The sequence below is a fragment of the Myotis nattereri genome (genome assembly GCF_964212035.1).
Source record: "Myotis nattereri genome assembly, chromosome: 6".
Classification (NCBI taxonomy): domain Eukaryota; kingdom Metazoa; phylum Chordata; class Mammalia; order Chiroptera; family Vespertilionidae; genus Myotis; species Myotis nattereri.
In genome coordinates this window covers 14,085,638-14,138,669 of record NC_138081.1, presented here as the reverse complement: position 1 = coordinate 14,138,669, position 53,032 = coordinate 14,085,638, and the positions used below count along the sequence as shown (strand labels likewise).

At 57.3% G+C, this 53,032-nt stretch overlaps 1 protein-coding gene across 1 annotated transcript; it reads right to left on the bottom strand.

Annotated features, from left to right (window-relative positions):
• Positions 1 to 25,706: 25,706 nt before the first annotated feature.
• MDFI (MyoD family inhibitor) lies at positions 25,707 to 38,993 on the bottom strand (the record flags this gene model as incomplete). The annotated part of the gene is made up of 4 exons (XM_081093526.1): positions 25,707 to 26,331; positions 29,194 to 29,418; positions 32,310 to 32,492; positions 38,918 to 38,993. The coding sequence occupies 4 exons, from the start codon at positions 38,991 to 38,993 to the stop codon at positions 26,075 to 26,077; spliced, it is 741 nt and encodes a 246-aa protein (XP_080949652.1). The 3' UTR covers positions 25,707 to 26,074.
• Between the last annotated feature and the right edge of the window lie 14,039 nt (positions 38,994 to 53,032).

Here is a 53,032-nt window from a genome sequence, read left to right as displayed (position 1 = left end):
GGACAAGCCCTGGGTCCCAGCTGAGAGATGCCTGTGGGTCCAGGGGCGGCTGTTTGGGCACCGAGGGGGTGGGGGTCTGGGAACGCTGAAGGCCGCTGGTCCTTCCGGTGACTGATCGAAGAGAACCCCATTTGTTCTCCTTCATCCTGAGGGTTCTGAGGACCCCTTCAGCTCCCTCACACAGCCCCTCAAGGCCACCACATCCGCACCATCCACCTGCCTGCTGGCTTCAGGGCCCCTGGGCTGGGGGGCCCGGGTTGGGTGCGGGGAGAAGCAGGGTCTGGCGGCCCATTGGGCAGGACTGAGGGTGTGGGTGAGGCTCCCCCCACAAGAGGGCGCCAAAGGGTCAGGAGCTAACAGTTGTCAGCCAGGTTGGGGGGCCAGGGAGTGGGGTGGAGGGAGTGTGGGCTTCTTTGCACATTCCAGACAGTCTGCCTGGGGCCCTGCAGCCCCTCCGGCCCGGTGAAGGCAGGCGGAGGTGCCACCTCCCATTTCCACCAGCACAAGTTCAAGGCCAGAACTGGTCTGCAGGAGCCGTCAGGTCCATGGAGAGGAGCCAGGCCAACAGCTTCCTGCCCGTGGCTCTGACACCTCTGAGCAAGCAGGAGGGGTGCGTCCTTCATCGCCTTTCCGTGGGGCACCGCAGGGGGGAGTTATTTTTAAAAAGCGGGTGGGTGAGTAGGCGGGTTGAGAGCAGGCCTTTGCCTGTCTGACCCCTCACCTCACTGCGGAGGCCCCTGAGGCCTGGAGAATTAGCAGAAGATTGAAGGGCGGGCATGGCCGTGGCCCTGCTCAGGCCAGGCCGGCGGCACTGGCTCTCTCTGCTCCTTAGGACCCACCTCCTCAGCGTTAGGCGGCCTCCACGTCCAACCACGCCCCCCCCCCAAGGCCTGCCCACCACCTGTAGTGGGGCCTGGGGCGGGGGAGGGGAGGAGCAGGCCCCGAATGCCTCCTGGGAATTTCACAGGTTCCCAGCACCCACTGTCCCTTTAAATCAGATTCTTCCTGAGCTGCTTGGAGCCATTGACTCGGATGGGGATCAGATACACACTATGAATCTTCTCCCCTCACCCCTCAGCCTCCAAAAAGGGAACCCCACATTTAATATTCTTGCTCCCAACTCATGCCCCCTTCCCCTCCTGTGCCCCTCCAAGCCCCCTGGCACGTCAGCTGGAACGACTGGAAAGAGCCCCATCAATTCACCCCCTGTTCCACCCCCCAGACCCCACCTCTTAGGGTCCGGCCCCATCCCCCTCTCAGGCTCCTCCAGACTCATTTTCCTTTGCTCTCTCTTTTCTGAGAGGGGCAGTGGAATTTATACAATATTTAAGCAGCCGGAGCCGGGTCCGGGAAGATATTATTAATGTAGAAGGGACGGGCTGCAAATGCTTTTGGACCTGGTTACAATTAGAGGGTGATTTTTCTAAAGGTCAATGAATTCAGATAATATCCACAGGGGGGAGAGAAATTTAATACCTTTTTAGTGAATTAATTAATTATAATATTATATCGGCTTGGGGTTCTTTTCCAGAGTGATTAAGGGAGCGATCCGTCTTCTGTGAGACCGGGAGCGGCGCCGCCGCCAGCATAACCGGCTCGGGGCTCAGGATGGGGGGGTGGGGGTGGTGGTGGCCAGGGAGCTGGGGGTGTCGGGCAGCGGGGGAGCTGGCAGGACTCCGTCTGGGCGAGGGGGGTGCAGTGACTGGCAGTGTCCTTCCCCCTCAGCTGGCGCCCCGGGCCCCGCCCTCCTGCCGCCTTGTCCCTGAGCCTCAGCGCGGCCTGCGGATGGGAGGCAGGGGTTTCTGCCTCCTGCTTCACACCTGGGGAAACCGAGGCCCACAGGTTTCAGGGGCTTGACCTGAGCCCCACTGTGAGTTAAGACAGACGCGGGGCGGGGGGTAGAGCTGGCCAGAAATAACACCCCACAAACCAGACTTCCCAGAAACTTCTCCCCAGGCCTGCGAAGGTCGCCCTGCAGATGGAGGCTCTGCTTGGGACATGGGGGCTGCCCGGGGTGCGAGTCAGTCCCGCTGCTGCAAGGCCGGGTGAGGGAGCAGCTGAGCTGTCTGTCCCTGGGGAGAGGTCCCTTCACCCGCTTGGTCATGCCCTCATGCGGTCAATCATTTGTTCACTCAGCGCACGCGTGCCCCCCAAGACAGACAGACATAGCCCTTCTCAGACCCCACCCACCCCAGCTCGGGCCTCCCCTCCGCTGCTCCCCTGAACAACGGGGCTGGCTGAGCAGACCTGTGGTTCCTTTCAACTCAGACAACAGCCTCACCTCCACCTGAGGGCAGGAGGGCCGCTGGGAGGCAGTGGGCACTCATTTGTCCAACAAACCTGAGCGCCCACCCTGAGCGAGGGGCTGGCTGCAGGAGCCACGGGGGGAGGGGAGGTGGCGGGGGGGGGGGGGGGGGCTGAGGGCCAGCAGCCCCAGGGGCAGGTGGGCGAGGAGATGGCCACGTGAGAACGTGAGAGCAGTGAGGATCCAGCGAGGAGTTTTTAAAAAGGGAGAGTTTTTAAGCTGAGTCGTGAGGACCTGGCTGCGTAGGAGAGGGAGGGGCCCTCCAGGCCCAGGGCACAGTGTGAATGTGGGCGTCTGTGGGCCGCAGGGCTGGTGGGATTGGCAGTGGGTGGCTGGGCCCGGGCATGTTGCCTGGGTCTGGGTTCAGAGAGGCAAAGTTCAGCAGAGCCAGACAGGCCCCCTTTAATGAACTGTGAGCTCTGCCCTGGCTTGCTGGGCTCTCTGTGCCTCAGTCTCCCCCCCTGCAATGGCGGATTTCAATATCTACCTCCCAGGGTGGCTGTGGGGATTAAAGGAATAACCGAAGGAAGTACTAGGCACAACATGTCACTCAAGATCTGACCGAGGGCGTCATAGCTCCCTCAGGGCAGTGGGTGGACCGGGGACCTGCCCCTGGCTGCACCCTCAATTCCTTTTCCCTCCCAAGGGGGTGCCAGCAGAAGCCCTAGCCTGGGCACGTCTCTGGGGCAGGGGCAGGGGGAGGTCGGCATTTTTTCTCCTCTCCTTGTCCCTTCTCCCTCCTAGCCCCCTCCGCCCTGGCCGCCCCAGCCCCTCCCCCAGCCCCTCATCCCTCTCCCCGTGCGGCGGGCCGGGAGAGCCTTCCATTGTACTATCTTTGGGCCCTAAATTAAAATTGATGACATCTTGAAATGAGCAGTGAGGGTAATTTTGCTTCTGAGCCGGGATGCTAATGAGGCCCCTTAATGGTGCGAACGCTGAGCTGACGGGTCGTGTGTCACACGCGGCGGTGAGGGGGGTAATGGCGGCGGTAAGTGCCGGTAATTGCACCCTGTCTCGCTGGATTTTGGCAGGCCTGGTGGGAGAGCGGGGCTCAGTCACCGCCAGCAGGGGCACCCCCCACCCACCGCGGGCCTGACAGCCAGAGACACCCCCTCGGCCCAGCCAGGCTCCTCAAATCCAGCCCCACCGAGAATGAGGTGCCTGGGGCACAGCCCCCCAGACGTACAGTCACACACGGTACTGTTACACCATGTGCACCCCGACACCCCACAGGCTGCACCAGGCACTTAGACACACATGCGTGCCTACCCATTATGCTCCCCCTACACAGGCCACACCCTGTGAGCACACAGCCCCCCGTACACACCCTCAGGGCTCATACACGCACATGTGCACACAACACGCCCTCAAACAGCATGCGGGCGCTACTGTGCTCCCGCCTGTCTCAGTCCTCCCGGCTCCACAGGCCCGTGTCGCTGTCCTCCTTTTATGGTGCAGAACCGGAGCCTTGGGAGATGAAGCCACTTGTCCCAAACCACAGGGCCAGGCCGTGGCAGAGGCAAGGGGGCATCCAGCCTGCCTTCCTTTGCAGCCTTTGCACCCCTCACCTCCTCTCATGCACACTTGCATGTGTCTGCCTCTCAGTGTGCACACACGCGCAGGTCACGCGTAGCTCCTGCACTGGAACGACCACCGACGCGCTGCTGACACACGCGCGCAATGTCCTTAGCATGCGCACACAGATACATACACGTGCGTACACGCCGGGATCGCGTGCTGCTCACACTCCGCGTACACACAGTGCGCTAGCCACGCAGCCGCTCCCGGCTCCAGCATGCCAAGCTCTAAGGAAGGATAAATCGCCCGGCTCCCCTGCCCTCGCTGGTATGTACCTGTTAGGGTGGAATGACGACCACACGGAGGAGTGTGAGGTGCCTTCCACACCCCCTGCAGCAGCAGTTCTCAACCTTCCTCATGCCGCCACCCTTTCATACAGTTCCTCATGTTGTGGTGACCCCCAATTTCATTGTTACAAATTGAACATAATTAAAGCATAGTGATGAATCACAAAAACAATATGTAATTATAGGTGTGTTTTCCGATGGTCTTAGGCGACCCCTGTGAAAGGGTCTTTCGACCCCCAAAGGGGTCGCGACCCACAGGTTGAGAACCGCTGCCCTGCAGGAACTCACACCGGGCACACAGACACCCTACACGTGTGCACACACTCTGACCACGTGGTGTCTAAGCTCTCCGTGCATGCAACATGCAGCCTTCAGACACATCTCTGCACACACACGATCCACATGCGATGGATTTATGTGTGTGGCCCTGGTGGAGAGCCCCCAGTGCACACACCCCTGAAAGTGGAAACTCCACAGAGCCCGCCGGTGCTTGTCATGGGCATACCCTCCCACCCCCAAGGCGTTTATTCGCCTGTGATTACAGCAGAGGGTAAAAGTATGGGCTTTGGAGTTTGCCTGCGTCCTTGGCCTGGGTCTATCGCTTTACTTGCTGTGTGACCTTGGGCAAGTTACTTAACCTCTCTGTGTCTCATTTTCCCCTCTGTCAAATGGGGGCAATAGTAGTGTGCCTGCTTCCTGGGGGTGTTGTGAGGGCTAAATGGATTAACTGACGTCAAGCACTTAGTGCCTGGCACATGGGAAACCGCCTGTGAACATGGAGGCAAGGTGGGCATCTCTGACAAAGGATGCACGTCAGGGTACCAAGCCCTGAGGAGTGGGCAGTGGAAGGTAGAGGAGGGAGTGACCACCTAAGCAGGGGTGGGCAAACTTTTTGACTCGAGGGCCACAGTGGGTTCTTAAACTGGACCGGAGGGCCGGAACAAAAGCATGGATGGAGTGTTGGTGTGAACTAATATAAATTCAAAGTAAACATCATTACATAAAAGGGTACGGTCTTTTTTTTTTTTTAGTTTTATTCATTTCAAACGGGCCGGATCCAGCCCGCGGGCTGTAGTTTGCCCACGGCTGACCTAAGGCTGAGGTGGCCCAGTAGGGCTTCCTGGAGGAAGAGGGCTTAGGCTGGGCCTTGAGAAGGACTGTAGTCACTGCTCAGTGAGCTCCTACTCTGTGCTGGGCCCTGAGCTAACACTGTGTACGAATGAACCCTCTGAGTCCCCTGTGACCCCAGGAGGTGGGCGCCATCATGTCCACATTATGACAAGGAGAAAGGGTGCAGTGACTTGGAAACTTGTCCAAGGACAGGAAGGGCACAGAGAGAGGAGATGGGGCACGGGAATTCCAGGTGGGAAAGCAGCATGTGTCAGAAATAGAGCAACAGATGGGAAAACACCCCCAGAGGGCTCTCCTTGATACACTGTAGCTGCTTCCAGATAATGAGAAGGGTGCGCATCTGGAGGGGCGTCCTGACCTAATTGCTGTGTCGCTCGCTCAGCGACACCAGGGACCGGGGTAGGGAGGGCTGCCGCGCATGCTGGGCCGGGGCGGAGCCGGCCCCACCACCCTGCCTCCCCCCACCAGGGCCCAGCTGGGGGAGGCGGGGAGCATGCGGAGCCCCCTTCCCTGAGGACCAGGCCTGGCTGTCTGGCAAAGGACCAGGGCGGACTCAGGGCCAGAAGCCGAGGGAGGAGGTGGTGAGGGTGTGAGTGGTCTCTGCCCGCCCACCCTGAAGCCAGCACGGCCGCACCCCCAGGCTACTCCCTGGGACCTCTCCACACGCAGTAGGCCGGTTGTCAGGGCGCCCACGGCTCTCCACAGCACGCCCCAGAGTCCCACGTCCATGAAGTCGCCCAGGGCCTGACAAGCTGGTCTGCTCACCCTTCTCAGAGATCACAGATGTCTTCCTCAGTGTCTGCGTGAGCAGTTCCTGTTTGCAATACATTTTAAATATATATATTGATTGATTTTAGAGAGAGGAAGGGAGAGGGATAAAGACAGAAGCATCCATGTGAGAGCAGAACATGGATCGGCTGCCTCCTGCACACCTCACACTGGGCATCAAGCCCGCAACCCAGGCATGTGCCCTGACCGGGATTCGAACGGCGGTGACTCCTGGTTCATGGGCCGACGCTCAACCACTGAGCCACACTGGCCAGGCTGCAGTACATTTTAAAAAATATATATATATATATTATTGATTTTTTAGAGAGGAAGGAATAGGGATAGAGAGTTAGAAACATCGATGAGAGAGAAACATTGACCAGCTGCCCCCTGCACACCTCCTAGTGCGGATGTGCCTGCAACCAAGGTACATGCCCTTGACCAGAATCGAACCTGGGACCTTTCAGTCCACAGGCCGACACTCTATCCACTGAGCCACACTGGCCTGGCTGCAGTACATGTGTTGATGCCCAGCCAACACAAGTGCCCCCTCCACGAAGCACTGGTCCTAGTGTTCCGGGGGCTCCTCCACCCTGTGCGTCTCCAGTCCTTAGCCAGTGGCAGAACGCGGATAAGGGAGTAGCCCCTTTGGCCGAGTAGCTCTTTGGCTCATGCCCATCCCTGACCCTCTGCAGGTCCTCTACCTCCCCTGCTCCCAGTCTACTGGGTCATCTGCCCCCCGCCCCCCGCCTTTACTCCAGACTCCTAGTTGCTGCTCCCACAACACGGGCCCCTTTGCCCATGCCTTTGCTCACACTGATCCTTCTGCCTCAGCCCTCTCCTTATAACCCATTGCGCCCCAACCCTGCCCACCAGACTCCACTCAGAGCCCTCCCCCCCCGCCCCCCCGCAAGCAGCCTCTGCCCCTCTCTCATAGAGCCCTCTGGCCAACAGGGACGGAGCACGGCAGGGCAGGGGGAGAACAGGCGAGGGCTTCTGAGGCCCCAAATGTGGGTTAGCACCCCAACTCCTGTTTTCGTGGTGGGAACATGGGGTAGTACTCCCCCCATATGTCTTGTCTTTGTTTTTTCTTCTGTCAGGGGTGAGGGGGGCAACCCAACCCCCCCAGGCTGAGGGTTCCCCAGGATTGGTGTGTACAGACCTGGCTGGTGGCAGGCATGGGAGGGGTGTCCACTGTGGGATTATGTCACTTATTGTCCAAATCAGGACACTGAGGTGGACCGTGCCTTTACCCCAGAGCAGCGGTGAAAAGGGACTGTCCCGGGGTAGCAAGGCGATGGTCACTAGAGGACAGTGTCAGTCCCCTTCCGGCCCACACCTCTGGCAGGAAGCCTGGGCACCTGTGGGCCAGGGCCAGGTAGGCTTGCACCTGGGCCTGCTCAGAAGCGGCACAGCTGGGGGCGGTGCGGGGGGGGGGGGGCGCCCAGATGCCCCACCTGGTGGCAGAGCCTCAGGAGGGGACATGGAAGGTGCAGCTGTTGGGAGTGGCTCCCAAGGCCAGGAAACGAGGGCTGGGAAGAAGGGGTGGGGAACCCCAAATCCCAAGATGCGCCCCTGGAGGTCCCAACAACCTCCATTAGAGGAGATCGTAGCTGCCGCCCTCAGAAAGCCCTGGCTTTGCGCCTCCCATGCCTGGCTCATCTAGTCAGCCAGCCTGGGGGCGGCAGGAGCTGTCATCTCCCCGCTGCCCAGAGGAGAACGCTGAACCCCGGAGTTGAGCTGTGATGCTGGGGCAAGCGGCCCCCGGGGAGGGCAGGTCGCCTCCCACGCCAGGTCCCGACCTTGGACATCGCGAGGAGGAGCGGGACTAGCAGGAAGCAGCTGGGCTTGGGTCAGACCTGGTTTGCATCTGGCTCCGTCCTGGCCTGTGTCTCTCTCCCCAGAGCCGGTCACATCATCTGGAAACCCCTGTCCTGTTGGTGTCCAGCTCCTGGACGCTGAGCTGCTGCTGGTCATGGGCACAGGGTGGCGTGGCACACGCCAGTTCCCCTCCTCTCCCTCCAAGCTGGGCCAGCCCCGGGCTCCCCTCCCCGCACGGAGGCCACGACTCAGGCTCTGGAGCGTTACCGCGGGGGCTCGATGCCCAATATGCATCGAAGCCAACGCTTCCGAGAAAAGAAGAACCTTTTCCTGTGAGGCCAACCGGCGAGGAGACAGGAGGCAGACTCCAAACCGGCTCCCAGTCGGGCTCGGGTTGAGACCTAAGGGGTTTCAGCGCCGATCCTTCCGGACAACGGACCCTTCGCTGCGGAAAGGGTCCGGGCGCCAGGACGGGTTTGCGCTGGTTCCGAGGTCACACGTCCATCCGCTGTGGCGGGGCTTTGAAGGAGAGCTTCAGGGTCTGAATGGAAGGCGCTCCGAGTGACAGAGTCATGATTGAGGTTGTTACCGCGGGAGCGCCCCTGACTGCGGCCGCGCCGTGGACTATTCCAGAGGAGCCCCGGGCTCAGGGTGGGCTCAGCTGGGCGGGGTGGGGCTGTGCCTGCCACGGTCCCTCAGGTGCCCTAGCTGGTAGGTTCTAGAACAGGGGAGGGGGGCGGGAAGGCTGCGTCCTAATGAACAATTAGTGTCCGCTGCGTGGTAATCATGGGTTCTGTGTAATTAAGAAGCTAGTTAGTGCTGTGTCAATTAAGGTTTAATTAGTCCCCTCTTCAGAGAAGCCCGAAAGGCCCTCCTGCTTCTGGAACGGAAGATGGGGGTGGGGAGCTGGACGTACCCCCTCCAGTTCCGGGATCAGTGACTCATGCCCCCTGGCTCTGGTCATGGAGAACTGGGGACCCTGTGAGGCTCGCCCATCCCCAGGGTTTGCTCATCCCAGTGATGACACCCCTGCCCAGCTCCCGTGGAAGGGGCCCTGCAGGCACTGCCCCCCATTCTCACATCTGCTTTCGGGTAACTTCAACTGCTCCCCCGTGGGGCCCAGAGAGGTTAAGTAACTCCCTCAAGGTCACACAGCCAGTGCGGTGGCAGATCTGGGATTTAACCCCAGGAGGATCGGATTCCTACTTGTTTTTCTCTCCCCTGCCCCCTACCTGGGCACCCCACCTTGCTCTGTTACTGGGCCTGGTGCGGGGGTACAAGGCACACTGTTAGGCTCCTGCAGACAGGAGGCGGCAGGTGAGCAGGGCATGACGGGCACGAGCCCATCTGCTTGCTGTGGGCAAGGAAGCCACTCGGAACGTCACACCCAGCGGTTTCCCTGCCTCCCTGCAGCGCTGGCCCACGGTTCCCCGGGGACTCCCTGTCCCCGGCCCCGGCTCTCTCTTCACAGAGGGGCCGTCTCCTTTCAGCTGCACTTGCTGTCGGGTCCAGCGCTGTCCACGCATCGGGCAGAATCCACTTTCTTCGAGTGCCCCCAGCCCTGAACTCCCCGCGCCCTGTTTACGAATATGAGCAGTGATTGCCATATAGTTCATAAATGACAAAGGTCACTCGCTCTAAACGTGCAATGCGGTGGCGTTAGTGTAGTTACAATGTACATGTTCTAACATCCATCTCATTTCAGAACATGTCACCACCCGGTTCAGAACCCTGTACCCCCTGGCAGTCACGTCCCATTCCACCCCCACCCCGCCCCCTCCCCCACAATCACCCATCCACTTGTGTCTCCACAGATGGGTCTGTTCTGGACATTTCACGGAAACGGGACCGCACAAACGGGCCTTTTGTGACCGGCTTCTTTGCTGTAACAGGAGCTTTTCTCCGCTCTTGTTGCTGCTCTAAATGATACTGTGAAGAGCACCATCGAACGTAAGGCCTTCAAGCACCTGTTGGAGGAGCTCTTTAGGGTGAATTCCTGGGAGTGAAATTGCTGAAACAAAAGTGAGGCGCTGGTGTGGTCCACGCCTCCCCCCTCTGCCTTCACTCTCCAAGGTGCCTGGGGTCATCGCGCCCCGACAGCCATGGTCTCTGTGCCTTTACCACCCCCACCTCTCCTGCCTCCTTCTCTCCCTTCACCCCTCTCCTTCCTTCTGTCCTGAGCAAGGACCGTGGCTTCAACTTCCAGGAATGTCTTTGCGGGCTGCTTCCCAATACTTCCAGACGAAGCCCACACTCCTTGGTGGCCCTTGAAGGTTTGCTGCACCCCTAGCCTCCTTCCCTCCCTTCCTCCCTCCCTCCCTCCCTCCCCAGTAATTCAGCCAGAGCAGGCGCCTCACCTGCCCTGAGCGGCCCACCTCCACCCCCTGCGGTGGCTTCTGCTGGCTTTTCCTCTTAACTCCAAATCCCAAACCAGACACCAGCTGCTCCACGGAGCTTTCCCTGACCCCTCAATCCAGCAGTGATGCCTCAGCTCGGGAGCAATGCAGACCACAGGAGGCCGGGAGGCCATCTTCCTGCCAGGCTCCTCTGCGGGGAGCGCGGGGGGGGGGGGGGGGGGCATTCCTGGGCTGTGTCGGGTAAGTGAGGGCCATGGAGCAAGCCCCTCCCCTGTGCTTGGAGGGGGACACTCAGCATCATCACTCTGCACCCAGAGCCACCGTTCCAATGTAACAGCCCTTTCTAAGCCTTTCTTGGGAGCCAGGCCCTGGGCTGGATGGGAGACAGGGAGAGAATCAGACCAAGCCTTGCCCGCTGGGGGCCCGCAGTTCAGTGGGAGAGCAGCCCAGGGACGAGGCCCTCAGAAAACAAGGTGGTGAGGGCGCGGGGCTGCTGGGAACGCAGGAGGGCAGAGCCCTACCTCCCTGGCTGGGCTGGTGGAAGTGATGGACAGGGGCCGCCCATCCCGTCTCCCAGGAGCAGGAGTAGCTGCAAGGCCCAGTGGGGAGGCGAGAGATTCGGCTGGAGGAGGGAAGGAAATGAAGCAGACCCGAGATAATTTGTTCCCGTTTGACAACTTTTTCTAATTAGGGACCAATTATGTCCTCAGGTACCTAACTGGGGTCCTGGCAGATTCTCTCATTTGCTGGGTAATTACTGGCCAGTGATTCTGCCAGGATGGAACTGGGGGAAGAAATATGCTATCACAACATTTTGGCTCCCACCCGTGGTCGGCAAACCGCGGCTCGTGAGCCACAAGTGGCTCTTCGGACCCTTGAGTGTGGCTCTTCCACAAAATACCACGTGCGGGCGTGCGTACAGTGTGATTGAAACCTCGTGGCCCATGCGCACAAGTCGGTTTCGGCCTGGGCGAGTCTGTTTTGAAGAAGTGCTGTTGATATTTGGCTCTGTTGACTAATGAGTTTGCCGACCACTGGTTTCCACGGTCTTGGGGGGTTTGTCCAGAAAACAAGCTGGGTGTTCTGAGCTCCGCCTTCTGCCTCTAACCCCCGTCCCTCCCTGCCCCCGGCCTGCCCCTGCCTGGTCCCCTCGTGTCTTCCCCTGGTCTGTGTCTCCTTCCTGGCCCTGAGCGCTGGGAGCTGCCAACCTAGCCCGGCACGATCAGCCGACACCACAGGGATATGGGGTGTATTTGCCTTTGTAGCACCCGGCCAGCGTTGGACATAGAATTACAGTGTGTCAGGAAACTGTTCTACGACACACACATACACACACACACACACACACACACACACACACACGGATTTATTTCATCCCCCACGCAGCGATACAGATATCGCTGTTGTCTCCATTTTACACATGAGAAATCTGAGATACCAAGAGGTTACATAACGTGGAGGAATGGACTGCGAAGAAACTACCCAAGGCGCTTGAAGGGTTTATGCTCAAGGATGTCCATCATGTGTTATTTATAACGTCCAGCGCTGGGAAGGGATGGAGCCGGGGCAGGGACCCGGAGCCGCTGGCTCTGCAGGCCACGTGCGCGGGACGCCACACTGTCCCTCACCACGACGTTGTCGTTTTCAGCCGCAGTCTTCCGCTGTGAAGTCACTGCTTCTCCATTTGTTAAAGTAGCCGTATCGAGGTGCAACGGACATTTATTGCACACGTTAAAGCAGACAGCCTGATAAGGTTTGCTGTAGTTCCACCCTCAAAACTACCGCCACAATCAGGAGAGTGAACAGATCCATCGCTCCACAGGCCCCCCTGACCGCCTTAATCCCTGCCTCGTGCTCCTCCCACCACCTCCATCCTGAGGCGGCCACTGACCTGCTTTCTGTCATGCAGCTTAGCTGGTGTTTTCCAGAATTTAACCCCAATGGAGTGAGACCCTGTGCAGCCTTTTTCCTCTGGCTCCTGGCAGAAGTCAGCGTTATTTTGAGATTCATCTGTGTGTTCCATGCATCAGTGTTTCATCCCTTTTCGTTGCTCAGTAATATGCTATTGTGCGGGTGTACCACCATTTGTTTATCCCTTCCCCGTTGATATTGGCGACATATCTGATATAGACAGACATCGTATGACTTGGAAGTTCGGCTATTGTGAATAAAGCTGTCAAAAACATCTCTGAACTAGTCTTTATGGACGCACGCTTTCGTTTCTCTTGGGTAAACACCTAGGAATGGAATGGTTGGGCCATTTGGTGGGTGTATATTGAGATACACGATTTAGCCATTCCTTTAAAATTTGTAAAAGAAGTGCCAAACTGTTTTCCGAAGTGGTTGTGTCATTTTATATTCCCAACAGTGACATCTGCGCATTCTAGTTCCTCCACGGCCCCAGTGGCGTTGGTACAGCCAGTATTTCCTTTTGGCCTTTCCAGCAGCCATGTAGTGAGAGCTCATTGCAGGTTTAACTTTAATTCCTCTAATACAGCGGTTCTCAACCTGTGGGTTGCGACCCCTTTGGGGATCGAACGACCTTTTCACCCTTTCACAGGGGTCGTCTAAATACATCCTGCATATCAGATATTTACATTACGATTCATAACAGTAGCAACATTACAGTTATGAAGTAGCAACGAAAATAATTTTATGGTTGGGGGTCACCACAACATGAGGAACTGTATGAAAGGGCTGCGGCCTTAGGAAGGTTGAGAACCACTGCTAATGACTGTGACATTGAACATCATTTCATACATTTACTTGCCATCTTAATTTTTTCTTTGGTGAATCACCTGTTCAAATCTTTTACCCATTTTTATTTGGTTGCTTGTCTTCATTTTATTAAGTTTTGAGCGTTTCTTATATATCCTACATACAAGTCCTTTACCATATATGTGAATGCAAATATTTTATACCAGTCTGTAGCTTATCTTTTTTAAAAAAATATGTATTTTATTGTTTTTTTTTACAGAGAGGAAGGGAGAGGGACAGAGAGCAAGAAACATCGATCAGCTGCCTCCTGCACACCCCCCACTGGGGATGTGCCCACAACCAAGGTACATGCCCTTGACCGGAATCAAACCCGGGAACCCTTCAGTCCGCAGGCCAACGCTCTATCCACTGAGCCAAACCGGCTACAGCATTATCTTTTCATATTCTTTCTTTTTCCTTTTTTTTAACACTTTATTTATTTATTTATTTATTTATTTATTTATTTTTAGTTAATCCTCACCTAAGGATATTTTTCCATTTATTTTTTAGAGAGAGTGGAAGGGAGAGGGAGAGACAGAGAGAAACACCGATGTAAGAAACATCGAATGGCTGCCTCCTGCATGAACCCCGACCAGGGCCGGGAGTCTGCAACCAAGGTACACCCCCTTGACCAGAATTTAACCCAGGACCCTTCAGTCCATGGGCCAACGCTCTATCCACTGAGCCACACTGGCGAGGGCTCTTTTCATTTTCTTGACAAATCTTTTGAAGAGCAGAATATCTTACTTTTGATGAAGTCTAATTTATCAATTTTTTCTTTTATGGTTCATACTTTTTTGTTTGTCCTGTTGAAGAAACATTTACCAAACCCAGAGTCACAAAGAGTTTTCTCCTACATTTTCTTCTAGAAGTTTTATAGTTTTAGGTTTTACATTTCGGCCTATGATTCATTTTGAATTAATTTTTAAGTATAGTGCAAGGTATCAGTCGAAGTTTCTTTCTTTCTTTCTTTTTTTTTTACAGATGGATATTCAGTTGTTCCAGTATCACTTATTAAAAAGTTGATTCTTATCTTGGCGCCTTTTGTTGAAAATAAATCGAGCATCTATCTATGCACTATCTCTGGACTTCCTATTTTGTTCCATTGATCTATTTGTCTATCAGGTGTATCAATTTGCACGTTTGATTACCGTACCTTTATAAATCAGATGGCGTAAGTTCTCCAAACTGTTCTTTTGCAAAGTTACGTTGGCTATTGCAGGTCATTTGACTCTTCACATGAATTTTAGAATTGGCCTTCCAGTTTCCACATAAAGCCTGCTGGAATTCTGATTGGGATTGCATTGAATCTACAGATCAGTTTTGGGGAGAATTAACATTTGAACAATGAGTTCTGATCCATGAACAAGTATATCTTTCCATTTTTTAATTTTATTTCTCTCTTCAATGCATTTTAATATTTCAGTGTACCCAGTATTGCACATCTTTTATCAGATTTATCTTTAAGTATTTCATAGTTTTCAATGCTATTACAAATGTGTTTTTCTCATTATTTTGGACTAACTGGAGGTTTATCAATTGCATTGATTTTTCTTAAGAAATCAGCTTTTGATTTCATTCATTTTCTCTTCTTTCTGTTTTCTATTGCATTGATTTCTGCTCAGATCTTTATTATTTCCTTCCTCCTGCTTATTTTAGATTTCACTTGCCTTTTTTTTCTAGTTTCTTTAGGTGGAAGTGCTGAACATTGATTTCAAATCTTCCTTTTTTTTTTTTTTTCCTAATACAGGCATTTAGTGGAATAAATTGCCCTCAAAGTACTGTGGTGGCTGCATTTTACAAATTTCAACATGTGTTTTTCTTTTCATTCAGTTCAAAATGTTTCTGGAGGGTGGTGGTGACGAGGTTGAGCATGAAAGGGCCTCCCTCCCTCCTGACCAGAGCTGGCTTCAGGGGCGTGCCCTCCTCCACCCTGTGCCTTGTGCCTTCCCAGCCACGCAGCTGCACGCTCTGCCTGCGCAGCAATCCTGTCAGCCCAGGCAGGATCTGGAGGGAGCAGCACCTCCGACTCCCAGGACAGAGGGGCTGGGCTGGAAAATACGCAGTAAGAACCTTCCAGAGGACGAGGGCTCCTTGTGGCACACTCAGGAATGTGCAGTCCTCTGGCACTTTGTTGCGGAACTGGCACGTCAGCAGGCTGTCTGAGGATGACCTCTCATGGCCTTTGCTCCTCCTGAGGCAAAGGATCTGATGGGGCCATTGTGTCTGTCCTGTATCCATCTGTCCTCAGATTCATTCCTTGCCCTTCCTCTGTTATGCTCTGCTCCGCGCCGCAGGGACGATGGCCCCTGCAGCCTGCATTTCTTGGGCTCCTGTCGGCGGGCTTCCTTCTGCGTTCACCAGTGGAGGCCGCTGGAGGGAGATGGCAGGAGGAAGGGAGAGGCCAGGATGTTGGTGTCCCTTCCTCTTTGCCTTGGGCAGCCTCTGTGTCCTCTCTGTGGCTCCTGCTCCCCTAGACGGCCCGCTCGCATGGGCACAGCTTCTGCTAGGCGGCCCCTGCAGTGGATTAGTTCCTGCCACATGGTCCTGGCTTCTGGGCTCTGCTAACACCACCTCCTCCTCTTTTCCCTCCATCCCTTCCCAGGGTTGCATCTCTCTGAGGGGTCTCACCATCCCATTGGCTTCTCAGTGCTTCCACCACCCACTAAACCCATTTCCTGTAGTGATCCCTCCCCCTCCTCCCCAACACACACACACACACACACACACACACACACACACACACACACACGGGAATTCTCTGAATTTTCCCAATTGGTCCCAGCTCATAGAACCATCATTCAGAATGGAGTGGCTTCTTTGGCTAGAATTTTAGGACAAGACCCCCATGAGATGCTGGCTTCCTTCATGGCTCAGCCGCCCACCCCTGGTCCTAGGCATGATCAAGTTCAGGGCTGTCATGCACTGTCCGGCTTCAAGGCTCACCGTTCACAGTCAGAGTGAATAGTGGCCCCTGAATTTACCATGGGAAGCCCTCTCTGGGCAGCAGGGCTGGCTTCACTCACTGTACTGGCAGGAGTGGGTGGTAGCTTCTAGTAGGAAGAACCACGCGGGGCCTCTCTCCGGGGGAGACGGGCTGTGTCTTAAGAATCTGTTCTTGTTCTGTCTTCCCGCCAACCGCTCCCCAGTTCTTTGGAAACAGTGCGCCTGCTTTGGGGAACTGTTCCTTTCCCTCCATGTGGTCCTGATGAGCCCGTCAACGACCACAGTCCCCTCCCCAGCAGGAGTACTGACGACCCAGGCCTGGTCCATCCGTGTGTCCAAGGCCCCTTGGCCAGTCATTCCTTCAGATGGACATTTGGTCCAAGAGAGCCATCAGAGTCCTAAGACTGATAAACGTTGCACAGCCCCTTTTCCCCCTGGGGCTGCTGGCGCCTCTGATTCCTCTCTGCCTTGCTCTCTCAATCCCCCAGCATGGAGGAGATCTGTTGCAACAGGGACCATCGAGGCCAACCCACGGTGAGTCGCAGAGCTGAGACAGAAGGAGGGAGACAGAGAGCTCCTGGTGGCACTGGGTCCCCAGCTTCCCCCGGATGCCGAGATCTTGCTTTAATGTGACAAAACCAGAGAACTCCTTCCAGCTATGCAAGCCAGCAAATTCCCGTCTCTGTCACTCGCGTGGTAGACTTGGAGCTCGCTGGATTCGTTGTTAGGAAAGTGAGACTTTGGGCTAAACCCTCCATTCCTCTCACAGAGCAACTAATGTGAAGCGAAGACAAGTGGATCAGCTGGTAGTTTTTCTCTCCCTTTTCCCAGTTTAATTGAGACATAATTGACACGCATCGTTGCGTAAGTTTAAGGCACGTGGCATGATGGTCGGACTTACATCTGTTGTGAAATGATCGCCACAATGGGTTCAGCTAGCATCCACATCTCATTCAGACGCAATAAGAGACAAGAAGAAAAGGCTCTTCCTGTGATGGGAACTCTCAGGATTCACTCTCCTAACAGCTTTCCTGTACATCACACCACAGTGCTAGCTCTAGTCACCATGTTGTCTGTTACACCCTAGTACTTAACTTACTACCTTATAACTGGAGGTGTGTACCTCCAGACCACCTTCCTCCAATTCTCCTTCTTCCACCCTCTGCCTCTGGTAACCACAGGTCTGATCTCTCTCTCTCTCTCTCTCTCTCTCTCTCTCTCTCTAAATTGTTGACAGTATTACAGATGTGTCCCATTTTCTCCCTATTTGCCCCCCTCCATCCAACCCCTACCTCCTTCCCTAGGCCTTCCCCATACTATTGTCTGTGTCCATAGGTTATGCATATATGCATATACAGGATGGGCAAAAGTAGGTTTACAATTATAGTACAAGTAAATAGTATAGTAATTTATCACTTGTGTTTTATGACAGCCATTAGACCAGCTCTGACGTGATATCCCACTGTGGTTCTGATGTGTGTTTTCCTACTGACTAGTGACGTTGAGCATCTTTTCATGTCCCTGTTGGCCTTTAGTATATCTTCTTCGGGGAATTGTCCACTCACGTCTTTTGCCCACAGTTCCTGTGGGTCAGGAATCTGGACATGGCCGAGCTGGGTGGGTCTGGTTCAGGGTCTCTTGTGAGGTTGCAGCCAAAATGTTGGCCAGAGCTACGGTCACCTGCAACCTGACGAACGGAAACACTCATTCCCAAAGCGGCTCCCTTGCGTGGCTAGCTGTGAGTAGGGGGCTCAGAGGGCTATCTGAGTATCCTCACACCCCTGGCAGCTGACCTCCCTCGGAAAGAGTGACTTGAGAGAGCAAGGTGGGAGCCTCTGTCTGTTGGGACCTGGCTTGGGGTTCCACACACCTGGGGAGCTGAGGACCATGTTTCCATGAGTCAGGCAGGCTCCATGCTTATTTCACCTTCACGGTCACGTTAGACACTGGTATTTTCTGTCATCGCCAGGCTCACTCAGTGCTCAGCACCTGTGTGGTCTGCATCATCACCCCCATTTTACAGGCGAGGAGGTTGCCTTGGAGAAGTTAACTCATTTTCAGGGTGCCATCTCCAGCGAGGCACCCTGGACCCGGTCTTCTGGCTTCAGCCCCTGAGCTTGTCTCAGGTCACGGTGCTGCTTCCTACAAAGCAGAACGCACCCGAAGCTGGGAGGCAGGGACCCGGGTCTGACTTAGACTCTCCGCTTCAGTGGCTGTGACCCGGGGCAGTCACTTCCTGTGGCAGACACTGCTGACCGCCTGCCTGCATTCAGGGGCATGGCCTCCGCTCCGTGTGCATTCCTCTCGCCCGGAGGGAGGTTCGGAGACGGTGGTGCAGGCCCGGGCGGCGCTGCCCTGAGGCTCTCAGAGCCCCAGGCTCCTTCCAGCTCGGCTCCGCCAGGCCCAGTTCTCACGGTCCAGGGCGGTGGCGTCCACACTCTCGGCAGCAAACGGGAAAGAACAGGAAGGAGAGCGCGGACTTGCCAGCCGGGAGGGAGCCAACCTGGGAGCAGAGCCGCCGGCCCATCAGGCTTGCGGATGACCTAAGCCCTGGCCGGCATCCTGACTGCAGCCAGCCTCACCGGTGACCCTGAACCAGCCCCGCCCGCCCAGCCACGGCCACGCTCCTGACCCACGGAAACTGTGCAAGAGTCAACGTGCATTGCTTGCCGCTATACGATTTGTGTGTTTTGTTGTTGCATAGTGACAGGTAACAAATACAGCATTTATTCCCTAAATATCAGTTTTCTCTTCTTTCTGGCGGGACCTTCTCTCCCACCACGTGACTCTCATTTCCTGGAAGTGCTGCCCATGAGGGCTTAGGCTGCACATGTGTGCTCCCCCGTGTAACAGGCTCCGTGTGAGCCCGAGGAGGGAGGGCCTCAGAGGGAGGCCCGGCCTCACAGGCCTCCAAGCCTTCTGTCCTCCTCAGGGCACATGCGGTCGCTCGGGGGGTGATGTGAAAGAAAGCGTGATGACCCAGGCATGCCGAGGGCTGCTCCCCCACCCAGCCAGGCCGCTAACCAGACCGGGGAGCTCCGGAGGCAACGTCATGGCCCCCCGGAGCCTGGGTTTGTTCTTATATGGAACACGGGGCAGGATTGGGTAACGCCTGCTTCCTGCCCATCCTCACGTGTGAGTCAGGAGTAGGTACATCCTCTTCTTCAAGTGCAGCGTTTGCACGTCAGTTGCACATGTCGTGACCGTTCAGCTCAGGGCATTGCGCCCGCTGAGAGCGTTTATCCAGGCAGCGCCCAGATGCAGAAGCCGGCGGGCACCACGCCCGGAAGTCCTGCAGGCCCCGCCCAGCCCTGCGCCCACGGGGACGACGGGTGACTGCCTGGCCACCGGCACCCTGGCTGGGTGCTCCTGTCCTTGTAGTTTGTGTCTGGCTTTGCTACTCAGCTCTGGGTTTGAGATTTATCCGTGTTGCTGTGTGTGGTTACACACGGTTCATTCTCACTGCCGGGTAAAATCCCATCCTGGGGTCGCACGATCGGTTCGTCCATCTGCCATCAACGGCCAGCTGGGCTTCCACTGGGGGGTTATGAGTGACGTTGCTGTGGCCATTCCCGCCTGTGCCGTGTGGAGCAGCGTGCACACGTGCCTGTTCCAAGCGTAAGGAGCAGGGAATCGCTGGGGTGCGTGCTGTGCATCTATCCACATTAGCAGATTCTGCCAAAGGAGATGCATCAATGGCCACCCCCAGCGGTGGATACCGGGGTTCCTGGTGCCCAGTTCCCTCGTGAGGTGGGTGGGTCCTGTCTCCGTACAGGCAGCTGGACGCCTGAGGGGGGGGTCGGAGGAGGGAGCGCAGCCTGTGGCCCTGGGAAGCGTCGGGAAGGGCATCGCTTGCTCTCCTCCTAGCTGAGCAGGTGGAGCGGCAGAGGTGACCCCTCCCCAGGACTGAGCTGAAACTCGCCTTCGCGCTGTGGATTTGTCCCCACGTTCTCCTCACCCAGATGTTGAAGCTGCTTGGGCCCTGTGACTGGTCCTGGTGGCAGAGTCCAGAGGGTGGCCTAGGGAGGCGGTGGGGAAGGCGGTGGCAGACCCTGGTGGCCTCCCAGACAGCCAGCCCCTTTCGCCCTGCCCAACAGCGAGTCACGCCTGGTCTGGCCGCCATCACTGCAAACCCTCGCTGCGTGAAGGGCCCGCTGCCCCGCGGCCTCGCCAGGGAAAGCTCCACCAGTCCCTGCGGGCATCCCATCCCTTGCTCCCACCAGCGCCCAGTCAGGCAGCGAGTGCTGGAAGGTGGACACTCCGTTGGGAACAGCCCTCAGCCAGGCACAGAAGGTTTGTGTATAAAACACCTTAGCTCCCCAGAGGCGCCAGGATTGGGGGCCGTCACCTCCGTAGTAACCGATTTGGTGACAGGCCCTTTACTGGCTGCCCTCCCTCCCAGTCTTCCCCCCTCTCCCTGACACTGTTCCCTGGAATCCTGTCCTGAACAAACTCATTTGCACTCAGAGCCTTGTCTAAGGTCCGCCCTGGGGAGCCCAGCCTAAGGCCACATGCGACCAGTCTGGACAGAGGTGTGAGCAGACCTGCTAGGAGCTCTGGAAAGGCCCCCTCCTGCCCCCCCTGCCCCCCTAGTAACAGGAGCAGGTGGAGAAGGCCTCTCTATCCCACGGCCCTTTTGTTCTATTCCTGTGTGTGTGCCTGACGCCTGGGCTGCAGCAGCCACGTTGTGACCAGGAGGGCCGGCATGGCCCACATGCTGAGGAGGACAGAGCAGGGGGATGACACCTTTGACCTCCCCGTTGGCTCGGAGTCGCCCACCTCTCACTTCTTGTTAAGGGGGCGATCCATGTCCTTGCAGATTAAGCCACCTTTACCGGGGTTTTCTGCTGTTTGCCCCCAAAAGCATCAATGACTGTCCAGGCCTGTCCCAGAGGTGTCACTGTTGGAATGCATAGCCCCACATCATCACCTAGAGCAGTGGTTCTCAACCTTCCTCATGCCGCGACCCTTTAATACAGTTCCTCATGTTGTGGTGACCCCCAATTTCATTGTTACAAATTGAACATAATTAAAGCATAGTGATTGATCACAAAAACAATATGTAATTATATATGTGTTTTCCGATGGTCTTAGGCGACCCCTGTGAAAGGGTCATTTGACCGCCAAAGGGGTCGCGACCCACAGGTTGAGAACCACTGACCTAGAAGCTCCCAGTCAGTGGCCCCAATGAGGATGCCTGGGGTGGATGGGGGCAGAGGGGCCACAGCTCGGACGCCACAGGTGGCTGAGGGCCTGGAGCTGAGAACCAGGGTCCCAGAAGGGACAGGGACGTGTGGGCAGCCGGTATCTGGGGTCCCAAGGACAAGGGGTGGAGAGGGCAAGAAGGCAAATCCCCCATTAATCTGGCCAGGGTGAGCGTTGTTATTGTTATTATTATGAAGTATCTCAAGGCTCACACTTCTCCTGGCCTGGCCCGGGCCCCATTAATGGCCCCATAAATCCCAGCCATAAAGAGTAATGGGGGGAGACAAATGAGATAATTAGGAATAAATCTCACCGAGGTGTCTATTCAGCAGCGTCCCTGGAACTGGCCAATCTTCCGAGCCATTAGCCGGGCCCCTAATTAATGCCGAGCTGCCCGGTGCGGCTGCAGAGGCTCTGGCCTGGAAGGGACCTGGCTGCGGGCACACGGCCCCCTCAGCCCTCTGCAGGCGACCTTGGGAGGAGCGAGGGACATGTGCCCCAGCCCCCTGCTCTGCTTTGCTGTCTCCAGGGCTTAGGGACGCTTTGTCTGCGTTGTCCCACCTGCCTCCTTGTCTCTTCACCTCCTCTCCTCATCTCACTCCATCTCCCGTCCACCTTCAATCTCTACTTCCCTCTCTTTTTAAAAATATATATTTTTAGAGAGAGAAAGAGGAGAGGGGCAGAGAGATAGAAACATCATCAATTGGCTGCCTCCTGCACACCCCCTGCTGGGGATCCAGCCTACAACCCTGGCATGTGCCCTGACAGGGAATGGAACCAGCGAGCTCTTGGTTCCTGGGCCAATGCTCAACCATGAGCCACACCGGCCGGGCTAATTCTCTGACCCGGGGACTGGCCCAGGGATGAGCCTTAGCACCTTCCCTGGACCCCCTGAGGTGCCACCTGAGAAACGCCAGGTAGGCCCAGCATTTGACCCCCACCACACACCTGTCTGCAGTGTAAAGGGATGAGGCTGTCACCCAGAGAGAGGCACCCCCAGGGCTGGCAGGGAGAGGACGTAAAACTAGGTGAGGGTCAAGGAAGGCGGGAGAGGGGTCTTTCCTCTGGAGGAGGTGGAAGGTGAGGGGATGGAGGGGCAACAGGAGGGCTGTGGCCATTGGTACCATCTGTGCTGTGTCTCCTTAATCCTAGGAAAGTCAAAATGTGGGAAGGAGCATAAACATGGAGGTGACGGGGGAGGTCTGTGACCCCTGTCCCCTCTGCTGCCCCGTGTGGCCCGAGGTTCCTGTCCCTGCTTCCCCATCCCTCCTTGCGCTGGGCCAGTCCTGAGAGCTCCCTGCCCACTCTGCTTTCCCACTGCCCAGCCAGTGTCCGGAGGGCCTTGGGGAGCAACCCTCAGGCCCCCGCTGCTGCCTCATATCCCTGGGGGGTGGGGGGAGGTGGGGACTGGCAAAGGCCCCAGGCATGGCTGGCTGCAGGCAACCCCGCTTCCGGCTACTAAGAGGGATCCCATCCCCGGCAGCTCTGGAGCCAGGGGGCAGCAGGGCCTGAAGCTGGCTTTGCCCAGCTCTGGGTAGGGGCACGGAGAATGCAGTGAAATGTGCCAGAGCCCAGGCAGAAGCTGATGGAGGCTATGGATGCTGAGGGGAGGGCTGACCACCCCCCTCACAAGCCGGCCCCTGGCTCAGCTACACGCTGTCGTGGGCAACAGCCCTTGGGTTTGGCCCACAAGGTCCCCAGTGGCACAGGCAGTCCAGGCCAGGAACAACTCAATTTGGCCTCGCCATTTCTCCTCCCACACGTGTGGTGATTAATGCCTGTTCGGGTTAGACATGAAGGGGGCCCCTCAAGAAGTCTCTTGGGCAAAAGGGGTGGGTCTGCTGCTCCACAGATGAAGGAGAACCAGAGAGGCAGCCAGGTTCCCAGTCTCACTGCCGTCCACTGCACATGTGAGGAAACTGCGGCCCAGAGAGGGCAAGGCCTTCCCTGGGGCCCACAGCAGAGCCAGGGCTGGAACTGGCTGGTTGAAGAGCAGAGACTGGGAGTCGGCGGAGAAGGGCCGAGGAGTGGAGGGGAAGGGTCTGGAGCTCAGGCTTGCCCTGGAAGGATGTCTCGGCAGCCTTGCGTGGGTGGGTGGCCTCTAAGACAAATGCCATCTGCTTCCCAGCAGCTATGAGGGCCTCCTGGGTGAGATGGGGGTGTCGGGGAAGGCGGGCAGCCTGGGCGAGGGGAGTGAACTCAGGCTCAGGGCACCACCCAGGCTGCCCAGGGCTGGCGGTAGTTGCCGGCGCTGAAATGTGAAGTGTGTGAGGGCGTGTGTGTGTGCGTGTGTGTGTGCGTGCGTGTGTGTGTGTGTGTGTGTGTGTCACACTTTGTGGAATGTATGTGAGTAGTGACTCTAAGGGGAGTCCGTGTATATGTAAGTGAATGTGTGTGTGAGTGAAAGACTGTGTGAATATGTGTGTGAGAGTGAGTGAGTGAGTGTGTGTGTGTGTGTGTGTGTGTGCTGGGGGGAGGCTGGCTAAATCCTGCCCGTCCCGCCCCCACCGGCCCAGCCTCTCTGGTTTCAGCCATGGTCCTAAAGAAAACAGCCTGGCGGGAGCTGCAGCAGGAAATCACTATTTGGATTGCAGAGGCGCCTCTTCCTGCCCCCACGGAGGGGAGAGGCCAGGGAGGGGGCCTTCCTGCCCACCTGGACCAGACCTCTGGCTGGTCCGGAGCACGCCCCCCCCCCTCGCCCCCAACACACACACCCTTGGCCCTCTGGCTTCCCTGAGTTCCTCAGACGCCAGCCAGCCTGGGGGAAGAAGACCTGAGCTTGAGCCCTCCCACCATTGTCTGTGCTCAGGACAAAGAGCCACAGCAGCCCAGGGGAGTGGCCGCTCCCTGAGGCCCTGGGAACAGACTGGCACACCTCACCCAGGGCCACCGGGCATCCTGTCAGTCACAAGGCACACACCTGAGGCCCAGCACTGCCACGTTCAGGAATAGACTCACTAGCGCTCGCTCGTGCAAAAGGACATGTTGGAAACCCTGTTTACAAAGGGGGAGTCAGTGGAAGGGGCTGAGCTGGAGATGTAACTGGATTGTAGCTCATCCCTCAGCGAAGCTCCTGATGAGAAGGATTCTGAGACCCGTGGTTAAGACATAGAACAGAACACGACTGTGTGTATAGGATGCTGACATGTTTGTAAAAAAAGCAATATGTGCACATGCTCGTTTATGCACAGATCAGACTTTTGACCCTTTGGACCTCGGGCATGGAATAACTAAGCACAAACGAATACACAGAGAAACAAACACGGAGACCCGAGAAGATGGGCTTCTCTCCTGGCTTCGGTCCTGACTGCGCGACCCTGCAGGGCGCTTTCTCTGTGTCCTGAGTTTCCTATGTGGTCCCAGAGGTCAGGGAGCCTGTGTTCATGTGCGTGGGGGCGGGAGGGGGCGGGGGTGGAGGGTGGGGTGTGGGGTGTGGGGAGTGGGATGGCGGGAGAGATGTGGGGGTGGGTGGAGGCCCTCTCTCCGCCTCACATTTCCTCCTGCTGCTGCAACTGCAGCCCCTGCCAAGGCCAGGCTACTCCCCCCTATGACATTCCTTAAGAGCATTACGATTTCATTTGGCCCTTTTTCTGAGCTCCCTCTGTCCTTCCAGACCACTGCAGACTGTTTCTGGAAGCAGTGGCCACCAATGTCCCCTGAGATCCCCACTTTCCAAGGCCTTCCTCAGCCATGGCTTCTCCTCGAGACCATCCAAGTCCAGCCACGAGACATCCTTTCTCTCACCCCGGGTCCCTCTGGCTTCCTCAGGTCTGGGATGGGGTGGGAGAGGCTCCGTCCAGCCGGCAATCCCGCTGTCAGCGTCCCCTGCCCCAGGGGGACCTGCAGTCCTTAGGCCTGCCCCTGCCCTGCACGCCAAGGGCTCTGCACACTTGCCTGGGAGGCCCCTGCCAGTCCAGTTTCTTTTTGGAGGTGACTGAACTGGGCCGTGACCCCCACCCAAGCCTCCCAGTGCAGCCCAGGGCAAGCTCAGGCTGTGCTGGGCCCAGGGTCGCCCCTCCCCTGGACATGGCTCTGCCACAGACATAGGTGCCACCCTTGGAGTTGGAGCCAAGGCTGGGAATGGCTGGAGTCCGCAGGAGGCTGGACACATCTGCTAAGTCGATGCCAAGGGTTAACTCTTCCCTTTCCGGACCTCCCTTCCCTTTGGAGGGAACAGGGAATAATGGTGGGGAGGTGGTACCCATTTCGCCCTTCCTTAACTGAGAAGCAAGAAGAGGGAGGGAAGAAGGAAAGCCCCCCCCCTCCCCCAAGCCTCAACCGGCGCTTCCTAGGGGTGTGGGGAGTGTTTGCTTTTCAGAGTCGTGGTCCCTGGATGTTACTTAGAGCCCCCAGGGAATCGGAGATGACAAATACCTTTATTTACAGCGACAAATAGAACAGACCCTCCCTCCATCCCCTCTCTCCCCTTCCAGTCTTTTCTATACCCTTCCCCCTCCCACCCCGCCCAGGTCCGAGCCCAGCTCTGCGCGCTGGGGTCACTGTATGGGTCACCCCACCCCCACCCCCAAAGCCCAGGAAAGAGGAGCAGGGAGGGGCTGGCTGAGGGCGGGGTGGGCGCCTCTTTTCACATTTTGCTGCGCTCTCAGCCTGGGCGCAGCGGGAGGCGGGCGCCGGGGGCAGGGAGAGGTAGAGGGGCGCACAGCCCGCCCCCCACGCCCCTGCCCTCCCCCGGCGTTCACAGTGTTCCGCGCCGCCGTCCCCGAGCGGACCCCACCCTAACCCCTCGCCGCCAGGTCCCGGACCGGGAGGACGGGCTCTGCGCCCCGGGCCCAGCTCCCGGGGCTGAGGTGGTCCCCGGAGCGCCCCCCTCACTGGGCCGGGGTTCTGGGCGGTCACGGGCGGGGGAGGGAGGACGGGACGGGAGGGGGCCGATCAGCGGGGAGCGACGGCCCGGGCGGTCAGGAGGAGAAGCAGAGCCCGCAGCACTCCATGCAGATCTCCAGGCAGTCGGCCGACTCGCAGCAGGCGTCCAGGATGCCGCAGTCCAGGTCGCAGGGCAGGTCGCAGTCGGCGCACTCGCCGGAGCCGCAGCAGCAGCAGCAGAGGCACGAGTCCTCGGAGCTGCAGGAGCCGCACGTGGCGCAGTCCAGGACGATGTTGCACAGCGTCAGGAACTCGCAGAACAGGCAGGACAGGATGCAGTGCACGCAGCAGTCTGCGGGGGGCGCGGGAGGGCGGGTGGGGGTGAGCGCTCAGTGCCCGGCAGCGATTAAGCTGGAGCAACCAGTGGCTCCGGGAAGTGGGGCTGTGAGGAGCCTGCTTAGGCACAGAGAGTGGCTGACCCCCACCCACCCGGTCAGCTGGCGTGGGGGGTCTGCCAGGCGTCCGGGTCCTGAGCTCTCAACCCTCCTTAGTCACTTACCCAACGGGCACAGACTGATGACTGTCCTAAGTGCTGGGCATGAATTAAACTCGTTTAAACTTGCACAACTCCATGAGGTGGGACTACTATTAACCCCACTCTACAGATCAAGAAACCGAGGCAGAGAAATCACTTCAAAATATCGCCAGAGCCCAGGCAGCATGGCTCAGTGGTTGAGCCTCAATCTATGAACCAAGAGGGAAGGGGCGGGGGTCACAGTTCCGGTTTGATTCCCAGTCAGGGAACATGCCCGGGTTGTAGGCTCCATCCCCAGTGTGGGGCATGCAGGAGGCAGCCAATCAATGATTCTCTCTCATCACTAATGTTCCTATTTCTCTCTCCCTCTCCCTCCTCTCTGAAATCAATAAAAATATAAAATTATATATATATATATATATATATATATATATATGTGTGTGTGTGTGTGTGTGTGTGTGTGTGTGGCCAGAATCCTCCCACGCTGCTAATCTCTGCCAGGGCAGCTGCTTCTCCACTCCCCGCCTTTGACTCTCCCTCCAGCCATCTACACCCCACACACCAGGGGCCCTTAAATACTTTGATGGGATTCTGTCCCTCTGTCCCCCCTGTGCTCAGAACCCTCCCGTGGCTTCTGCCTCACTGAGAGTAAAAGCTAAGAAGCTCAGAATGGCCCCCATGGGTCCACATGATTGGGTTCACTCCCCCACTCTGTCCCCTGTGTCCCTGCTGTGGCCACACAGCCTGCTCCTCCTCCAGCAGGCACTACTCCCCCGCCCCACCCCCAACCTGGAATGCTCTGGCCCCAGATAAACCCTGGTGCTCATTCCCTCTCCTCCTTCAGGGCCCCAATGCCACCCTCTTTAATAATGCAACCTGCCCGCCCCGCCTCAGCACCCCCATTCCGGCACCCCCACCCCCTTGCCCTGGCCTCCTTCACCTGGCCCCGGTAGGACTTGTCACTTTCCACCGCACTACACAGCTTTCCCTCCCACTAAGCTGTGCGCTCCACGGGGGCAGGCATCTTTGTCCCCAGAACAGTGCTGGACACATGGTGGGTGCTGAGTAAATACACGGTAAGTGAATTAACGCAGGAGCCCGCTCCTGGGCACCCAGCTGGTCAGTGGTGGTGCTGGGACCTGAACCCAGGCAGGCTGGCTCTGGTGTCTGCACTCTGAAGCGCCCAGTGTGCTGCCAGGATGCTGAGCTGGCACCCCTGCCAGGGGCCAGGCCAAGGGGCAGAGTGTCCACATCCCCTGAGCAGGTGAGCCCCTGGCACAGGCTGCTGGTCCTGTGGGAGTCTCACACTGCCCCGGAGGGTCTGACTCTCCTGGCCCTTTCCTGTGAGGGGGAGTGGGGTCTGGTACAGCTGGAACCCTGCAAGCTATCTGCAAACTGAAGAAGGGCGTTCTCTTCCAATGCAACTCTGATGAGGTCACCACCTTGCTTGAAACCCTCAGTGGCTTCCTACTGTCCTCCCGATAATCGATAAATAATCGATAATCGAAGTCCACTGGGCATGGTTTACAAGGCATCCCCGCCTCCTGGCCCTGGCCTGGCCTGGAGCCTCGCCTCCCACCATTCCTCACCTTGAACTTCATAATCTAGCCACTCCAGCCATTTCTCACCTCTTTGCTAAATCCCTCACTAGATCCTCCTTCTCAACCTTTAAGCCTTGCTCAGACTCCTCCAGGGCCTTCCTAGACTCCCCTCCCTGGCTTTCTGGGCTGGAGTGGGTGTCCCCTGGGCTCCCTAATCCCCTGTGTGTGGCTTCATCACGATTTATCACACCGTGTGGTGATTCCCTGCTGTGTCTCTCTCATGAGAGCTCATGAGGCCATGGACTGGGTACCCAGCACATAGCACAGAGCCTGGTTCACAGCAGTGCCCACTACACTGTGATGAATGAATACCTCTTTCATAAATTAACTGGGCGGAATCTGCTCTGCGAGGTGGGGAGGTTTATGAATACGTATGTGCAAATGTGTGCGCTGAGTCCTGTTTGCAGAGAACGAGGGCAGAGTCCCGCAACATGGACAGGAATCACTTAAAAAGCCTGGGGTAAAGGTCAAGCACCACTAAGCTACAGGCAGCTGGGACTCACGCTGAACTGGTGTTGGGGGAGGAGGGGGGGCAGTTGCTTGCCCAGCGTGGCCCTGCAGAAGGCCTGGGTGTTGCAAGGACAATGGCTGGTGTATCCAGGGTCCTGACCTCCCACTGCACCTTGTAGCCCCTGCCGACCTCCCCAATCAAGCGTCTAAATGGTGCACCGTTCTATTCTGCCAGGTGTTCTGTCTGCTCTCACTAAACAGATGGTCCACTCCTCGAGGAAAATTTCTGTTTCCAGAAACGGGACGGCTTAAGCTGGATTAGGCCACCTGGCTCCGTTCCTTGTAACAGAAACTCTGGGAGAGCAGGGGTGGGAAGGGGTTGGCCTTGAGAAGGCACATTTGCCTCCAACCACCTTTGCAAAGTTCTCAGACTTGAGTCTTGCATCAGACTCCCTGGAGGGCTTATTAGACCCCGGCTCCTGCCCCACCCAGAGGCTCAGATCCAGCGGCCCTGGTCTGGGGCCGAGACTGGTACCCAGGAGCCTGGTGAAGACACTGCTGCTGGTCCCTGGGTCACGCCTTGAGGAACCGGCTTTGGAGGCCCCTCGAGGGAGAGGTGGGTACTCACCTTCCTGTGCCTGGAGAGGGATCTGGGAGGCAGCGGATTTGGTGCTGCCCTTGCTCTTCTTGCTGCCCTGGCTGGCGAGAGATGGGTGAGCCTGCAGCTTCCGGTGGGCCTTGGGGCCACCCAGGGCACCATTCCCCGCCCACCTGGCGCCGCCCAGCTCCAAGGGGTGGCCAGAGCCATTCGCCAGTAGTGGGGTGCAGCCCAAGGGGTTCCCCTGAGGCTGGCCTGGAGAGATGACGAGAAAGGGGGATGGAGTTGGGAGCCAGGCTGCGTTCCCCTCCTGCCTGCTTTGTCCTCATGTACCCCACAGTTCACCGGCCAGATGTGTATCCTGCAGATGAGGAAACTGAGGCCAGAGAGCAGAACTGACTTGCCCAGAGGCCCACCAGGAAATAGCAGCAGCGTGGAGCCTGGCTCCGGACTCCCGGGCCGGTGCTCATTCCGGAAGTGAGAGGTCCAAGGGGGGCTCAGAGTGCTGGACCCACTCCTCCCGACGTGACATCCGTTCTCCTGACTCGGGGTCCTGGGATGTGGGCAGGAGAGGCGGCGGTTGGGGGAGGGACCGGGACAGTCTGGCTGGGGCGGGAGGACAGCAGTGAAGTAGTTAACCTTCCCTCCGCCTCTGCCAAGCCCCCAGCTGTTTTTGCCCTTCTCCGCTGGGTGAGTTATTAGAAACATCTGTTTGGAGATGCAGGCCTGGTCTGGAATTCGGGGGCTCCTCGCAGCAGCCCCTCCATCTCCTCTCCTCCATGCCCTGCCCTGTCGGCCTCTGTGGGGTGGCTGGCGAGAGTTTGCTGAGGGGCCTTGGGGTCTGGGTGAGGAGGGAGAGAAGAAGGGAAGAGGGAAGCCAGCGGGGAGACCCCTGAGGCCGGGAGCCCCTGAGTCCCCTTCGCAGGCTGAGGGACTAGACTTCAGCTTTATCAGCGAGGTGCAGGGAAGCTGGCCCCAGAGAGCCCCCCAGACACCCAGTTCTTCCCTCACCCACTCAGGTCTGCTCACCTGAAAGGCAGTGCTGTTCATAAGCCATGAGGGCAGCTGTGTGTCGGGGGCGGGGGCTGAGAAGGGGCCCTAGCACTGGGAGCCCTCAGGGCAGGACCCGGGCAGGACCCATGGGCCCGAGGGCCTCTGTAAACATGGGGAGCTTCCAACTCTCAGGTGCTGGGGCCTGGTCCCCCAACTCCCTCCCGGCCTGGCCTGTGTTTGAACTGTGGTAGGAGGAGACGGGGGTCGGGGGGGTGGGGGGGGGGCTGGAGACGGAGAAGGGAAGGCAGCCTCAGTGCCTGGCGAGGGGCTGGGCATTCTGGGAATGGCAGTAGCCACACCACGGAGCACTTACTGCTTGTCGGCCACTAGCTAAGCCCTTGACCTGCTAATTACCCTCTTGCTGGATCCTCTGGGTATTGCCCCTGGGCTGTATCCTCCCTTACGGACGAGGAAACTGAGTCCCAGAGAGGTACAGTAACTTGTCCAAGGCCCACAGCTCCTGTCAGAGGTGGACCAGCCTAGAAGCTGAAGCTGAAGCTCACAGGCCACAGGCAAGGAGGGGGCAGAGATTGGGAGGCGAGGGACTGGGGAACAAGCTGCTTCTAGCACATCCATCCGTAATTATGCTCATAGCTAGTGGTTGGCATGCTTTGAGCGGTGACTGGTGCCAGGCACAGTGCTAAGAGCTTTATGTGTAGGGATGTCTTTGAGTATCAGGAGAAACCTATTATTAGCCCCATTTCACAGATGGCAAAACTGAGGCCCTGGAGGATAAAACTCGCCAAGAGTCCTCCTCTAGGAGAGGGAGGGGGAGGGGGTGGAGGTTGGGAGAAAGGAGCAGAAAGGTGGGGAGTCTGGGGGGATGGGAGACCGGGCTCTGGAGAGGCTCGGCGCTGGAAGCCTTCCGCCCTGAGGCGCGGCTGGTGCCTGCATCTGGGTAAACAGGGGTAAGGGAAGTGGCCAGGCCTGAATCATCATGCCCCCACCTCCTGGCCCCATGGGGGTGACTGAGCTGAATCCTTGGCCGGCCTCAGTGCCCCCTGCCCTGCTGCCTAAACATGGCACAGGGACCAGAGGGCGGGCATGTGTGGTGAGCTGAGGGCCCTGGGGGGTGTGGGCAGACACAGAGCTTGCCTGTGGCCAGAGCAGTGGAGTGACCAGGGGGACTGAGTCACAGAGCAAACACTCAGGGCCATAGACACAGGAGTGACTGTCCAACTCCCACCCAGACTGGCCACCGTGCTGACCTCTTTCCCTCAATGCTGCTGGCGGGCATGTTTGGGGGGCTGAGGGCGGTGTGCGAGCGGGATTGAGCAACCCTGACTTCCAGGGAGTCCAACTTCGCCCCAGATGCCCTGCCTGGCAGCGGCGGCTCCCGGCTCAGCGTGCCAGCCGGGCGGGCAGGCCCAGGAAAGAGCACTGGATCAGGAGACCTGAGTCCCCCAGCTTACGTCCAGGGTGAGTGGTTCTCTGCGCTTCAGTTTGCTGGTCTGTAAAATGGGCTTGACAATAGCCAAGCTGCTGCTTGACAACAGCAGGCTGGACAGCACTTGGGATCATTCAGGGAAAGAAAGTTGGAAAGTGCAACTGTGCCTGTAGATTTGGGCATCTTAGTAGTAATTACAAATCAGTTCTGGCTGCCCCTCTCCCCTGCTCGAGGGTGAAGATGGAGAATGCTCTTCCTCCCAGAACCTCCTTGGAGACCTCAAACCAAGCCTGGGAACGAGACGGAATTTTGCTCCTTTCTGCCCAGATCAACCGGGGGCTTCTCTCCTTCCTTTCGCCCTGGATACGCTGAAGGCTAGTGCTGCGCTGGGCTCTGGCTGCCCCTCCCTGGTCCCTGAGCCCCAGACTCTCTTGTCCTGCACCATGTTCCGGGTTCCTGAGGTCCTTCGCCTGTGCACACTCATTTTGAACTAATGTTATACTAACCTTCCTGTGCGTGGAGATCTTCCTAGACAGAAAGGACAGTGACTGTGCCATGCACGTCTCCACTGCCCACCCTCCAGGCCCGGCTCTGTGCCAGGTTCCCAAGAGCACCCACTGCAGTTCTGCCAGCCCGTCTGGACTGCATTCCTCACTGCATCCCCCTTCGAGTTGCCACCCCAACTCCCCGGCCCCCTAGGACTCACGTGTCACAGCTTCTGTGGGGATGTCGAGGTCAGTGCTGTCCAGGGCCTGGGGGGCCCCAGGGCCATTGCCTTGAGGCATGGGGGGTGCCTCCTCCTCCAGGGAGCCCTCTTCTAGCACTGCCTCCACAGGGTGAGTGGGTCCTGCTCCTGCCTCCAGCCCAGGCAGGGGCGATGGGGACTGGGCTGGGGAAAAAGCAGACGAGCGAGGTGTTTCCCGTTGCCCTCCTGTGTGCCCAGCCCTGGTCCCCTCCCTGCAGCCCGGATTGCTGTGAGCCCTCATTCTTGGTCTCTTTGTACAGTTACCCAGCCTTTACCCTACCTGGCAACAGTGCCAGACTCCAAAATAGACTCCCAAACCACAGCGCGTGAGTGAGCAAGGGTGTGTGAGCGTGTGCTCGTGTGTGCCTGTGCATGTGTGTGCATGCGTGTATGTGTGGTGTCAGGAGAAGGAGGAGAAACAGTGCAGGAGAGAACAGCCAGGTGGTCAGCGATGGAGAGATAGGGACAGGCACCAGGAGTGACCGCGAGAGAGAAGGAATCAAAGGGACAGTGACAGGTAGAAGCAGAGATAGAGCAGCAGAAGGCGGGGATTGGGCACGGAAGGGGAGAGCCCCAGAAACCCAGTGACAGGCAGCCTGCGACAGGAGGGAGACTCAGCCACAGAGCAAGAGTAGCGATGGGGAGAGAGATAAGACAGGGTCAGAGGCAGAGGCGACGGAGAAGGGAGCGCGATACAGGCTGAGCGAGAGGGAGACAGACAGTGAGAAATTGGGTCAGAGAGAGGAAGACAGCCAGAGAAAGAGTTCGAGAAAACCTAGGGTGCGGGGAAGGCTGAGGCCTGGATTGGAGGGGCAGGAGCGACAGGGAGAGGCTGAGAGGGCGGGAAGAGGCGGCTGCAGCCACATGTAATTACAGTCACCGGCTCAGCCCTCTGCACGGTGGGCGGAAGGAAGGAAGGGAGCCACCTTCAAACCCACAGCTCCCCAGGCGGCAGCTCCCCAGGCGGCAGGACTGGGCCCCTGGGCCCGGGGAAAGGTTGGGGGGATGGGCGGTGGAGGGGGGAGTCAGAAAGGGGCCCTAGTTCTCACAGGGTGTGGGAAGGCCTGCGGGAGGTAGGGCGCAGGGGGGTGAAGGCAGGGTCACGGGGCCAAGGAGCAGACTGGGCAATTACAGGGTGCAGGGTGCAGCCTGAGCCTCCGCAGACCTCAGGCTGTGCAGTGGGAAGACGGGGGCCTCGAGAGGGTGCCCCACATGCCAAATGGGGGGCAGGGAGACATAGAAACAAGAGGCTCAGAGGGACACAAACCGAAAGGGCACAGGGAGAGGAGAGGGACTCGGGGAGACAGAGAAAGATGGAAGGAATGGGCGGTGAACCCCAGAAAGTAAAATACAGCCACGCGAACACACATCACAGAGGCCGAGAGAGAGGCCCCAGAGGGACAGAGAGAGCGGCAAAACCTAGTCTTGGCAATAGAAACAGACCAACGGTGAGGAACACTGGGGCACCATATGGGGCACCTCTCTGAGCTGTCTCCAAAAGGAGCGGGGGAAAGAGGGGAGGGCGATAATGAAGGTTGGGCACGCAGGTTCGGGGAGAGGGGAGGGGGGGACTCTCAGGGGCTCAGCCGCCTCCCTGGGCCCTGAGCATCCCCCTATGGCTCTTGACCTTCAGAGAGCCCTGAGCAATTCTTGTTTCCAAGACCCTGGTCTCCTATGACCAGGGGGCCAGGCCCCGGAGGCCCCAGGGGGGAGTACAGAGAGCACGCTCACTCTCACTGCTGCCCAGGGAAACACAGGCCCTGCCTGGAGCCAGGAGCCTGGAGCCAGGAGTCAGGGCCAGAGGCGGAAGGGGCTGGGGCGCCAGTGACTTCTGGGGGACACCAGAGTCATGTGTTGGGAACCCCTCATGGTGGCCCCTGCTGCTCCGCGGAGACGGGATGGGCTCCGTCCAGCCCTACCCACTCTGGGCCGTTGAGAACCCCCTCACCCTGAGTAAGGAAAGAGAGGTCAGATGGCTTCTGGAAGGTCACAAGGCTGGGACCTGGGACGGGGTGGGGAAGGCGAGTGGCGATGACACGAGGGAGGAGAGGCTGCCTGCTCGATGGGCCTCTCCTCGCCCTGAGCATGGCTGCAGCAGCTCAGACGAGACGTTCAGGGCTGAGGCCCAGGTTGTGCGTGAAGGCGGGGAGCAGGGCTTGGGTCCTAATTCCCTGGAAAGAAGGGGCCTGCCGGCTCCGGCCTCTGGCCTTGAACGGGGAGGTTGATGCTCCCTGTGGTAAAAGGAAGACTTCTGAGCGAGAAGCCGTAAGATCCACGCCCTGGTTTCCCCAGGTACCAGTTCGGGCACGTTACCAGGACTTGGGTTGCCCTGTGTGTGACGGGGGCTCCTAACGCTGATCTCAGGGGTTCAGAGGGCAATGAGAGGCTCGGCAGCGTCCTGGCCTGTGGGCCATTCAGGAGCACTTCCACCCCCCGGCCCCCCACCTGCCCTCCTCACATAACCAGGAGAGAGAATCCAGTTCAGGCACCTTGGCCTGGAAACAAAGGGACAGCTCTCCTGGGTCCGGAGGGGCAGCGGAGGGGAGCAGCTGAGTGCCCGGAGAACCAAAGGCAGAATGAGAAGGAAGAGAAGCGGCAGGAAGACCTGATTCGAGAATCAGATGCTGCCCAGAGGGCCTGAGGCCAAGATGCTGGACCAAGAAACAGCCCTCGCCAGGGCACACGGGGCAAAAAAGCCAGACACGAGGCGAAGCCCAAGTGCCCAACCATCACGAGGTGGGAAGAGCCCAGTTTTCCTTCTTGTGACTGTGGGGCTCTGCTGTCCAGCCCCCAAGGGGAGAGCATCTCTGAGGAAAACGCCCGAAGGATGTCCCCTAGAGGGTAGAAATGCAGAGTGGGCTGGAGGCAAGGGTGGCCAGCGAAGGCCTGTGCATGTGCAACTCATGTTCTGCTTAAAGGCGCCTGCCAAGGGGCAGGGGTGGGCTGAAGACCCTAGTTGTGCCCGGCTTCCTGGAGGTGCCATCGGCTCAGCCAGCTGCATACCTGCTGCATCTGAGCAGAGGGCCACCTCTTTCTAATGAGCAGAAGCCCCCAGCCCTGCACTCCTCAGGGTCCCCATGTACAAGCAGGAAGTACAGAAAGGCAACAGCCCCGTTGCCTGTCACACGTTCATTCCTAACACAGGATAAGGCGCTGGTCCACGCCCTGAGCTCTGGAGAGACAGCCGAGAAGAGGGTGGGAAAATCATGTTTAAATCCATCAGCCCAAAAGGGTAGCGTGAGAGACCCACCATCTCAGCAGGGAACCTGTGGGCTCCCTCCGCCTGCTGTCCACCAAGTTGAGAGGGTGCTCCTGGACTGAGAAGAAATGGGGGGCCTCTTCCAGGCGGGATGGGTTCGCTCCAAGGCTGGGGAGTGACACAGGGCCCCAGTTCTGGAGCTGCAAAGCCAGGCCCTGCACACCCAGCCTTCTCCACGGGCTTTGTGGGTCTGGGCTTCTCCCTGGGAGCTCTGACCGTCTCTGCAGAGAGGGCCAGGATCTGCTCTGCTCAGAACTCCAGCCTCTCCCTGGCCTGGCATTCAAGGCCTCAGTCTAGAGACTAGATTCTAGACCAGGGGTGGGCAAACTTTTTGACTCGAGGGCCACAATGGGTTCTTAAACTGGACCGGAGGGCCGGAACAAAAGCATGGATGGAGTGTTTGTGTGAACTAATATAAATTCAAAGTAAACATCATTACATAAAACGGTAGGGTCTTTTTTTTTTTTAGTTTTATTCATTTCAAACGGCCGGATCCGGCCCGCGGGCCGTAGTTTGCCCACGGCTGCTCTAGACCTTCAATAAGCAATGGACAAGGATTGCATGTTCCAGGCACACTGACCTCTCCATGGACTCAGGCCTTCTGACCCATCCCCTCAGGCTTAGATTGTTCCTTTCTTCCACCCCACAATCCAACCCACCCTCCATATCCCAGCTCCAGCGTCATCTCTTCCTCCAGGGCCTTCCCTGAGCCCCGAGCCAACTGTCCCACTTACTGAGAACTCAGCACTCAGCACCCCTGCTGTTCACTATAACCTGGTAGTGGAGTCCTGGCCCCTCAAACCTCTCCCCCCCACCCCCCACCAGCAGCCTCCCTGGCTCTGCTTGGCAGTAGTGTCACTGTTCATCTCGCACCACTGCAGGGGGGACTCAGCAAGGTCTGTTGGTGAGGACTGAGCTCTGGAGCTTGGAATCGCCCAGGCCAGGGAAGGAGAGAGAAGGAGACAGTGAGGACTGCGGGTGGTGACTGGCTCTGAACCCCAAGAAGGCGAGAACGTGGACTCTCTTGATGCCTAGTTGTGACACCCTGGTCACAATCCCAGGCCACCCGGCTGAGGACTGGAGAGGGCCTGAGCTGGCCAGTTGGGCTGGGTTGGGTTGGTTTTATTTTAGGTCTGAAGGCTCCAATTCCCCAGGAAATTCAATTTAGAACCAAGAGCAGGAATGTGACGCCCCAGTGCTGGGCAGAAATCTGCTGTGGGTTAGGGAGCCAGGTTCTGGGGCTCTCAAGGGGTGGGTGGGGAGAAGCCACTGGGGGCGCCAAGGGTGTGGGGGCTTGGCCACCTGCCCCAACCAGAGCTGCCCTGAGGCTCCTTCACCCCATTTTCATCTGACTCCGCTGAGGGAGGGCTGACTTGTTCCCTGGCTGTCCCGCCAGCAGGGCCCCCGGGGGCAGCACCCTGGCCTTGCTGTGCTGTCAGGGCTCAGCAGGGAGCGTGGGGGATTCTGGTCTCGGATTCAGGCGTCTGTGGGGTTTTGGCTGGGTCTCCTGCGGTTTGGGCTTCCTGGGCAGCAGCCTCATGCTCCCAGGGCGGCAGAGCCAGGCCTCCTCCGGTTATGAAAGCCACATTGTCTGGCTCAGCCCAGCCTGGGGAGGGGGCTCGCTGGGGTGCTGGGGGCCTCAAGTTACAGCCCCAGGCTCAACCCTCCCAGGGGTCCCCCTGGCCTTTTAGCCCCTCTTCTCCCTTCGGGACTGAGAGTGGGTGGGTCGCACAGGGAGCGGATCTTGGAAAGAGGCACTGGGGGGTGCGGGGGGGGGTGGCAGAGAAAACAGATAAGCAGAGGAAGAAAGCAGGGAGTGGGAGGATAGGAGAGAAGGAGGCTGAGAAAGAGAGGAGGGGTGAGGGAAGCTGGGAAGGAGAGAGAAGGTTCCCAGCCCCCAGAAAGCCTTCCGGGCCCCTGGCTCCAGCCCGCTCCAGCCTGAAGGAGCCCAGTTCTTGGAAGAGCTTATTCCCCAGAAGCCCCTGCTCCAGGGGCCCACAGAGAGGAGGGAATCTGAGGATTATGGGGGGCGCGTGCAGCGGGAACATTAGTGTCATTCGTGAGCTGGCCCCTGGCCAGATATCCCCCGCTTGTCCTCGCTCTGTTCTAGGAGGCCCCCACCTCCATGGCCTGGCAGGGCGGGGGGCAGAGTGCCATGGTTTCACTGGGCAGACCTGGGGAGCTGGGACAGGCCCCCCAGCAGGCAGACAGGCTCCTATGGGCGGATGTGGAGACTGAGGCCAGAGGGGAAGGAACTTGTCCAAGGCCAGGCCGGGAGTTCGTGTCAGAGGTCCAGGACCAGACCATCATTACTCAAAGGGGGAGAAAGGGAGAGTGGGGTGTGTGTGTGTGTGTGTGTGTGTGTGTGTGTGTGTGAGAGAGAGAGAGAGAGAGAGAGAGAGAGGCAAATGAATTAGACTCACTTAGAGCTGGGATTGAAGTCATGCAATCTGGGCTTATATTCCTGCACCCCAGCCCTCTGCCCTGAACAGATCCCACAAGTTCCCGACTTCTGACCCTGTGTTCCACTGGGAGCCTCTGCTCACATCTGTACGGTGATGGGGGCGGGGGGGGGGGGGCTGAGAGCCACAGCCCATGGGGCTCCCACACTCAGGGAGTCTCAAACCTCCCTGGGCAGGGAGGCTCCTGCAGGAACCCGGGGAGGTCACAGACGCTGTGAGCTGGGAGAAGGTGTGTGTGTGTGTGTGTGTGTGTGTGTGTGTGTGTGTGCAGGGTAGGAGCAAAGGGGACTGGCCAGGCCCGGGCCGGGCCGGGAGGAAGGCGAGCAAGACAGATGGCAAGAAGGGGAGGGCCGGTCCTGCGGCCGCTTTAGGCAGACAAAAGTTTTCGGGAAGCTCTGGGCTCTGGTTGGGTTGGGGGAAGGGAAGGGGAGAAAGACTCAGACACCCCCACCCTCGCCTGGGGCCCCCATAAATATTTACACACTGGGCAGAGACGGCTGGGACACAAACCCCAGGCAGACCGACGGCCTGCAGTGTGTGTGTGTGTGTGTGTGTGTGTGTGTGTGTGTGTGTGTGTCTGGTGCTGGGAGTGAGGGGAGTTAGAGCCAACTTGGCACAGCCCCGGCTGCGTTGGGGCCCTGCCCCCATCACCCCAGCACTCCACTCGTTTTGGACCCCATCCCGGATAGCCGGACCCCTCGCCCCCACTTCCACTAAAGCTCCCCGAAACCATCTCCTCGTGTCTCAGGGAGAAGGGGGGAGAATTGCACCTCCCCACCACGGAGCCTCCCACCGCGCTCCGGTCCAGCCTCCCTCCCCCCACCCCACCCCACTCCCCCGCAACGTACCTGGGCCGGCGGCTGCGCTGGGGGCTTCATGGGGAGCGTCGCAATGAGGGGAGTGCTGGCCACTCACCTGGGACATCGGCCCGGGACCTGCGGAAAAACAGGGCTCAGCGGGTGGGGCCGACCTTCCCCCGCTGCGCGTGCCGGGAGGGGGACTGGCAGCGGCGATCCGGCCCCGGCGAGCGCCTCCTCCGTCCGGTTCGGCCACCGACGAACTTACTCGTGCAAGCTGCGCGCTCCGCTCTCGCCCGTCCGTCCGGGATCACGGCGCCGGGCCTGCCATGCGCGCCTGCCCAGGGCGCCCCCGCCGAGGGGCCGCGCCGCTCCCGGTGCCCGCCCCGCGCCCCCTCCCCTCTTCACTCGCGCCGCTCCCCCATTTCGGCGCCAGCTCGCGCCGCGCGCCCCCTTCCTTCCTCCTCTCCTCCCTCCAGCCCCCTCCCGCCTTCCCCGCTGGCCTCGCGCCTCCCTTCCTCCCCGGCCCACCCTCTCCCCGCCCCCTCCTCGCGGACCCAGCGCTCCCGGCCCGCCCCCGCCCCCACCCCGCCCCCGCCGCGTCCCTGCCCCCGCGCGGTCGGCCGGACGCGTCTGTCCGCGGGGCGCGCGGCCCGAGCCCCCACAGGAAGCTGGCTCCACGCGTTTCTTCGGCGCTGGCAGAGCTGGGCCCGTCTCCCCAAATCTCCGCCCCCCAGACCCAGCGCCCCGAGGGGCTGCGCGTTCCCCTACGCCTGTCCTAAACTCTGCAAAAGTTTGCGCAAAGTCCGGAGAATGAGAGAGAGAGAGAGAGAGAGAGAGAGGGAGAGAGAGAGAGAGAGAGAGAGAGATATGACTGCAGCCACTTGGGCTAAATGGTCCTCGTGGCCTCCAGATCTCCTTGCCCAAAGATGGGAGCGGTCACGCTCCCCGGACACCCTCTGCCCGCCCCCTCCGCCCCTGGGGACCCTGAGCCGGGCGCCAGGGTCGGGGGCTCGCAGAGGCCGTGCCCACCGCAGAGGTTGTCCCCAGGGGTCAGTGGCGAGGCCCCCCCCCCCCAGGTCCTCTAGCAGCTCTGAGCATCCCCAACCCGCCCACCCCCGCCAGCTGCGCGTGGGAACCTGTCAGGAAACCAACTTTGGAGGCAAAGCGCGCTTCTCCGAGCTCAGCCTTTCTTTCAGCTCCGGACGGGAACCCGGGGCCTTCCGAGGTGTGGGGGCGCGGGGAAGGGGAGAGAAGGGCCCTTCCAGGCCGGGCAGCGGGGCACATCTGGAATTGTGAGCTGGGCCCTTCCTCAGGGCCGCGGGGGTAGGAAGGAAGCCGCCGACAGCAGCCCAAGGGGGCTCAGGGACCCTCCGCGCGACCCCGGGACCCCGGCCCCGACCCTGCGGCCGCGGTGGGGGGGGGGGGGGAGGGCTGGGGGCTGGGCGCGCCCGCGAGGTGACAGCGTCCCCGCCACGCCAACCGGCCGCCTCCGAGCCGCGTCCGGGCCCCGCACCGAGAGGCCAGCGAGCAATTAGGGAGGCGGCGGCGGCGCCAGGCCAGCTCGCCCCGTCCCGCGGCCGCCGGGGCTGGGACGCGGGGCCGAGCGAGGGACTTCCCCGGCCCGCGCAGTCGCTACTTACGGCGCTCGGAGGTCCTCGCGGCGCCGTCTGGGCCAAGATCGCCGGGGCCCCGCGGCGCCCGCCGCGCTCTCGCCACCCGGGCCCGCGTCCCGCGAGGAGCCCTGGCGGCTGCAGCCCGAAGAGGGGTCCCGGGCCGGGAGGCGGGGTCCAGCTCCCGGGGCCGGGCTGCCTGCTGCGGGGGCTTAGCCTGGCGCCCGGGAGCCAGCCCCGATCCGATCCGGCTGCTGTCTGGGAGCCCTGGAGATGGGGCGGACTCCCCCTTCCTGGCAAGGGCTGAGTCACCGGGACGCGCCCGCGCCCGGGCTTGGCCACTGCTGCATTCTTACCAGCTTAGGCTCACCTGGGCCCGGGGCTGGGCCTCACCCGCCGCCCAGAGTGGGGTGCAGGGTAAGGGGTGCACCCTGTCTCCGGGGCAGCCCCCACCGCCTCTCTCTGCCCCCTCCCGGACCACAGACCCGAGCGCTACACCCCGCCCCCTTCTCAGTCTGTACCCAGGGACCCTAAACTCCGGATCAGCCCGGGGCCCCAGCCTTACCGTCTGAAGTCGCCTGCTTGAGCTCAGAGTCCTCTGAATCTGGCCCAGTACAAACTAATACGTCTGGGTTGTTAGAAACGTAAAATATGCTTTAAATTTAATCCCACATGCTGGTTATACAAGTGTGCTCAGATTGTGAAAACTCAGCAAATTGAACGTTTAAGCTACATGTGCTTTTTGTGTGTCAAGATTACACTTGAATAAAAGTTTTTAAAAATAGCCCTGGCTGGTGTGGCGGTTAGAGCGTTGGCCTGTACACCAAAGGGCGGTGGGTTCGATTCCTAGTCAAGGTACATGGGTTGCAGGTTCAATCCCCCCGCCCCCTTCCTCCATAGGTAACTTCAGGAGGCAGCCAATTGATGTGTCTCTCTAACACCAATGTTTCTCTCTCTCTCTCTCTCTCTCTCTCTCTCTCTCTCTCTCTCTCTCTCTCTTTCTCTCTCTCTCCCTCCCTTCCTCCCTCCCTCCCTCCCTCCTTCCCCCTCTCCTTCTCTCTCCCTTTCCCCCTTCCTCCTTCCCTTCCCTTCTCTCTAAAACTCAATGGAGAAAATATCCTCAGGTGAGGATTAACAACAACAACAAAGCTTTAAAAAAATCAACACTCATTCAAGTCAGCACTCCAGGAGAGAGCATGGTGGGGTGTGACGGCCAGGCAGTGGACTTTGACATAAGTATCCAGTTCAGATTCCCGCTCTTGGGAAAGTCCCTTCACCTCTGGGAGCCTCAGGAGGCGTGAACACCAGGGCCCTCAATGTGGAACCCAATCATTCCATGGTTATCCGGGACCAGGACTCAGGTCCTGGATAAGTGAGGAAAGGGGGCACTCACCAGGGTGCAAAATCTAGGAGGGTGCCAAGATACATAACACTGTAATCTAAAACTAAAACACCAAATCAGCGAATCACAGCCCTGCCAGTCAGCCACCTATTTGTACAAATAAAGTTTTATTGGAACCAGGGTCGAGTTCAGGGTGAGCTCAGTGAGATAGGATCATGCAAGTTCTGGGTTAGATCCTGTTATTTAAAAGGTTGGCATTTTGTTCATCATGGATTCTTTTGTATTAATGTTGATTTTTAGGTATATTGCAGGAAAATCGTTTATCTTACTGATCGACTTTTTTTTTTAATGCCCCCCTAAGTTTTACACCTGAGCCGATTGTCTCGCTCACTAGGCCTTATGCACCTCTTCCTAGTGCCTGGCCTGTTACTCTCCGCCTACAGGACCTGGCCAGGACCCCAGGGTAAATGAGCAGAGGTTGGAGTTTGCCCCCCACCACACACACAGCACTGGGTGGGCTCTGTACCCGGGTCTGGCCTAGCTTTCCCGGGGTCCATTGATCAGAGTAGAATGCAGTCTCTACTATGGCCTTCAAGCTCCGCGGGCTGGGCTCTGCCTGCCTCGGCCTTTACCTCCCTCCCTCATTTCCTCCCAGCCCTGCTGCTTCCTGCGTTTGTTTTTTTCCATTTGCCTCAGTTGCTTGCCACAGGGCCTTTGCACTGGCTCTTCCCCTGCCCAACATGTGCTTCCCCTAGATATTCCTGTGGGCCCTCCTCCGTTCCTTATGGCCTCTGTTTATGTCACCTCCTCGGAGAGGCCATCCCAGACCCCTCACTCTCTGTCCCTTCACACCACTGGGTTACTCTCCATATGCCTCATCCCCACATTTCCTATTTACCTGTTCATTGGTGGGCGGAAAGCTCCAGGAGAGGAGGGACTTTGCCTTACCTGCTGGTGCAGCCCCTAGAATTGTGTCTGCCACAAGGAGCTCAATAAGTATTTCCAGGGTCACATATGGGGGAACGAGGGGCCAGAGAGGGGAAGGGGCTAATGCATGGCACCAGCCTCCTGAATCCTGGGTTTCCAGACCCCGCCCCCCCCCCCCCCCCCGCCCCGCGCCAGTGCTCTTACCATCCCCCACCCCGGGGCCCTCTAGGCCAGTGGTTGGCAAACTCATTAGTCAACAGAGCCAAATATCAACAGTACAACGATTGAAATTTCTTTTGAGAGCCAAATTTTTTAAACTTAAACTATATGGGTAGGTAGATTGTTATTAACTTAATTAGGGTACTCCTAAGGCTTAGGAAGAGCCACACTCAAGGGGCCAAAGAGCCGCATGTGGCTCGAGAGCCGCAGTTTGCCGACCACGGCTCTAGGCACCAAGGGTGACCGTGAGCCTGCACGGTCCTCCTGTACAGTCCCTTCCACACAGCGCGCTCAGCAGACTGGCCCTGCTCCAGCCCCGGCGTCCAGCAGGCATGTCCAGCTCTTCCTGGCTTCCTGTCTCTGGCATGGGGCCAGTCGGCCGGGCTGGGTTCTGCAGCTGGACCACAGCTGTGGTCTCCGCCTTATCCTGGAGAAAGTCCGACAGCATGCTGTGGAGCAACCTTCCTGCAGAGGGCTGTATAGAAGGGTGTGTGTGTGTGTGTGTGTGTGTGTGTGTGTGTGTGTGCAGTGGGGGGCGGCTGCTGGGTAGGGACTGAGAACCTCCAACTCCCTCACGACTCCCTCCCTGACAGCCACTAATCCCCCCTTTCTGAAGGAAAGACATGATGGGGTGAGGGGAGCTCTGAGCCCAGGCCTGAGCCTATCCCTCTCTCCTGCTCCTGCAGATGGGGGATGACTGTGGTGGGTCGCATTTGGTAACTGGAGTTGGATATGCCCCATATGCCAGCCTTTGGCTTACATATTTCTAGATTTGTTGCTTCCTTTACTGCCCACACAGTTATTATCCCCATTTTACAGATGAGGAAACTGAGGCACAGTGAGGTGAAGTGACTTGCGGGGCCATACAACTAATAGTGGGTGCCCTGGGACTTGTACCACATCTTCTGAGGCCCAGTGCAGTATCCAACCCCCCCATACAGCCTTCCCCAGGTACAGAGGACTGTGCTGCTCTTCATGTGTCCCCCACCTCCAAGCTGGCTGCCAAAGACGGAGGCATGGCCCTCTGCACCCCTCCTCTGTCTCCCTGGTAATTGGGGTACCAGGACCTTTGGCAGAGGACAGTGGAAAGAGTGGGGCTTGGTTTGGTGCCCTGGTGAGCCAATTTGCATCCTGGCTCAGTCACTTCCACCTAACTGTGTGATTCCGGGCACCTCCTTTGAACACTCTTTGCTCAGTTCTGTGTAAGCCTGAGAGGATAGTTCCCACCTCTCTGTTGGGGTACAACTGAGTGAGAACCCGGTACAACATCAGGGGCTCGCTGGCCCGACGCTTCCCGCCCGCCTGCTCACCCAGCAGCCAGCGAGCATCAGAGGGTGTGTCTGTTACTGCGAATCTGATGCACAAGCCCTTAGCCCAGCGATGGCGAACCTTTTGAGCTCGGCGTGTCAGCATTTTGAAAAACCCTAACTTAACTCTGGTGCCGTGTCACATATAGAAATTTTTTGATCTTTGCAACCATAGTAAAACAAAGACTTATATTTTTGGTATTTATTTTATATATTTAAATGCCATTTAACAAAGAAAAATCAACCAAAAAAATGAGTTCGCGTGTCACCTCTGAGACGTGTGTCATAGGTTCACCATCACTGCCTTAGCCAGTGCTAGCTATGCAGCAGGCGCAGTTCACAGCCCTTCCTGTGAATTAACCTAGTGGTCGGCAAACTCATTAGTCAACAGAGCCAAATATCAACAGTACAATGATTGAAATTTCTTTTGAGAGCCAAATTTTTTAAACTTAAACTATATGGGTAGTACATTGTTATTAACTTAATTAGGGCACTCCTAAGGCTTAGGAAGAGCCACACTCAAGGGGCCAAAGAGACGCATGTGGCTTGTGAGCCGCAGTTTGCTGACCACGGAATTAAACAGTTTAATATTTATAATATTAAAAATATTTGCAATACTAAATACCCATATTTCCCTGATTTCACAGCGGAGAAAACCGAAGCACAGAGAGGTCAAGCCACTTGCTCAAGCTCCACAGCCCTCCACAGGCTTCCCTGCAGCACCATCTTGCCTGGTGGGAGGGAGGGGCTCAGGTGCTCACTGATCCTCCACCCCCAGGGTATCTCTTCCCCTTCTTCCCGACATAAGTTAATAAAATCTGAACTATTAATCACATATAAATGTCCTCATGCTTATCTTTTGGTGGGGCGGGGGGCACAATTCAACCCATAGCACTCCCTATTCCTCCCTCGCTGCAGCCTCTGCTAACTTCTAATCAACATTCTATTTCTGAATTTGCTTATTCTAGATGAGCGGTTCTCAACCTGTGACCCCTTTGGGAGTCGGACGACCCTTTCACAGGGGTCGCCTAAGACCATCGGAAAACACATATATAATTACATATTGCTTTTGTGATCAATCACTATGCTTTAATTATGTTCAGTTTGTAACAATGAAATTGGGCGTCACCACAACATGAGGGACTGTATTAAAGGGTCGCGGCATGAGGAAGGTTGAGAACCACTGTTCTAGATATTCATGTACTGAAAGTGGAATACAGCATTTGTCCTTTTGTGTCTGGCTTATTTCACTCTGCATAATGTTTTCAAGGTTCACACATGTTGTAGCATGAATTGGAACTTCATTCCTTTTTAATCCTCACCTGGAGATATGTTTTTATTGATTTTAGAGAAAGAGGAAGGGAGAGAGAGAGAGAAGCATCAATCAGTTGCCCCCTGTACGTGCCCTGACCTGGGGATCGAACCCACCACCCTCTGTTGTATGGGTCAACAACTGAGCCATACCAGCCAAGGCCAACTTCATTTCTTTTATGGTTGAACTAGGCTTGGTGCACAGATGCATGCACTGGTGGTGTCCCTCAGCCTGGCCTGCGGGGATTGGGCCAAAACCAGCTCTCTGACATCCCTCCAGGGGTCCTGGATTGCGAGAGGGTCGGCCAGTTGGTTAGTTGCTTAGGCTTTTATATCTATACTAGAGGCCCGGTGCACAAAAATTTGTGCACTCGGGGGGGGGGGGGAGGGGGGTCCCTCAGCCCAGCCTGTGCCCTCTCGCAGTCTGGGACCCCTCGGGAGATAATGACCTGCTGGTTTAGGCCTGCTCCCGGGTGGCAGAGGGCAGGCCCAATCCCTAGGTGCAGCCCTTGGTCGGGCTCAGAGCAGGGCCGATTGGGGAGTTGGGGCGCCGCCCCCTGTCATGCACAGAGCAGGGCGATCGGGAGGTTGTGATGCCACCCTCAGTCACGCTCAGGGTAGGGCCGATTGGGGGGTTGGGGCACCGTCCCCTGTCACACTCAAGGCAGGGTCGATGGGGAGGTTGCGGTGCCACCCCCTGTCATGCACAGAGCAGGGCCCATCAGGGGGTTGGGGCTCTGTACCCTGTCACACACAGAGCAGGGCCCATCAGGGGGTTGGGGCTCTGCCCTCTATCACACACAGAGCAGGGCCCGTGGGGGTGGGGGTGGTTTAGGGCGTCGCACCCTGTCACACACAGAGCCGCAGGGTGATCAGGGGGTTTGGGCGATGCCCCCTGTCACGCTGATCCCGGTGCCGGGAGGCATAATACCCTTTAACTATATAGGGTAGAGGCCTGGTGCACGGGTGGGTGCCGGCTGGTTTGCCCTGAAGGGTGTCCTGGATCAGGGTGGGGGTCCCCACTGGGGTGCCTGGCCAGTCTGGGTGAGGGGCTGAGGGCTGAAGCTCCCAACTGCTCCTTTTTTTCTTTTCTTTTTAAATTCTGGGCCAGCTTTAGCTCTGGCTCCAGCTCTGAGGCCTCTGCAGCTGAAAGCAGGTATCTGGTTTGTTTGGGTTCTATAATCGAAACAATGTATAACTCCAGCTCTGAGATCCCGGCTTGCTGAAAGCAGGTTTCTGGGGTTTTGTTTAGCTTCTATATTTGTTACAATGTTTCAAACTGCAGGCTCAGAGGCCGGCAAGGCAGGCGGGGAATGTTGGTTTCCTCTGTCACTGAAGCAAGCAAGCCTCAAGTTAGTTTCAAACTGCCTGGCTGCCGGCCGCCATCTTGGCTGGCAGTTAATTTGCATATCACCCTGATTAGCCAATGGGAAGGGTAGCGGTCGTACGCTAATTACCATGTTTCTCTTTTATTAGATAGGACTAGAGGCCCAGTGCATGAATTCATGCACGGGTGGTGTCCCTTGGCCTGGCCGGTGATCAGGGTCAATTGGGGCCATCTTGCCAGTCCCAGCCTGGGGGAGGGACCATGGGAGGTTGGTCAGCCATGGGAGGTTGGCTGTGGGGTGCACTGACCACCAGGGGGCAGCTCCTGCATTGAGTCAGTGCACATCCTAGCAACTGGTCGACCAGTCATAATGGTTGCTTAGGCTTTTATATATATAGACTAGAGACCTGGTGCACGAAGATTCATGCACTGGGGTGGGGGTCCCTCAGCTTGGTCTGCCCCCCTCACATTTTGGAAATCCCCAGGGAGCGGGCCTAAGCTCCAGTCTGGCCTCCCTCTACGGGATGTGACAGGGCCCATCACCCCACTGCTGCTGCCAGCACTCAGCCCTCGCTTCTTAGCGCTGGGCTCTGCCCCCCATCCACTGGTGGGTGGGGGGCAATCTGGGGCCAGGCCGGCTGGGGGAGGGGCTGTGGGAGGTTGAGGCACAGCAAGTCGCACCCTGTCCAGCCCCTGTGGAGGCATGGCGCCAAAACCAGGTCTGTGCCGTTGCCTCTGTGGCAGCCTCTGTGGAAGGGGCCGTGGTGCTGGACTGGGCCACGCTGCCACCTCTCGCGCACCTCGGCCCTTGCAGCCGCTGCAGCTTTGTCCAGAAGGACGTCCGGAAGACATCCGGTCTATCTGGTCTAATTAGCATATTACCCTTTTATTAGTATAGATAATATTCCATTGTATGGCTATTCCACATTTTAAAGACCCATTTACCTGTTGATGGACACTTGAGTTGTTTCTGCCTTTTGGTAATTGAGAATAATGCCTCAATGACATGAGTGTACAAGTGTCTGTTCAAGTCCTGCTTCCTCCAAACTGTTTTGACACGGCACCTATATCAATTTTTAAAAATTGAACATCAGCCCTGGCTCAGGGGTTAGAGTATTGGGGCGAGCACCAAAACGTAGTAGATTTGATTTCTGGTCCGGGCACATACCTAGGTTTTGGGTTCAATCCCCAGTTGGGGAGCATATGGGAGGCAACCGATCAATATTTCTCTCTCTCTCTAAAAAATATAAAAAATCAATAAGAACATATCTTTGGGTGAGGATTTTTAAAAATTGAACATCAATCCCAATTTATGTCTATTTACTTATAAATTATATACCTGTGCTATTGTGTTAAAATATAATGTACATAATAAATATACATCAATGTAAAATGTGGGAAGGTGAGACAAAAGTAAATATGAATGAGTCCTATATAAATAGAAGTTCGTATAAATTGGTGTCTCTTTCTTAACCCCACATTGGAAGCAATGATGTACTGCTCTTCCTGGAGGCATATATATGACTAGAGGCCTGATGCACGAAATTTGTACAAGAGGATGTCTTCTCAGCTGAGGCGGCTGCCTGGATCCCGTGGCGGAAGGACGTCCGGTCTAATTAGCACATTATGTTTTTATTATTATAGATGACAGACAGCTTTGCTTTAACCTACTGCTTAAAGCTTTTCCTGGATCCCATTTTCTCTGACCATCTGATGGGAGATATGATCACTTTTCCCAAAACCCACCCTCAAATAAACATAGTTTTTCCAATTCAGGTTTGGGAGATTTATGGACTGCCAAGAGGCCTCATTTAAGATTATTTGCCTTAAGCTGAAATTCCAGGGGTAGAATTTCAGGTATTTGCATGGAGTGGCATTTGGAGGTGGGGAGAGAGAATTTTATCCACCTCTGTGGCCCTGTTCTGAGTCTATAGGTGTGTGTGTGTTTTTAAAGTTTATGTTGGCATAACTAGCTGACTTTATTTGCTGAGTCTACAGGGGTTTTTTGTTATTTTTTAAATATGTACTTTTATTGATTTCAGAGAGGAAGGGAGAGGGAGACAGAGATAGAAACATCAGTGATGAGAGAGAATCATTGATTGGCTGCCTCCTGGACACCCCTACTGGGGATGGAGCCCACATCCTGGGCATGTGCCCTTGACCGGAATCAAACCCGGGACCCTTTAGTCTGCAGGCTGATGCTCTATCCACTGTGCCAAACCGGCTAGGGCGAGCCTACAGGTTTTTGAGGACAATCTGACATTATTGAAGGAACAAAGTTGGAAAGTACAGAGAGTGGAACTGAGTCGGATATTCAGAAAGTGCTTCTGAGTCGCCGAGAGAATAAAACAGGACCATGGGTGATGACGATGAGAAGGTGGTGGAAATGGGGGAGGATATTGGCCAGGGTGTGCGTGTGTGCGTGTGTGTGCGTGTGTGTGTGTGTGTATCCTGGTCGCTGAAGATGCCTGTGGATTCCTATTGGGATGACAGGTGCTCTGGCCTAAAGCAGTCACGCTGACGGGTGGGATGACGTCAGATTCCCACTGAGGGCGAAAATCACTGAGAACTGGGTTTGGGATTTCCTGTCTGCTTTGGGTCTCGCAGTCATAAGAAGCCAAGTGGCCCTGGTCGGGTAGCTCAGTGGGTCGGAGCGTTGTCCCGATGAGCCAAGGCTGTGGGTTCGATCCCGGTCAGGGCACATAAAGAATCAACCAATGAATGCATCACTTAGTGGAACAACAAATCGATGCTTCTCTCTCCGCTCCCCTCTCTAAAACTAATAAAGAAGTTTTAGAAAAAGAAGCGAAGCATTTTCACATTTATCACCTCATTGAACACCATCTGGATCAGTGCGTATCCAATCAGGAAAGCAGAAACTGTCCTCAGTGCTTGGAGTAGAAGAGGTCTGACACAGGGACCTGGTGACAAATGTCTTGGGAGGGAGGAGGCGATGCTCAGAGGCTGGCAGCTGCTGCCACCCCTGGGCTGCAACCCACAGCCCACACCGGTGTTGAGCAGCTGGCACAGCTGCCGCTGAGCAGCAGCCAAGGAACCTGCATGCCCACTGAGGCTGTGAAAGCACCTTGCCCAGGGGCAGGGGCCCACCGCTGCAGAAGCAGATAAAGCCTTTTGCTTCCTCCGCCCTCTTGCCTTCCCATCTCTCATCGGCTCCTCCCATTGGCAGGACGGAACTGGAGTTTGGGAAATATAGTTTTCAGGCTTCCGGCACCTGCGGGACACACAAGGGACGGAGGAAGCTGAGCCAGCAGGCAGGGACCCGCCTGCCACAGTAGCCACCGCAGAGCCCACAGAAATAGTCACTGTTGACCAGTGTATTTTCTGTCTCCTCTCACCAGCAGACAGGGTGCTGTCTGTCCAGCACCAGGAACCCGGGCCTGAGTCAGCGCTCAATAAAAATGTTCTGACTGACTACTTTGTCCTCTTGCAAATCGAGTGTTCTCTGCTTTTGACAAGCAAAGACACCAAGGTCCAAGAAAGCCCTGACTTGCCCAGAGGAGCCCAGCTGCCTTGACATGCCCATCTGGTAGCCTCAGGAAGGCGCTGGGCAAGGCCAGGGCTGAATCGGCAGCCGCCCGCCCCTGCCACACCTCCCGGTCTGGCTGCCCGGAGAAACCACCAGCGTGATGTGGATGGGTGTCTCTTTCATGTCTCCTGCACCCATGGAGCTGAGGCCAGAAGGGATGACTCAGCTGTGACCTTCGCAGGGCTGGTGACTTCCCTTTATTTTTTTTTTAAGTTTTTTAAAAAATATATTTTTCTTGATTTCAGAGAGGAAGAAGGAGAAAGAGAGAGAAACATCAATGATGAGAGAATCATTGACTGACTGCCTCTTCCACGCCCCCTACTGGGGATAGAGCCCTCAACCTGGGCATGTGCCCTTGACTGGAATCGGACCTGGGACCCTTCAGTCCGCAGACTGATGCTCTATCCACTGAGCCAAACCAGCCAGGGCAGGGCTGGTAACTGTCTTCTGCCCAGGACATAGGACATCCTAGTGGCTCTGCCAAAAGGCCACGATGGAGGTCAGGTAGTCTAGGCAACCGAGGCCGGGCTGGAAGAGACAGGAGGGAGGCCGCCCTCCCTGCTCTGTTTGCTGGGGTGCAGTCTCCGCCGCAGAGTCACTGCTGTACTTACAGGGACCAGAATTCCCAAACCCAACATTGGTGCACATGGCTAGACACACATGACTGTCCTGATGAGAAAAATGAGAGCGTGTTAGAAATAGGGTCTACCCCAGGGTTTCTCAACCTGGGAGCTACTGGCATTTTGAGGGCCGGGTAATTATTTTTTTGAGGGGGGCGCTTTCCTGAGATTTGTAGGATGCCAGTCGCATCCCCCCAGTTGGGACAAGCAAAAATGTCTCCAGACATTGCTGAGTGTCCCCTGGGTGGGTGAGTGGGGGAGGCAAAAGCCTCCTGGTTGAAACAGCACTGATCCAGCCACAAAATGCAGGAGATCTCTTTACGCTGCCCAGGGACCAGGAGACAGAAAATACAGCCCCTACCCCTCAAGGGAGAGAGACACAATCCGGCCCTGGTCTGAGGGAGGAGGCAGGTCCTGCCCTGGGGGGCGTTTGGACAGCCCCAGGGAAGCAAAAAGCATGTTGGTGAAGAACATGGACTTCCAGCCAGAATCCTGGATTCAAGTCTTGCGTCCACCATCTACAGGACAAGTTCCACCTTGTGCCTCGTTTCCTGGTCCGTAAAACAGGGAGAACAATAGCACCTAGCTTGTAGAGTTTTATTAAGTTGCTTATCATTTTATTTATTTTTATAATAGACTTTATTTCTTAGAAAGGTTTTGGATTTACAGAAAAGTTGACAAGATAGTACAGGTTTCCCATATGTCACGACCCGTTTTCCCTATTAACATTTGTTGTAATCAGTATTGATACATTATCGATACATTATTGCCAATATTGATACATTATTACTAACGAAAGCCCACAGTTTACCCAGATTTCCTTAGTTTTTAGCTAAGTTTGTTTTCTGTGCCAGGATCCCATCCAGGACAGCGCATTACATTTAGTTCATGTCCCCTTATTCTTTTCTTTTTTTCCCCCTGTTAATCCTCACCTGAGGATATTTTTTCCATTGCTTTTCAGAGAGAGTGAGGGGGAGAGAAACATCAGTGTGAGAGAGACACATCGACTGGCTGCCTCCCACACGTGCCCCAACCGGCGGAGGGGAGTGAACTCACAACCCAGATATGGGCCTTTGACCGGAAGTCGAACCCACAGCCCTCCCATGCACAGGGCGGTGCTCTAACCACTGAACACACTGGCCAGAGCCCCTTCGTCTCCTCTGAATGACCTTGACGGTTTTGGGGAGTACTGCTCAGGTATATGGTAGGATGCCCCTTTGTTGGAACCTGTCTGATGTGTTCCTCAGGTTTGGACTGGGGTTATGGATTTTGGGGAGGGAGATCATGGGGTAACCTGCCCTTCACAGCACATCCTGTCGCTAGCACGTCCGATCAACATGAGTTATGGCTGTCGACGTTGACCTTGACCGCCTGGCGGCATTTGCCAGGCTTCTCGAGTGTGAACTCACCACCTCCGTTCTGACTGTGCTCTTCGGAAGGAAGTCACACGCCAGGAGTGGGAGCCGAGCACGGGTGTTGTGAAGACCGAATACATTGGAAATGCCACGCCCTTAACCAGTGCCTGGCATGGGGTCGGCGTCCACCTAATGGTCTGCTGTGAGGACGATGATGGGGAGACTGCAGGGACATTGGGCCGCCCCCACACCGGAGACTCACCTGGCGTACACCGGGGTAGGCAGGGTAACAACGCCACCCCAGCGATGCCTGGCCACTCACGGACGTTGCCTTCCATGCCAAGTGGGCGCTGGCCGATGTGATCAAGGGGATGGTCCTGGGGAGGAGAAGGGACTCTGCATCACCCAGGGAGCCTAATCACGCAGATCCTTGAACTGGAGAAACCTTCAGGGTTGGAGGCCCAGGGAGAAGGTGCAACATGGCGACAGAAGAAGGCCAGGGAGATGGCAGCGTGAGGACTCCGCCTGCAGGCAGCTGTGAAGAGGGAGGGAGGGGCCGTGGGTTCCAGAGAGGCCCAGCCCTGCCAGCACCTTGAGG